Source organism: Phocoena phocoena, chromosome 17 (assembly GCF_963924675.1).
Source record: "Phocoena phocoena chromosome 17, mPhoPho1.1, whole genome shotgun sequence".
Classification (NCBI taxonomy): domain Eukaryota; kingdom Metazoa; phylum Chordata; class Mammalia; order Artiodactyla; family Phocoenidae; genus Phocoena; species Phocoena phocoena.
Genome location: NC_089235.1, coordinates 35,280,429 through 35,352,517, shown reverse-complemented (window position 1 = coordinate 35,352,517; position 72,089 = coordinate 35,280,429). Strand labels below are relative to the sequence as shown.

General features: G+C 36.8%; 1 protein-coding gene across 2 annotated transcripts; it reads left to right on the top strand.

Annotated features, from left to right (window-relative positions):
- The first annotated feature begins 32,076 nt into the window (after window positions 1–32,076).
- Window positions 32,077–57,304, top strand: TMEM64 (transmembrane protein 64). 2 transcript variants are annotated; one of them, XM_065895662.1, is made up of 3 exons: window positions 32,077–32,877; window positions 50,402–50,557; window positions 57,113–57,304. In XM_065895662.1, the coding sequence occupies exons 1-3, from the start codon at window positions 32,077–32,079 to the stop codon at window positions 57,302–57,304; spliced, it is 1,149 nt and encodes a 382-aa protein (XP_065751734.1). The 2 variants fall into 2 exon arrangements, with proteins under 2 accessions (XP_065751734.1, XP_065751736.1); XM_065895664.1 differs by lacking the exon at window positions 50,402–50,557.
- Window positions 57,305–72,089: the final 14,785 nt, after the last annotated feature.

Below are 72,089 nucleotides of genomic sequence, written 5' to 3'. Positions count from 1 at the left end.
TGAAAGTCTTTCCTCCCGAGGTTTCCATGAGAACCATTTGTTTCTTTTTTACTTCCTTAAAAAGTGTCTTCATCTCCTCTATAAATATTGGTATTGGGCTTCCCTGGTGGCGCAGTGGTTGAGAGTCTGCCTGCCGCTGCAGGGGACATGGGTTCGTGCCCCGGTCCGGGAGGATCCCACGTGCCGCGGCAGCGGCTGGGCCCGTGAGCCATGGCCGCTGGGCCTGCGCGTCCGGAGCCTGTGCTCCACGGCGGGAGAGGCCACAGCAGTGAGAGGCCCGCGTATCGCAAAAAAAAAAAAAAAAAAAAAATATTGGTATTCCCCTAGAATTCATCCTTGATCCTTTCTTTCCCAATTGTACATAATCTCCTTGGATACACATCTACACCTAAATCACCAATATACTAAATCACCAGCACACAATGATTCCCAAATCTAACCTAGATTTTTCTCCTAACCATCATATCCAAATATCCAACTATCTACTTGATGTCTTCCCATGGATGCCTCTGAAATTCAGCATGTCCAAAACTAAATTCATCAGCTTCCACCTCAAACCTGGATATTAACATCTTCCATTCATCCTGGTCAAGAACCTGAAATTATCTCCCATTTTTCCCACGTCTTCAAACCTCTCATTCAATTCTATATAAAAATTATACTCAAATCGATCCCTTCTTCATCTCTGCCATCATTATCTTAGCAGTCCAGACTTCATATGTGTTTACCCACTTTGGACTCTAGTCTTTCTACTCTGGCAGGAATAAGGATCTTTCTTACCACTCAACTATTATTTAAATCTTAAATATTATAAATATAAATAAATATAAATTAAAAATCATAAGATAACTGCTCTTTCCAATGCCTTTTGTCTCTGATACCTCAGCTTCATTTTGTAGCAAAATCCTAACCTTTTGAGAATTTGCCTTCTCTTCTCCTATGTTGCTGAGGTCTCCTGGAGAAAAATCATGCAATATGGATTGACTTTCTTACAAATTCATGACCTCATTTCAGCAATCGTTCTCTGTTCTCTCCTCACCTTTTACCCACAACATCCACTGGGAATCTTTAATACTTTCCTCAGGTTCCTGACATAATCACCTTGCACCTCATCTTTGGCAGGTAATACAGCCTCCTTCAGAGGAAAGGAGATGACGTTGGCCCAAACTGAGATTTTTCTTTTGGAGTAATTAATACTAATGTATACTTAATGAGATTAATTAGGCAGCAAGACCCTGTCTAAATCTTTACTAGATAGTGAAATATCATCAGGACAGAGAATACTTTATCTTCACAATAAAGTCTAAGCTCCTTCACATGACATAGAATGTCCTTCAAAATTTTGCACCTGCATCTGTCTCTGGCTTTCCCTGGGTATTCCCTAACTGTAAACTACCATACTGTATCCTCTGCAAGAAACTACTTGGAGTAGCCTTGGCACAGACTCTTTGTTCAGTCAAATTTAGATAATGAAATGACACCTTTGAAGAACCCAGACTTTTACCTAACTTTAGATCAAAGTGATCATCATGATCAATCACATAAATAAAAGTACAAAAATGGTGTTCAGTGTTACATATGGTTCCCTTCAGCAACACTGCTCCATCTCCGATAGAACCACATACATACTCAACACCACAGACACAAAGTTGGAGACAACTTCAAAGGAGTTACTATTTAACTATATTCTAACTATAACTATACTCTAAAGCAAGATATTAAATGCTAAATTCATTGCTTCCCAGTTTTCTTCTGCATTTACTCTGAGATGTCAGGTATGAAACAGTCTGGTCACATTTTAGTTCTGGGAGAAGAAAAAAGTTTTACACTAGCTTGAAATAAAATGTGACTAAAACAGTATTATTTTTTTTATATGGGGAGATAGAAAAAATAATTTTAAGTATCACTGCCATAGAATGCATATTTTATTATAAGTGCAACTAACACCAGTTTAAAAAAATGGATCTGATTGCCATTTTAGGATCTGACATATAAAAACCTGAGAAAGAGTTTTGGACCATTTTCCTAGCATGTTTTTGCCACAAAAAATATAGCATTTCCAGTATTATAGTATATATTAAACTATATTAGCATCCTTTAATTACTTGTCTGTCTCCTCTAACTTGTTGCATATTCCTTGAAGGCAAAGAGTCATCCTTATACCTTCAGATACCAAGAGTCTGAGCTCCATTAATGAATAATAAATGAAAAGCTCATGGAACTCCCAGGGTCAAGGTTAAGAGTACTTAATCATGTAATTAGTACTTCAAAAAGCATGGGAAATTGTGTCACAGGCTGGATATTACAGCTCAAGTGACTATCAAGATATGACAAGAGTATTTTACTCAAATCTCAGTTATTCACCCTCTGCTCCTTTTTTTCTGTGTGAAATTCACTATTTTTGTTTTGTATGTTCCTTTTTTCCTGTCTTTTGCTTATCATTTCTCCTCCACACAGCTGTTCCTATTATGGAAATAAATTCTGCTTAAATTTCTATTGAATAAAGTTGAGTTTTCCTGGACTAAATATTAACAACATGTCTACATTAACAACTTTTTCTCAGAAGAAAAATCTTTCTGTATTGCTTTGACTTCTGAGGGCTTTATTAATTTGACAGTGTTAATTAAAACATACTTAACATGAAATACAATAAGTAATTTTTTTAAGAAAACACATAGTTTATAAATATGATTTTACCAACATCTTCTGCTCTCTCCATTTTCCAACTTAAAGAAATAGAAAAATTTTTGTGAGGCAGCAATTGGCTTTATAATTGACTTTTCAAGTTCTATTATCATTTTTGATTAAACATAAGGTATAATATTCTGGAAATTCAATGATTCAAGAAATCAATAGCCGTTTTGGGTATCTATGTTTAGATTAAATACTGAAAAGTGTTGTTGATAAAGATATAAGGTACCTTAAATAAGTGGAACTGTGAGGATTATCTAAAATAGAAATACCATTTTGAGCCAAGAGTTATTTGTGGCCACATGTAAATACAAAAATGGGTTTTATCTATCATTAAAAATTTAGTTATATATAAATATATATATATAGATTTTTATGCAGTAAAAACTATATTATAGTGGCAGAAATATATGGATCTGTGCACCAATTTATAATGTTAAGAATTAGAGGTATATGTTTTAGAGTTGAGTTTCAGAGCTCTTCTAAAATTTATTTCAGCTATAGTAGATAGAACATTTCTTATTCCTTTGTCTTTCAAATGAAATATAAGAATTGCTGAAGCATAAGACTAAAACTGTCTTGAACATGGATGTCTGCAGTAACTCCAATAGGTAGCATACACATTAGTCTTCCAATGGACTAAAAACATGGACGTGATCAAGTGAGCAAAGTGACTTTACACTTAATGATCCGTATATACAAAAGAAATGACTAAATGTTCCATTCATTCAACGAATGCAATTGAACACCTAATGTATGCTATCGCAAGTGATGGGCACTAGGAATCCAACAGTGGGCAAATTAGACACAGTCTCCTTTACTCCTCTAGTTTACAGCTTAGGTGAAATGCAGATTTTATGAAGAAACTGCAAGTGAGTGTATGAAAGGAGGATGTCTATGGGAATAGAACACATAAAACCTAATCTGAGGGGTTAGCAATTTTTTAAAAAATGTATGAGATTTAATTTTCTTAAAATCACCAATTATTCAAATAATAACACTTCTAGAGCTAATGTTGGTTAAACAGTCTATGCTTTGGGGGAGGTGAAGAAGCTATTCCCCAAAATACCTTCCCCAGTGGTGTTCTGAAAAGAGGTTATAGTCAGGGGCACAATTAAATGTCATTCAACCGTAAAAAAATCTATTGAGTGCCTGCTAAGTGCTAGAGAATAAGAAGACAAACATGTCTCGGCCCTTGAGAAGATACCAGTCTTTACCAGATGGCTGTTAAAGAATAACGAAATGTGATAAATGTCTCAAGAGGAGGAGCTAAGGGAAATATAATGAAGAAGTAAAGCCAGTCAGCCATTGGCTGAAGGTTTCCAAGAGATTTGTAGGTAAGTAAACAGCTTTGACTTTGGCATCTTTAGGGTTCTGTGAGGATCTCAATTTCGCTTCTCTTTGTCTCATACACAGTGTGTTCTTTCTTGTGATTTTTGTACTAAAATGCTCCCCAACATACACACCCTCCAGTGCTCAGTGGCCTAGGACTTCGTAACTCAGGTAAGATCAGTTCTAAAGTTCTAAGCATAAAGTAGAAAAACTCTTTTACCTTTGCTGCTACTTTTCTTAAAATTGTCTTTTCTCCCTTCTTATAATTGAAGTAGAAAGTCTGAAAGCAAAAATTCAGGTATAGGCCTAGGAAAGAGGAGTCAAAGAGGTCTCTGTGCTTTCTTTTCATTTAGGCTTTTAGGTCAACAGCACAAAAGGAGTCCTTGTAGACCTCCATGACTCAGCCTTGCTCATTAGGGCTCTGGGTTAAAGACAGAGACTTATTGTAAAGAACGCATGTGTGTGCTTAGACTTTTCTGCTGGTCCCCAAGGAATAAGAAGATGGTTGATTTTTCAGGGAATTGAGGGTCCCTCCAAAGCCTCTTTGTATCAAAGATCTAACAGAAAAGAGGAAGACAACAATATGTTGCTTTCTTCAGGAAATGTACTCAAATACTTGAAATAATTTTGTTGCTCCTTCGGTGTAGAACGGCATTCCACATTCATGCTCTTTTTGTCCCTTTAAGGAGGAGAGTAATATCATAGGATATTAATTAAGCTGCTTTTTTCAAGAGTCAAAGTTTTCCAAGGAACTACACGTCACCACAGGGCTCTCTCCTCTTTTGCAGGACAGGGCAAAGTGGTGTGGGGGAGCACTTTGTGTCTGTCTTCTCCCCCTTCTCCCTCTCCCTAAGTGTGGAGCACAGTAAGTTAACTTCAGCAATACCTAGGAGAGCTACAGTATTCTCTTGTTTGGCATTCTTTCTGTTTCCACTAGTGCCCACTGGAGTATTAGGACTGCCTTTGTAGCATTAAAAGTGAGAGAGCAATCCTTGGAGCCTGCTTTAGCCTGAGGCTATTTAGGCCTAACAAGCTCAAGAAATAGAAGCCTTTCATGTGTTCTGCTCAATTTACTAGAGCTTTGTACCCTGGCTCTAAGCCAAATTCCCAACTAATAATTTTTTTTTTACTATCGTTGTTTGGTTATTTTTGCCCTTGAAATTTGTTTATGAGAATATACCTCTCAGAGAGGGAAGGAGTTAATTGGATGAGCTAAATTCAGAGGTACCCCTGATACTCTGACAAAAAACCATTAAATAGTACGCCAATCTCACTCAAATTTCTAAATAATGTAAGCATGAAAATTTGATTTAAAAGTAAAAATGCTCGGGAATCCCCCAGCAATCCAGTGGTTAAGACTTCGCCTTCCAATTCATGGTCAGGGAGCTAAGATCTCACATGCCTCACAGCCAAAAAAAAATGCTCTGTTTGCAGAATTTTACTCATACTGGTTTCAGTAAAGGCTTGGATGGCAAAGTATACAGAGCAATAAAATATTTACAAACCAGCCCACAAAGTTCAACAAAATCTTGATAACGAACCTAAGACTGCCCACACTGAATAAATGATAACCATGCTACTACCCACAATTGTCTACTATGAGTCACATTGCAGCCATGTGGTTGGTATTGTGCAATGAATAAAAACTAAAAATTGCTGTAATGTACCATGCTAGAGTTTCCAAAAACAAATGCTAAAGATTGCCCATTGCACATATATTTAGAAATAGATGTCTGTTTCCAGCAAGAGCATCCTGTAAATTCTGACTTTTTTATACTGAGTCTCAAAGATCTCAACCTCTATGTTTTCATTTGCTACTCCTAGCAATCCTGTGAGGTGAGTAGGAGGCCGTGGCTATTCCTTTAGTTAAGCTGCTATGCTCAGCTGGCTGCTCTTCTTATTCATCAAGGGGTTTGCATATATAGTCTGGAAATGCATATTAAATTTTATAGTAATTTGAAAATGAAGCAAAAAATATTAGTTTTATAATATAGACTACAGAAACTAAAGCCAGAACCACGTGGATATTGAGACTATGATTCTCAACGAGGATCAGGGGGTGGGGTGGGGAGGTGTTGTGTTTATACAAAAAGGGCATGGATTTTAGATAGCTGATAAAAATTGTTCTACTTCTTTTCCGTAGGTGATTCCATCCACTGCCATGGCTTCACTAACCATTAAAGTATCAATGCCTTCTAAAGTATGTATCTCCAGGCTGGATTTCTCCCCCATCTTCTGACTAGTATTTTTATTTGCTTGATGAACAACTCTTTGGGGAAAAAACTACCAGCTTGATTCATATTATCTTCAGGCATGCATGGGGCTGGTCTGGAAGGCTGAGGTTCTTTGGCATCATCTGAAGATAAGTAAGCTAAAGAAGGCAGTTTATACCAGCAGTAAATCAGAGGGCTTATATCAAGTCTGATACGCTAAAACTACTTTAGTTTATTCTTTATAACACATTTTCTCTATTTCTGACAAGTATTATGAATTATTTTTAATTCCAAGTTATTTTGTCCTTTAACAACCCCCAAAAGTCAGTTAGGTAAATCATGAGGCTAAAAACAGAAGACTTCAAATAAGCACAATTTACTAGCTGATTGATCTGTGACAGACAATAGCCCTCCCACAGATGATATATCTATAGACATTACCAAAACATGACATAAGGCTATCTGGTATTAATTACCCTAACATGTAAATATTTTTTTAAAAAAATTGCAATACAGGTTTGCAAAAGCAAACAGGGTAACTGATAGTTTACAATGAAATAATGACCATCTGCTCCATCCCCTCTTTTTTAGGAAACTGGTGTTTCCAAATTAATTAGCAAAAAACTGAACATGGAAACAGGAACTCCTGCTTAAAATAATTAAGACAAGAAATGATATAGGCCTTTCTATGAGGCTTTAACAATCATTAAAAAACCTTATTTTAGCCAGAAATGTATAAATGTATAACTCCTGTTGGCTTCAGTAGAAAACATCTTTGTGTAAACAGCTGAAATATTTAGTCAGGGAGGTACATTTTCCAAGATTATTTCTAAGAATATATGTATTTGCACAATGAAGTTTTTCTTTAGTATTTGTCCATGCTTGCCTTTATTCTCATTTAACTATATATCATATAATGGTAAACATTATTTCACCAGGTGGGACATTTTTCAATTTGAGAATATGAGTGTTTTTATAAGTGAATGTTTTAAGTCTTAAAAACAAAAACTATTCTTTGTCTCATTTGAATTTTTCTTTTTTTTGTGTTTTGAGGTTGAAATTTAACATTTGAAAAGCAATATTACTAGTTTCATATTTCTCTAGTTATATATGTTATTTGAAAATATCCATATGAAAACTTGACTGAAAAAATGTGAAAAAGATTCACTCCAAGAAGCAAAATGGCATCTACCCCAACAAAAATCTTAGAGTGAATAAACAGCAACACCAAAACAAAACTGAGTTTGTTGTTTCCCATTACCTGAATAGTGTTTAAAGTAAAAGTGTTCCTGTCTGTTTTAATTTCATAGAACTATGGGTTTCATGTTACCTTTACAAAGAGGTTAAGAAGTTATCAAACATTATATTACCAAATACCAATATTACTAAGATAAGCTATATACAAAATTTAGTAGCAAAAAAGACAATTAATAGAAATGCCATGCATCTACAACTGTATACAAATACATTCCAATCTGTACCTAATAAATTAGTAACTACCATATGGTTTTCTAAGATCATAGTAAATACCTAGGCACATATATAAAAATCTAATTTCAATACCACTTTTTAAACTCATGCTAAAATTGAGTATGTCAGTGATACCATTTGACTTTTTTCCACTGGGATTATAGCTTCTGAACATCCTTGTAAATATTTATTACTTTAAATGAATTTGGATTGAGTAAAATGTTTAGAAGGTTGGTTTCTTTTTGTCTGCTTGCCTTAGGATTGGTAAGAAGAATGAGAGCTCTTCAGTGCTACTTTTGCCATATAAGCACATCTAGGTAGAGATTCCTTAAAAGGGATTCCTTAGAAAAGATACTCTAGTCTCTCCATCTGATCCTGGGGAAGTCAACTGTGGGCTCAGTGTCTTCACTTGAGGATGAGCATTAGCAACCTCACTAAAATCTCCTTAAGCCTATTTACATTTGTAGAATAAAACTGATACCTTAAATTGCAAATAAACAAACATAAACAAACATCAAAACCAATTAAATTTTTATTATAGAAAGTTAGAAAGGATAGAAAGCGCTAAGAAGATATTTTAAATTCACTCATAAATCCAACATCCAAAGGAGAGCATTTTGGTGTATTTTGTTCTAGTATTTTTATGCATACTTAATTTTCAGTATTTATTTCTTACACAGTAAGTCCTCATTTTATGTGTCAATGTAAGACCTTTTATGCCCAGCATAAAAGAGAATACTGTACAAGTTCTGCACTGAATGAAAAAATAGAAGTGAGTCAAAATTTAAAAATAAACAGACTAAAATACTGGGGGAGTGGTGAGGGGATAGAATTAGATTTTCATATTACCTATGTCATGTGGAAGACAGTAGGTGTAACTAAGGAAGATACCCCTCCCAATAAAAAACCTAGTAGTGATCTTAGGTTCCAAAATAAAATTGAGGTAACTTAGACATAGATTCCATATTGTTTAGTAGCTTACCTGTAATACCAGGAAGGAAATAATTCTTTAGGGCACTCTTTAGCCTGTTGCACTAATGTGAAATGAATATGGGGGACAATCTTGGATTGCTCATACCAAAGTCTAAATGCAGCCCAAGGAATAATGCTCAATGCATTCTTTCTATGTGATCACAGGACCAATTTTTGTTTTACCTGAGGAATGGCTCCAGTAAATATGTAATTTTGAAATAAATATTTTATTTATGGGGTGCCAAATATTAAAAAGTGAATTTTATAAACCAGGATGTGAAGAGGAATTATTAACAATAATTGACTTCACTTAAGAAAAATTTTCTTTGTGAAATAGATTTTTAAACCTTATTTTAAATTGGTGCTGCTATGAACATAGGGGTGCATAAATCTTGAATTATAGTTTTGTCTGGGTGTATGCCCAGGAATGGAATTGATGGATCATATAGTAATTCTATTTTTAGTTTTCTGAGGAAACTCCACACTGTCTTCCATAGTGGCTGCACCAACTTACATTCCCACCAAAAGTGTATGAGAGTTCCCTTTTCTCCACACCTTCTCCAGCATTTGTTATTTGTAGACTTTTTAATGATGGCCATTCTGACTGGTGTGAGTTGGTACCTCACTGTAGTTTTGATTTGCATTTCTCTAATAATTAATGATGCTGAGCATCTTTTCATGTTCCAAATGGCCATCTGTATGTGTTCTTTGAAGAAATGTCTATTAAGGTCCTCTGCCTAGTTTTTGATTAAGTTGTTTGTTTTTTGTTGTTGTTGAGCAGTATGAGCTGTTTGCATATTTTGGAGATTAAGCTCTTGTCTGTTGCATCATTTACAAATATTTTCTCCCATTCCATAGGTTGTCTTTTCACTTTTTTTTATGCTTTCCTTTGCTGTGCAAAAGCTTGTAAGTTTGATTAGGTCCCACTTGTTTGTTTTTGTTTTTATTTCTATTTCCTTGGGAGACTGACCTAAGAAAACATTGGTATGATTTATGTCAGAGAATGTTTTGCCTATGTTCTCTTCTAGGAGTTTTATGGTGTCATGTCTTAAGTTTAAGTCTTTAAGTCATTTTGAGATTATTTTTGTGCATACTGTGAGGGTGTGTTCTACTTCATTGATTTACATGCAGCTGTCCAACTTTCCCAGCATTACTTGCTGAAGAGACTTATCTTTTATCCATTTTATATTCTTGCCTCCTTTGTTGAGGATTAGTTGACCATAGGTGTGTGGGTTTACTTCTGGGCTCTATTCTGTTCCATTGATCTGTACGTCTGTTTTTGTACCAATACCACACTGTTTTAATTACTGTAGCTTTGTAGTATTGTCTGAAGTCTGGGAGAGTTATGCCTCCTGCTTTGTTTTCTTCCTTAGGATTGCTTTGGCAATTCTGGGTCTTTTATGGTTCCATATAAATTTTTGGATTATTTGTTCTACTTCTGTGAAAAAATGTCTTGAGTATTTAGATAGAAATCACATTAAATCTGTAGATTGCTTTGGATAGTATTGTCATTTTAACAATATTAATTCTTCCAGTCCAAGAGCATGGGATATCTTTCCATTTCTTTGAATCCTCTTTAATTTCCTTTATTAATATTTTATAGTTTTCAGCATATAAGTCTTTCCCATCCTTGGTCAGGTTTATTCCTAGGTATTTTAGGTGGGGGTATTATTTTAAAAAGTATTTTTTTTTATATTCCTTTTCTGATATTTCATTCTTAGTGTAAAGAAATGCATCCAATTTTTTTAATATTAATCTTGTATCCTGCTACTTTGCTGGTTTCATTTATTAGACCTAGTAGTTTTTGTGTGGAGTCCTTAGGGTTTTCTACATATAGTATTGTGTCATCTGCATATAGTGACAGTTTCACCTCTTCCTTTCCAATTTGGATACATTTTATTTCTTTTTCTTGTCTGATTGCTGTGGCTAGGACATCCAATACTGTGTTGAATAGAAGTGGTGAGAGTGGGCATCCTTGTCTTGTTCCAGACTTTAGCAGGAATGTTTTTAGCTTTTCACCATTTAGTATTATATTAGCTGTGGGTTTGTCATAAATGGCTTATATTATGTTGAGATATGTTTTCTCTATTCCCACTTTGGTAAGAGTTTTTATCATGAAGCAATGTTGAATTCTGTCTAATGCTTTTTCTGCATCAATTGAGATCATCATATGTTTTTTTTAACTTTTGTTAATGTGGCATATTACAGTGATTGATTTGTGAATGTTGAACCATCCTTGTGAACTGAGGATGTTTTTGTTTGTTTGTTTGTTTGCGTTATGCAGGCCTCTCACTGTTGTGGCCTCTCCCGTTGTGGAGCACAGGCTCCGGACGCGCAGGCTCAGCAGCCATGGCTCATGGGCCTAGCCACTCCACGGCATGTGGGATCTTCCTGGACCGCATGAACCCGCATCCCCTGAATTGGCAGGCAGACTCTCAACCACTGTGCCACAAGGGAAGCCCTTTTTTTTTTTTTTTTTTGCTTTCATTTCTTATTTTGTTTATTTGGGTTCTCTCTCTTTTCTTCTCAGTGAGCCTGGCCTGAGGTTTTTCAATTTGGTTTACCCTTTCAAAGAACCAGTTCTTGGTTTTATTGATTTTTTTCTATTGTTTTTTCATCTCTATTTTATTTATTTCTTCCTTGATCTTTATTATTTCCTTCCTTCTGGTGACTTTAAGTTTTGTTTGTTCTAATTCTTTTAGGTGGCAGGTTAGTTTGTTAACTTGAGATTTTTATTGTTTTTTGATGAAGGCCTGTATCACTTTGAATGTCCCTCTAAAAACTTATTTTGCTGTATCCCATAGATTTTGTATGGTTGTGTTTTCATTATCATTTTTCTCAAGGTATTTTTTTAATTTCCTTTTTGATTTCCTCGTTGACCCTTTGGTTTTTTAGTAGCATGTTGTTTAGTTTCTATGTAGTCATTTTTTTTCTCATTTCATTTCCTGTGGTTGATTTCTAGTTTCATGCCATTGTGGTCAGAGGAGATGCTTGAAATAATTTCTATACTCTTAAATTTGTTGAGGTTAATTTTTGTCAAAGTATGTGGTCAATCCTAGAGAATGTTTCATGTGTGCTTGAAAAGAATGTGTATGCTGGGGTTTTTTTGTGTTTTTCTTGGATGTAATGTCATGAAAATATCAATTAAGTCTAACTGTTCTATTGTATTATTTAGGACCTCTGTTGCCTTATTGATTCACCGTCTGGAAGATCTGTCATTGATGTGAATGGGGTGTTAAAGACTCCTACTATTATTGTATTCCCATTGATTTCTCCCTTATGTCTGTTAGTATTTGATTTTATGTATTTGGGTCCTCTGATATTTAGGCACATATAAGTTGATGAATGTAATATCCTCTTCTTGTATTGATCCTTTTATCATTATTTAGTGTTCTTCTTTATCTTTCATTATAGTCTTTAAAGTCTATTTTGTCTGATATGAGTATTGCAACTCCCACTTTCTTGTCATTTCTGTTGGCCTGAAATATCGTTTTTCATCCCCCTCACTTTCAATCTATGTGTGTCGTTTGCCCTAAGGTGGGTCTCTTGCAGGCAGCATATTGTAGGCTCTTGTTTTTTTATCCAGTCTGCCACACTATGTCTTTTAATTGGAGCATTCAGTCCCTTGACATTTAACCTAATTATTGATATGTATGTATTTATTGCCATTTTAAACCTTGTATTCCAGTTGAGTCTTTGTTTCTTCTTTGTTCCTTTCTTTTTCCTATTGTATTTCTTTTTGTGGTTTGATGATTTCCTTTTATTTTATGCTTGTGTTCTCTTCTTTTTCATTTTTGTGAAGCTATTTTATGTTTTTGATTTATTGTTGCCCTGTTTTTCAAGTATGGTAACCCCTTCATATATTTGCTTGCTTTAGACTGATAGTCAAATAGGTTCAAACACATTCTAAAACAAAATAATAATAATAAAAAGAATCTGTATTTTCTTACTCTCCTTCCCCACATTTTATGATTTCTAAAAAATTCTCTCTTTCTCTCTGATGTTTGGTGTTTTTTTAAATATATTAAGTAATTAATTTGGCTGCATCAGGTCTTGGTTGTGGTGTGTGAGATCCTTTGTTGCGGCTCTTGGGCTATTCATTGAGGAGTGCAGACTTTTCTCTAGTTGCAGCATATGGGCTCTCTAGTTGTGGTGCATGGGATCAGTAGTTGTGGCATGCGGGTTCTTAGTTGTGGCACACAGGCTCTACAGCATGCAGGGTTAGTTGCCCTATAGCATGTGGGATCTTAGTTCCACAACCAGGGATCAAGTCCATGTCCCCCGCTTTGCAAGGTGGATTCTTAACCACTGGAACACCAGGGAAGTCCCAGATTTTATGATTCTCATGTCCCTTTTTACATATTCATGTTTATCCTTTTGCTGTTCCTTGTATTTATCATTGCTTTCAAAAATAGTTTTGGAGGGCTCGCTAGAGTTCAGGGCACCACCACAAGATTCCAGCGTGGTGGTGGGTCCCACCTCCCACCAGTGGGGCAAGGGTGGAGTGGTTAGAAGGGAAAGGATGGGCACCAGGTCAGCTGCAGTCCGTGTGGAGGCTGAAATGGCTGAGGGCAGGACAGGAGGCAGTCATCACTCTTCAGCTTTTATGACTCAGACATTTTGGCTATGCTTCTCTAGATTCTTCAGTAGTCCTGGAGGCAAACAGTGTGGGTGACAGAGTCCGGGTGCTCTGGCCAGGTGTCAGACCTGTGCCTCTGAGGTGGGAGGGCTGAGTTCAGGACACGGTCCACTAGAGACTTCCCGGCTCCACATAATATCAAACATCAAAAGCTCTCCCAGAGATCTCCATCTCAATGAAAAGATCCACCCCCACTCAACGACCAGGAGCCTACAGTGCTGCACAACCTATGACAAACAACTAGCAAGACAGGAACATAACCTCACCCATTAGCAGAGAGGCTGCCTAAAATCATAATAAGGTCGCAGACACCCCAAAACACACCACTGGACGTGGTCCTGCCCACCAGAAAGACAAGATCCAGCCTCATCCACCAGAACACAGGCACTAGTCCTCTCCACCAGGAAGCCTACACAACCCACTGAACCAACCTCAGCCAATGTGGGTAAACACCAAAAACAATAGGAACTAAGAACCTGCAGCCTGTGAAAAGGAGACCACAAATACACTGAGTTTATTGGGATGAGAAGACAGAGAATCACACAGCAGATGAAGGAGCAAGGCAAAAATCCACCAGACCAAACAAATGAAGAGGAAATAGGCAGTCTACCTGAAAAAGAATTCAGAGTAATGATAGTAAAGATGATCCAAAATCTTGGAAATAGAATGGAGAAAATACAAGAAACATTTAACAAGGACCTAGAAGAACTAAAGAGCAAACAAATGATATACAATACAAGAAATGAAATTAAAAGTTCTCCAGAAGGAATCAATAGCAGAGTAACTGAGGCATAAGAAAGGACCAGTGACCTGGAAGATAAAATAGTGGAAATGACTACTGCAGAGCAGAATAAAGAAAAAAGAATGAAAAGAATTGACGACAGTCTCAGAGACCTCTGGGACAATATTAAACACAACAACATTTGAGTTATAGGGGTCCCAGAAGAAGAAGAGAAAAGGAAAGGGACTGAGAAAATATTTGAAGAGATTATAGTTCAAAACTTCCCTAATATGGGAAGGGAAAGAGTCAATCAAGTACAGGAAGTGCAGAGAGTCCCATACAGGATAAATCCAAGGAGAAACACGCCAAAACACATATTAATCAAACTATCAAAAATTAAATACAAAGAGACAATATTAAAAGCAGCAAGGGAAAAGCAACAAATAATATACAAGGGAATCCCCATAAGGCTAATAGCTGATCTTTCAGCAGAAGCGCTGCAAGCCAAAAGGGAGTGGCAGGACATATTTAAAGAGATGAAAGGGAAAAACCTACAACCAAGATTATTCTACCCAGCAAGGAACTCATTCAGATTTGATGGAGAAATTAAAACGTACAGACAAGCAAAAGATAAGGGAACTCAGCATCACCAAACCAGCTTTACAACAAATTCTAAAGGAACTTCTCTAGGCAGGCAACAAAAGAAAAAGGAAAAGATGTACAAAAACAAACACAAAACAATTAAGAAAATGGGAATAGAAACATACATATCGATAACTACCTTAAATGTAAATGGATTAAATGCTCCAATGAAAGACATAGAGTGGCTGAATGGATACAGTAACAAGACCCATATATATGCTGTCTACAAGAGACCAGCTTCAGACTTAGGGACACATACAGACTGCAAGTGAGGGGATGGAGAAAGATATTCAATGCAAATGGAAATCAAAGGAAGCTGGGGTAGCAATTCTCATATCAGACAAAATAGACTTTAAAGACTACTACAAGAGACAATGAAGGACACTACATAACGATCAAGGGATCAATCCAAGAAGAAGATATAACAATTGTAAATATTTATGCACCCAACAGAGGAGCACCTCAATACATGAGGCAAATGCTAACAGCCATAAAATGGAAAATCAACAGTAACAAAATCATAGTAGGGGACTTTAACACTTCACTTTCACCAATGGACAGATCATCCAAAATGAAAATTAATAAGGAAACACAGGCTTAAAATGATACACTAAACAAGATGGACTTAATTGATATTTATAAGACATTCCTCCAAAAACAACAGAATACACTTTCTTCTCAAGTGCTTATGGAACATTCTCCAGAATAGATCATATCTTGGGTCACAAATCAAGCCTTGGTAAATTTAAGAAAACTTAAATCATAGCAAGTATCTTTTCTGATCACAACGCGATGAGACTAGATAACAATTACAGGAAAACATCTGTAAAAAAATACAGATATATGGAGGCTAAACAATACACTACTTAATAACCAAGAGATCACTGGAGAAATCAAAGAGGAAATCAAAAAATACCCAGAAACAAATGACAATGAAAACAGGATGACCCAAAACCTATGGGATGCAGCAAAAACAGTTCTAAGAGGGAAGTTTATAGCAATACAATCCTACCTCAAGAAACAAGAAAGATCTCAAATAAACAACCTAACCTTACACCTAAACCAATTAGAGAAAGAAGAACAAAAACCTCAAAGTTGGCAGAAGGAAAGAAATCATAGAGATAAGATCAGAAATAAATGAAAAAGAAATGAAAGAAACAATAGCAAAGATCAGTAAAACAAAAAGCTGGTTCTTTGAGATGATAAACAAAATTGATAAACCATTAGCCAAACTCATCAAGAAAAATAGGGAGAAGACTCAAATCAATAGAATTAGAAATGAAAAAGGAGAAGTGACACTGCAGAAATACAAAGGATCATGAGAGATTACTACAAGCAACTATAGGCCAATAAAATGGACAACCTGGAAGAAATGGACAAATTCTTAGAAAAGCACAACTTTCCAAGACTGAAGAAGGAGGAAATAGAAAATATAACCTGACCAATCACAAGCACTGAAGTTGAGACTGTGATGAAAACTCTTCCAACAAACAAAAGCCCAGGACCAGATGGCTTCACAGGCAAATTCTATCAAATATTTAGAGAAGAACTAACACCTATCCTTCTCAAACTCTTCCAAAATATAGCAGAAAGAGGAATACTCACAAACTCATTCTACAAGGCCACCATCACCCTGATACCAAAATCAGACAAAGGTGTCACAAAGAAAGAAAACTACAGGCCAATATCAGTGACGAACATGGATGCAAAAATCCTCAACATAATACTAGGAAACAAAATCCAACAGCACATTAAGAGGATCAAAGACCATGATCAAGTGCAGTTTATCCCAGGAATGCAAGGATTCATCAATATATGCAAATCGACCAATGTGATACACTATATTAACAAACTGAAAAATAAAAAACACATGATCATCTCAATAGATGCAGAAAAAGCTTTCAACAAAATTCAACACCCATTTATGACAAAAAACCCTCCAGAAAGTAGGCATAGAGGGAACTTACCTCAACATAAGAAAGGCCATATATGACAAACCCACAGCCAACGTCATTCTCAGTGGTGAAAAACTGTAACCATTTCCACTAAGATCAAGAACAAAACAAAGTTGCCCACTCTCACCACTATGATTAAACATTGTTTTGGAAGTTTTAGCCACAGCAATCGAATAAGAAAAAGAAATAAAAGGAATCCAAATTGGAAAAGAAGGAGTAAAGCTGTCACTGTTTGCAGATGACATGATACTATACATAGAGTATCCTAAAGATACTACCAGAAAACTACTAGAGCTATTCAATGAATTTGGTAAAGTAGGAGGATAAAAAATTAATGCACAAAAATCTCTTGTATTCCTATACACTAATGATGAAAAATCTGAAAGTGAAATTAAGGAAACACTCCCATTTACCACTGCAACAAAAAGAATAAAGTACCCAGGAATAAACGTACCTAAGGAGACAAAAGACCTCTATGCAGAAAACTATAAGACACTGATGAAAGAAATTAAAAATTATACAAACAGATGGAGAGATATACCATGTTCTTGGATTGGAAGAATCAACATTGTGAAAATGACTATACTATCCAAAGCAATCTACAGATTTAATGCAATCCTTATCAAACTACCACTGGCATTTTCCACAGAACTAGAACAAAAAAATTTCACAATTTTTATGGAAACATAAAAGGCCCTGAATAGTTAAAGCAGTCTTGAGAAAGAAATACGGAGCTGGAGGAATCAGGCTCCTTGACTTCAGACTATACTACAAAGCTACAGTAATCAAGACAGTATGGCATTGACACAAAAACAGAAATATAGATCAATGGAACAGTGTAGAAAGCCCCAAGATAAACCCATGCACATTGGTCACCTTATTTTTGATAAGAGAGGCAAGAATACACAATGGCGAAAAGACAGCCTTTTCTTTTGGTTTTGGGAAAACTGGACAACTATACGTAAAAGAATGAAAGTAGAACAGTCCCTAACACCATACACAAAAATAAACTCAAAATGGATTAAAGTCCTAAATGTAAGGCCAGATACTATAAATCTCTTAGAGGAAAACATAGGCAGTATGCTCTATGACATAAATCACAGCAAGATCCTTTTTGACCCACCTCCTAGAGAAATGGAAATAAAAATTTTAAAAAAGGGACATAATGAAACTTAAAAGCTTTTGCACAGCAAAGGAAACCATAAACAAGATGAAACGACAACCCTCAGAATGGGAGAAAATATTTGCAAGTGAAGCAACTGACAAAGGATTAATCTCCAAAATTTACAAGCAGCTCATGCAGCTCAATATCAAAAAAACAAACAACCGAATCCAAAAATGGGCAGATGACCTAAATAGACACATCTCCGAAGAAGTTATACAGATTGCCAATAAACATATGAAAGAATGCTCAACATCATTAATCATTAGAGAAATGCAAGTCAAAACTACAATGAAATATCATCTCACACCAGTCAGAATGGCCATCATCAAAAAATCTAGAAACAATAAATGCTGGAGACAGTGTGAAGAAAAGGGAACACTCTTGCACAGTTGGTGGGAATGTAAATTGATACAGCCACTATGGAGAATAGTATGGACATTCCTTAAAAACTAAAAATAGAACTACCATATGACCCAGCAATGTAACTTCTGGGCATATACCCTGAGAAAACCATAATTCAAAAGCAGTCCTGTATCACAATGTTCATTGCAACTGTATTTACAATAGCCAGGACATGGAGGCAACCTAAGTGTCCATCAACAGATGAATGGATAAAGAAGATGTGTCACATATATACAATGGAATAGTACTCAACCATAAAAAGAAATGAAATTAAGTTATTTGCAGTGAGGTAGATGGACCTAGAGTCTGTCATACAGAGTGAAGTAAGTTCAGAAAGAGAAAAACAAATACCATATGCTAATACATATATATGGAATCAAAAAAAAAAAGTTCTGAAGAACCTAGGAGATGGACAGGAATAAAGATGCAGCCGTTGAGAATGGACTTGAGGACATGGGGAGGGGGAAGGATAAACTGGGACTGGGTGAGAGTGTGGCTGACTGGCACTTATCGCCTGTGCAGGTCTCTCTCTCTCTGCTTTGCCCTCAACAAACCTGTTGCTACACTCTCCTCTGAGACTCCAAAGCTCCCCCTCTGTCCTGGCTGATCTCCCCACCCGTGATGGGACTGCCCCACATGTGGAAACCTTTCCTCTTTCACATCTCCCTCCCAGGGGTACAGGTCCCATCCATATTCCTTTCTCTCCTCTCTTTTTTTTTTTTTTCTTTGTCCTACCCAGTTACGTGGAGATTTTCTCAACCTTTTGGAGGTCTGAGGTCTTCTGCTAGTGTTCAGTAGATGTTCTGTGAGAGTCGTTCCACCTGTAGATATATTTTTGATGTATCTGTGGGGAGAAGTGAGCTCCATGTCCTACTCCTCCACCATCTTGATCCACTTGCAAGTCCTTTTCTTCTACATTTTATAATATTGTTCCATTTCAATCAGTCATTAAGTGGTAATATTTCCTAAGAATAAAGCTTTTAAATTCCTTTCTTTCTAGCATAATTCTCAAGTCATTAATTATTAACATTTAAGTAAATCAGTTGCTATTTTATTTTAACAAATTCTTTTATAAAGTGAATTGCTTTAGGAATACAAGGAACTTTTTAAATAACAGTTTTTATCAGATTTCCCAGATAGAATTATCACTATGTACAAATTGTATATCTGATTTTCTTAGATGGTCAAACTTGTTTGTTCAGCAACTCGGTGGGCGGTTTTCTCTTAACCAAGTAGCCTATAATTTTGACATGAAGTTTCTTTCCTTTTAGTTTCTTTTTAAAATGAATCAGTGTTGCTGATGTACATATATCCTCTCCAAGGAGACTATGAACCTCTTGAAGGTTAGGATTGTGTCTCACTTTTATACACCCTGTAACTTTCAGAGGTGACACATTTCTGGCAATCAGAAAATGTCTTATGAGCCAATTTTATATTAGTGCTCTATGCTCCTTTCAGTATTTCATAAGGAAACAAGAAATGATTCCTTTTATTTCTCCTGTCCAAATTCTTCATCTTTGTTATCAAATTTTATTAGGTAGCTGTATTGGTTTCCTAGTGTTATCATAACAAATTACTACAAACTGGCTGGCTTAAAAACAATAGAAGTTTATTCTCTCAGTTTTGGAGACAAGAAACCTGAACTTGAGATGTAGGCTGGGCCACGCTGTCTCTGAAAGCTCTAGGGGAGAATCCTTCCGTGCCTCTTCCAGCTTTTGGTGGCTCTAGGAGTTCCTTGGCTTGCAGATGCACCACTTAAATCTCTGCCTCTGTCTTCACACAGCCTCCCTCTCCTTGCTCTCTGTATTTTCCTCTTCTGTCTCTTATAAGTGCATGTGTCATTTGATTTAGGGTTCAACCAGTCAATCCAGGATGATCTCATTTTGAGATTCTTAATTACATCTTCAAAGACCCTTTTTTCCAAATAAGCTGACATTTACAAGATCTAGGTAGATTTATATTTGGGGGGGCCCTCTATTCAACTGACTATAGTACCTAATTGTACAGATTTCTTCCTATTGAATATTTTAACAAATATCATATAGAATAGGCATAATATTTGTACTATTTGGTATATATATTGACATTAAAAAAAGACCCATGAGTGGTGGGGGTGTGGGATGAATTGGGAGATTGAGATTGACATATATACATTAATATGTATAAAATAGATAACTAATAAGAACGTGCTGTATAGTACAGGGAACTCTACTTCACTTTGCTGTACAGTAGAAACTAACAAAATTGTAAAACAACTATACCTCAATTTTTTTTTAATGATAAAAATATAAAATAAATAAAAATAAAAAGAGACCAAAAAATCACAGTGTCCTAAATAGGTAGAAGTTTATTTCTCTCTCATCTTATAGTTTGGCCAGGCTAGGTTAGTAGAAAGGCTCTGCTCCATTAAGTCATTAAGGGTCCCTGGCACCACTGGTCTCTGCCACATCAGCATCTCAACCCAAGAAGGGGAAAGAAAGTGGACACCAAGTCATTTTCATTTAAGCAAGTGAGGTTGGAGTTGCACACATCACTTTTACTTTGCCATTCCATTGGTGAGAACTTATTCACATGGCTACCCCTAGTTGCAAGTGAGACTGGGCAATAGTTTCTCTAGCTGGTGGCCATGTATCCAGTTGTAAATTTACTACTATGGAAAATGGAAAAATGTTGTGGAGGATAACTAACAGCATGTGACAACTTTTAAAAACTTTAAATCCTCTAATTTTATATATATATATATATATATATATATATATATATATATATATATATATATAAATTAAATAGATAATTGGTGCAATCAACACAACTTATGAATCTAAATACAGATTTTGTCATCTTCATTCATAGCCTGGAAAATAAATATTAACTTTCCTGATTTTCTAAAATTCCTAATTGTGTGACATTAATTATCTTAAAGGAAGAAATTATTTTTCTACAGTTCAGAAGTCATTGTTAGACACTGTTATGGTTAACCATTGTTATTTTCTTATAACTCTTTAAAATTCTATTATAAAATATCTGGTTTCCACGAGGAAGTGTTTATCTTGACTTCTTGCCCCTCTACCCCTTTACTCCTCCACATGGTGGTGGAATGAATTACCTGAGAGGAGGGTAAGAACTTAGGTTAATGTGTCTGCCCTCCATATTCAAACTTTCCCTCTACTGGGTTGTCCAAAGGACTAGACTGGCAGCAGGTTGTTATACTTGGGTCTCACTCTAAGATACATTCTTCATCAACACTATCAGTAATAGAGTTAAAGTTTTGAACTTCATTTTCCTGACTCATGTATCTCTCAATTAGTTCAGAATTTATATGGTGAGAAGAAGGAGTAATTTATTAACCCCCTCTAATTCCAATAGTAACTAAATGCTTTATGAAGCTTTTGTTTCCCACAGGAATTATAAGCATAAGAGAGTGAATCAGAAAAGTCCCTGGAAGACTGCAGCCAAAGGCTGTTTAATGTTTAAAAACAGAGTAGCATTTTCTGTCTAAGGGAGGGATCTGTTTCCAGTTTAGACCCAATCTGAAAGTTACTCTTCTAGTCAAAAGGAGCAAAGTATACCATGTACCTTACCCCCATTCTACTCCATTCTCTCCTTCCAACCTACCCCTCCCTATCACTACCAAGGGGCAGAACACAGAGGCTGCAGCCCAATGCAAGAAGCACAGAGGGTTAATGGGCTGCAAAAACAAAGAGAAGTTAATGGCTTGTAAGTATTTAGCAAAGAGGATTGAAGAAAGCAACCCCCTTAGAAATGCTATTGGCAGAGATTATACTGATGGAAAAATTTTTTAATAACAAAAAGATAAAAAATGGTTTATACAAGGAGCTGACCATTTCAACAGCCCTGCAAGAGAAAAGAACAGCACGAACAGAAGAAGGTCAGCAGAACTTTAAGAACAACAACATTCAGAGAAAAAGAAAGCAGATTAGTGACAGTTCCTTAGTTACACTTGGCTAAGGGATCAGTTGCTAGAAGGAGAAACTAGAAGTTAAAATCAAAACTTCACTGCACGTTACAATGGGTTTAATAGAATTAGGATCAAGTTAGTCATATATACTTCTTTCCATTTTGTGGTTTCAGCCTGTCTCAATTTATCCTTCATGTTGCATCTATAAATTCCTATGTATTGAGGGAACCTCCTACAGTTAACAGTATACTAAGGTCTTTCCAGACCGCAACTGATACTTGCAGCCAAGGTTCTGATACTTAGAGTAGTCACACTGGATTAACAGCACCCCTAGATGGATGCTTCCTTAGGAACACTTGATCTTACCTGAGTGGGCTTCATGTCATACATTTTTAAGATGTGACTGCTGAATGACCATGGCCAAGCCATCTCACTTTCTTTAGATGTAAAGGTCTAACCTGTGACACTGGCAAGAAAATGATCTGAAACTCTGAATGAATTGTTGGACCCCATTTTTAAGATTTTGGTAGGATAAGATTCTTTGAATATCTAAGTATTATAATGTTTCATTTACATTATAGAACATAATTTTAACATTCTGAGATTCCTTCCCTTTCCTTCATTCCCCATATTCAATCATTCCAAGCAATCTTGATCACACCTCAAGCCATTCTATTTCATCTTTCCAAAAATATGTTGAGGCCCATTTACTCTGTCTCTTAGACATGTGAAATAATCTACTAATCCCTCCATGATTCTCCTCATAACTTCCAATAAACTTTCTAAATTCAAATCTGACTCCTTTATCAGCTGTAAAAATTCCAGGTATTCTCAATTGACTATAGAATAAAATCCAAACTCTAGAAAAGTGGTTCTTAAGGTGTGTCCCAAGACCAGCCTCATCAACATCACTAGGGAATTTGTAAAAAATGCAAATTCTTGATCTCCCTCACCCCAAACCTTCAGAATCAAAATCTCTGGGGGACCCAGTAAACTGTGCTTTTAAAAGTACTCCAGGGGAACTGATGCATGCACAAGTTTGAAAGCTACTACTAGAGAATGGTGATATCTTCCTCCAGACTCACAAGTGTGCTCTGTGCATCTGTCCTCAAATCTCACCACTTCCCAAGCATATCGTACTTTTTCACACTTCTGTGATTTGGTACTACCTGTGTCCAAAATGCAATTCCACTCTTCCACTGTGTGGTCAACTTTTACAAGGCACATAAAATCCTTTTGGAATGAGCAGGATGTAAATTAGTGTATACTCATCCTTTAACACAAAGCTCAAATAATCACCTTTGCTGCAAAACTTCCACTCCCAGACTTAGTCATTCCTTCCTCTGTGCTGTCATTGTGTGTAACATGCTGTGTTACAGTTGTTTATGGCTGTAGCACTGGAAGATGAATCCTTGAGGCCCAGTCTCACCCTCAAGGTGCCCTTTAAAATACTGGAATTATAGATTTTCCCAAGTAAATTATCGAGTAAGATCTTACTGGGTGGTTTAGCAGGCAAGCCTATCTACATCTCCTGTGTTTGTTTGCTTGTTTTTAACTCCTTTCTCTTAACTGAAGATGAATCCTCTTCTTTCCGGGGAGATTCCCCTCTTCATCCTCTTCAACTGAGAGCACAGATTTGAGAGGGGATGACACGAAGAGATGAGGTAAAAAAGTATCAGCCAGATGGGTTGCTTTATGCCTGGAGATCAGCAGAGTATGCCTTTCCTCCCTAACTCATACCTAATAAATGAAACAAATACTCTCTATAAATAAAAATAATAAATAAAAATAGACTATAAATTTTTTTAAAAAATACAAATTCAAGTTTTTTAAATGCTCTCTAATCATATATTGTCTTTCAATTTTGACTTATGAGGAGAGTTGAAAGCCATAAGTACTTAATAAATATTGGAGAAGATATACTTCTGTGCATGTGTGGCTAAAAAATAAAGGATTCATTTTGTGGAATTAATCAATATCAGTCTCAATATCAGTATCTAATCATATTTTCTATACTGAGAAACAAGGCTCATTAGCAGTAGGATATTCTAAATTTTCCTTTCTCTTACTTTCTAACAAAAATTTAAAGGTGATATTTTATACTCATTTTTCTCCCTGATATCCTATATGGTATTAATTAGTGTAGAGGCTAGACTGAGCAGTACTTTGTGTGTACATCAACTTACACAGTAACAGAATTATAACAACTGCAAGGTTTGGCATTTTCATCCAGTATCATGAATAAACAACAGTTTTCTAATTGAACCCTGAGTTACTATTTTCCACAGAATTGAAACTACTTGAAATGGGAAAGACAAATCTTTCTGACTATTCTGAACTGGAAGCTTTATCTGTAGAGTCAGCCTATTGCTTTTCATTTTCTTACTGTGAGTAGTAATTACTAAACAATTACTTAGCTGATATGAGTGCATTCTTCCCTTCTTTCCAATAATCCTTACCTGCAATCTCTGACAAGAGCCACTTCTTTGGGGTCAAATATATAGTGAAGAGCAATGAAAGAGGAGAGGGGAGCTGGAGATACTCCTCAGGAAGATGTGTACTTGGTAAAGGATGGACAGGCATGTAAGCGTAAGGATGGCAGATTGAGTCTGGATGAGATTGTTGCATTTCCCACCATAACTGTAATGCTGGACAGAAGGCATTGTAGAAGACTGATTATATTCACAATTTAGCTCAGGGAATTAAGCAAGCCTTTAATTGGAAGTATTCTAGTTAAATACAACTCAGGAACAGAAGTAATAGCACTCTTTGGAAATGACTACGCCATTAGTAATTATCTTCCTTGTCTCTGCCATCCCAAACCTCTTGGCATCACTCTGATGCACCTATCACATATGCTTTGTAGTGGAGTTATTTTTCTCTTCTCCACAATTAGACTCCCCAAAGGTAGGAAATGCCTTTAATTCATCTTTACATTCTCAATGGAATCTATCAAAGTATGTACCTCCAATATGCTCTTGTTGAACAAATAAGTTAAATACACGTCATTCAGAAAGAACTAGTTGCTAACACTGAAATAGCAACTTCATACAGGGTCCAGATATACTCATTTAAATTATATATCTTAAGCAGATTTGTCTTTTATACAGTGCTCCAAAAGGGTGTTCAAAGTATCCATCTTGCTAGCTAGAGAGCCTACTGAAGAACAGCACTGTTCTCCTGTTACTACCATTTGATGCAGTACTTACATTTCCATTTCCTTTGGCTGCAGTAGTCATTGAAAGATGCCTGACGTGTGTTTATTTGACACAGAGTTTGTCATGAAGAATTCAAAGGCTTCTGGAAGCCTATTATAAAATAAACCAGATTCTAATTTTGATCTCAGAGCCCCAAAATCTCCCCCAAAACATACCAATCAAAGACATAAATAGAAGCAAGAGAAAGGCAAAGACATCACAGACCACCCAAGTCAGAAGAAAAAGAGATGCCTAATTGTGCATGAGAAATAATTTGCATGAATAACAACAAATCACAGCAAACCAATTTTAACTGTTAGCTTCAATATTCACATATCAAACTGTATTTATCGCTACTTAAATTTAAGTGAAGGTAACATTTTACAGTACATGGAAATCCATAATTGTAAAATAGATAATTCAGAGTTTGCAGAGTAATTTACCATTGAATTAGTTTTTAATAGCCTCTTCCCATTTTGCATTTAAATATGATTACTTAACAATGTTTGACTGAATTCCCTCTTCTACCCCATTCCCTGTTCTCACAGATACTAACAAAGTAAGGTATCTAAATGGCAAGCACAGTGGAAAGTCTACAACAAGGAGGCCGGAAAAATGTACCCATTGTATGACTGACACCTGAAGAGCTGAGAAGACAAATCAGTCCTTTTTTGTGATCAGGGAAATTCATGGAAATCATGCCTTAGGCTACCAAAGGAGAAAGAAAAACTATCAGCATCTCCCAAAATACATTCAAATAAACCCTCAAATGACAGACTCCATTACAATTAGAAATAAGCACTGGCAACTCTGCATTCATTTCTATATCTCTTCTTTGAACTTCAAGCATTGTCTCCTCTGCATCTAATCCTTTCCCCAGATCTTAATCCCATTCCTTCTAATCTCCTTCAGAGCCTGGCTTCATCACTTACTTTCTCCCTTCTGTTCCTTAACTGTTTTCTCACTCCAGCCTTCTTTATCTCAGTGTATAAACACACTGGAACATCTCACTTATAATATCTCCATCTTTCTCATCCTGCATTACCTTCTAGCTGTCATCCTTTCTTTCCTTCCTTTTTGTTCAGGATGATCAAAAGAGCTATTTAAACTCACTCTTTTTTTATTTTTTCTAATTTTCTATTGTAAATTACTTATAAAATTTACCATTTTAATCACTTTAAAAATTTTATTAAAGTATAGTTGATTTACAATGTGTTAGTTTCAGGTGTACAGCAAAATGATTCAGTTTATATATATATGTATATATATACATATATATATTTTTTCAGATTCTTTTCCATTATAGGTTATTACAAGATATTGAATATAGTTCCCAGTGCTGTACAGTATGTCCTTGTTGTTTATCTATTTTATATATATCAACAGTAGTAAGTATATGGTAATCCCAAACTTCTAATTTATTCCTCCCCTGCCTTTCTACTTCGGTAACCATAAGTTTGTTTTCAATGTCTGTGAGTATATTTCTGTTTTGTAAAGAAGTTCATTTGTATCTTTTTTTTACATTTCACATATAAGTGATATCATATACTTGTCTTTCTCTGACTTACTTCACTAGGTATTATAATCTCTAGGTCCATCCATGTTGCTGCAGATGGCATTATTTCATTCTTTTTTATGGCTAATATTCCATTTTATACACACACACACACACACATACACACACACATACCACATCTTCTTTTTCCATTCATCTGTTGATGGATATTTAGGTTGCTTCCATGGCTTGGCTATTGTAAATAGTGCTTCTCTGAACATTGGGGTGCATGTATCTTTTTGAATTAGCGTTTTCATCTTTTCTGGATATATGTCCAGGACTGAATTTTCTTTTTATTGAAAGTAGTTTACCTAAGGCCCTAGTGGCTACTTTTGAAATAGATACCTAAGGGGCACTTATTGGTCCTTCTCTCACCTTGAATCCTTTGCTACATTGGGCACTGCTGACTCTTCCTTCTTTCTTAACATTCTCTTTTCCTTGGATTTCTAGTATAACAGTTTCTCCTGATCTCCTCAAATTACCTGAACTTACTTTGAATTTGAAACCTGATTCCATCACTTTCTCTGTATAGCCTTCGGCAAGTTATATGAACTCAGGTGTTGTGTTGAACTCATCAGTCTCTGACCTGTCCACCTATGTCAGTCAGGGTCCCAGCAGGCAACAGCGGCCATAGTAAAGAGTCTAATCAAGGGAGTTTTACAAGGGATGGTGAAGCATCAGGAAACCATTACCAGAGCTAGGAAAGAGCTGGAAACTTAAAGGCCACTCAACAGGAACTTTGGACATGGAAGAATTCAGTTACTACCAAAAACACAGTGAAGCTGGGTTGGGAAGAGATAAATACCCTGACCACCTCTCACTCTACTATCTTCCAATCTTCTTCTGGTGACACTCATTGGTCAAACCTAATTGGAAACCCAGAGCACAATGAAGATTGGGTGATGCAAACTCTAGAAGTCAACCTCCTGAGATGCACAGCAAGGCAGGGAAGAGTAGAGAATGAACCTGGATAGAGGACTAGCGAAAAATAGCCAGTAGATGAGCACACTACCTACCATCTCCTTCATTTACTTAAAAAGTATTTTGTGAGGCTTCCCTGGTGGCGCAGTGGCTGGGAGTCCTCCTGCCGATGCAGGGAACGCGGGTTCATGCCCCGGTCCGGGAAGATCCCACATGCTGCAGAGCGGCTGGGCCCGTGAGCCATGGCCGCTGAGCCTGCGCGTCCGGAGCCTGTGCTCCGCAACGGGAGAGGCCACAACAGTGAGAGGCCCACGTACGGCAAAAAAAAAAAAAAAAAAAAAGTATTTTGTGTGTCAGGGACTATTCTCAGGAATACAGGGGATCACAAGACAGAAAAGATGCCCATTTTCATGGTGTTTTCATTCTCCTTGGGGAAGACAGATAGCAAAGCAATAATCATACAAGACAATTTCAAATGGTAGGTGCAATGAAGGAAAGGAGTATATGACTAACATAGATGAGGTGATGGCAGAAGAGCTTAAAGTAGATAATAAGAAGAAAGGAATAATAAGAAAGCTTTCTAAGAGGTAGGGGAAGAGTATTCAAACAAGAGAGATCATCAAAGGCAGAGTACAAACGTCCTGAGGTTGAAACCAGTTTGGCTTATCAAAGGGAGAGACAGGAGGCCAGTGTGGCTGGGGGAAGGGTGGCAGGAGATGAGGTAGGAATGGTAGGTAAAGGCCAGATCATAAAGGGCTTGTAGGCTACTCAAGGAGTTGGGTGTTTTTGCTAAAGCAACAGAAAGGTTTTAGACAGAGGGTGGGAGGTTGGAGCATTTGTAGGTTAAGACACATCTAATTAACATTTGTAAAATATAACTCTCACAATTCTTTGAAAAATTAATTTTGGTGGGACAAAAATGGAAATGTCCCATTATAGTCTGACCAGAGCTCCCATGTTCAGGAGCGGTATTTTGCAAAGTGGTGGCACTGTTTGGATCAGGATGGGCACCTGATATAACAGTGGCCCAACCACAGGCTGGTTGGCAGCCCATGATGTGGCTTAGAGCTATGGGCTCTTGCAACTGAATTGTGCTCCTCTGAAATGTGTATTATAAGATAAGAAGAGGGTTAATTAGCTGTCAGTAGTGTGAGAACTGATCAAAGAGGTAGAGAAAAACAGAGATACAATGGGAAAGAAAAGAACAGCTTCTCTTTAGAGGTGCCTTGATTCCTAATAGCTATTAATATATCCATATAAATACTCCTGCTTCCAACCCTTTTAATTAAGGTGGCTTCTTGGTCTCTCTTTCTTGCATGAAAATAGTCTAATGAGCACACTGGTGTATCCAAGTTTTTGCTCTTCTTCTCATTCATTCAGTAAGAAGTGACAAAGATTTGCTCTGAAAACAAATGAACAAAAACACCCTCAAATCTCAGTTGCTTTAAACAACCAAAGTTGACTTCTCATTCACTTTAAATACCATCATGAAGTGGATGGGACACTATTCTGCCTCAACCTTCCAAGACCAAGATTAATGGAGCATATTCTCTGGAACATTGTTGATTGCCATGGCAAAGAGAAAAAGAGTTCTGGAAGGTCTTGCACCAGCAATTAAACTCTGTGCTCATAATTCATGGGCAGAATGTGTCACTTAGCTCATCCCAACCACAAGGAGGCTGGGAAATGCAATCTTACCATGTACCTGAAAGACAACAGGAAATATTTGACACACCCACCACCATTCACTCATCCATAACCATGGCTTTAACTGCTGTCTATATACCAATGTCAAAATTTCTAGGAGAGATGCCCCATTTTCCCTGTTTATCCATATTTTCAACCACCTACTGACATGCCACAACTGGATTGTATCATAAACATTTCAAGTCTCATGCACCAAGACTGAACCCTTCATCTTTCTCACAAACTTTCTGTATTTTTTCTCTTGGTCAGTGGCTCCAATATCTATCCACTACCTCAAATAGAAAACCCAGGTGTTATCTTTGACTCTTTCTCTCTCTCTTCTAACATCCAATCAGTCGACAAGCCCATAGCTTCTAATTTATCCCAATTCTACTAACTCCATGACCATTACCCTACTTTAGTCCCTCATGGATTCTTGCCCAAACAATTCTGTTAGCCTCCTGTCTGGTTTTCCGGCCTTCATACCCTCCCTTGTAAACTGTAATTTGTTCATTCAACAAACATTTAAAGAGTGCTTACTGATTCTTAGATTAAATAAGTAATGGGCCCACCTTGAAGAAATTCAGTGTAAAGAGGGAAACATTGATGTAAACAAAAAATTTCAACACAGTGGACAAATGATAATAACTATGTAAAAAGAGGGGTGGGAACAGAAAGGAGACACCAAACTGGGTGTGATGGTGATGGGAAGGTAGTGTTGGAAGCTTCTAGGAGGAAAGTAAAACTTTAGCTAAATAAGGGAGTTGCTCCTCCATGTGAACCACAGGAGTTAAAAAAGAGGTGAAGGAAGCAGCTTGTGCCTGATATCTTTGAGAGACTGACTCAGCCAAACCAACATGGATTGAGAGGAATGGCATGAAAGAGAAAGCAGGCACCTAATCAGTAAAGACTCAAAGTGTCCTGGTGGCTACTTGGCTGATAAGTGGGTGGAAGATCATCCACTGAGGTTAGAAAAGAAAGAGCAAGTCTATGGGGTACAATACTTTTTGTGTGTGTGTGTGGTATGCGGGCCTCTCACTGTTGTGGCCTCTCCCGTTGCGGAGCACAGGCTCCGGACACGCAGGCTCAGCGGCCCTTGCTCACGGGCCCAGCCGCTCTACGGCATGTGGGATCTTCCTGGACCGGGGCACGAACCCGCGTACCCTGCATCGGCAGGCGTACTCTCAACAACTGCGCCACCAGGGAAGCCCTACAATACTTTTAAATGATGGATACCTTCCCATATTGATTCCAGGCACAGTGCCAAGCATCTTTATTATTTTATTTAATCCTCACAACAGTTTTATTAGGTAAAATTGTACTATTGTCTTCATTTTGCAATTTAAAAACAAATACTGAGATTCAGGGATTAATACCAGTTACATAGTTACCAAATCTGTTCTGCACCAGAGCCCAAGTTGGTGTCTTTCTACCATGCTATGCTGAATTTGAGGTGCCTACAGGAATTCCATCTGGATGTGTCCAGGAGTGCAAGGGAGGGATAGGAAAAGAGACACAGACTTGGGGCTTATCAGCATATGGGGACACAGTGGGATCAAAGCTATGGGCTCAGATGAGAGGGTTTAGCGAGCTCTAAATAGGGAGAAGGAAAAAAGAGGACCTGGGGAACACTAACCTTAGAGGGCAAAAAGAAGAAAGGAAACCAGCAAAAAAATAGTTTGAGAAGGAGCCATCTGATACTGCGAATCCTAAAAATGTCCTTCGGGGAATCTTTCTGAGAAGTCCCTAGTCCAGGTGTCCGGCGCTCAGTAAAGGACTTCTGGGGTCAGAAGCGGCATTCTGTCAAGGTTGGGCCTTTGTACCTAATTCTTTCAGTTCCTTAAGGACCAAACGGCGACCTGAAACCTATACGGAAACTTCACTACCTGGGTAGGTAAAAATTAGCAAATTCTCCTTAAAGCAGATTAAGAACTTTTTCGTCTAGTGTCCCAAAGGAGCTGTGAATGTGAACGATCAGAGGTTACTGCAGAAACAACCAACAGGTATTGCGCAAGGATCCAAGCAGCTGCCGGACTGCGACTGGGTCCGAGGAAAGGAGAGCTTGCCCTGACAGGCAGGCACGCGCACGCCTAATAGGAAGGCCGGGAGCGCCCGGCGCTCCCCGCGCTCACCGCGCGTCACCCGACTCTACACCTCATTGTAGTCCCCTCCTTCTCCGGTGCCCGCATACTTTCTGATCTTTTTGCCCTCCCAAACGCTCCCCTCAGCATCCCAGCCCTCCCTACGCGGTCACTACCCCTCTCTTTACCCGCTCAGCCGGCTGGGCTGTGCGTCACGGGGGCGGGGCCAAAATGTAGCTCCCGCCAGGCCCCGCCCCGCGCGCCTAAGGCCCCGCCTCCTCTGGCCGAAACTGGGAGGGCACTGCTTGTGTGAGGTCCGGAGTTTTCTCACTCAGCGGCATCATCCCACCGTCTCCGAGTCCTTGCCTTTTTCTGAGGCCCTCTAGTGCCACCTGAGCGAACGCGGGGAGTCAAGGCCAGGCGTGCGGGGCGCCATGAACGGCCGCCGCCTGATGGGCGCGGCGGCGGCGGCGGCGGAGGGACTGGTCGGCTGAGGGCCTGTTTGGGGCCGAGGCATGTGGAGTCCCGGCGGGAGCTTGCTTCAGACTCTGCCACGACTTCTGCAGCACGACACCCTTCCGGGCCACGCAGAACTGCCGCCCCGCTGGGCCCTGCCGCGGGCGGCGGGCGGGGACGACTCAGCGGACCGCCTTCCCCTCGGGGGCGGGGCGAGCGCGGCGGAGGCGGCGGCGGCAGCGGCCTCCGGAGCCTTGCTCGGAGCCTATTTGGGGCACCACGGTCAGCCTGCGGCCTCTGAGCTGCCGGCGCCGGGCGCGGCCTTGGCGGGCAGCCCCGGGAGCGGCGGCGGCGGCGGCGTGGTGGTCGGCGTGGCCGAGGTGAGAAACTGGCGCTGCTGCTGCCTCGGCAGCACCTGTTGGTGCCGGAGCCTGGTGCTGGTCTGCGTGTTGGCCGCGGTGTGCTTCGCTTCCCTGGCCCTGGTCCGCCGCTACCTGCAGCACCTCCTGCTCTGGGTGGAGAGCCTTGACTCGCTGCTGGGGGTCCTACTCTTCGTGGTGGGCTTCATCGTGGTCTCGTTCCCCTGCGGCTGGGGGTACATCGTGCTCAACGTGGCCGCGGGCTACCTGTACGGCTTCGTGCTGGGCATGGGACTAATGGTGGTGGGCGTCCTCATCGGCACCTTTATCGCCCATGTGGTCTGTAAGCGGCTGCTTACCGCCTGGGTGACCGCCAGGATCCAAAGCAGCGAGAAGCTGAGCGCTGTTGTTCGCGTCGTGGAGGGAGGAAGTGGCCTGAAAGTGGTGGCACTGGCCAGACTGACCCCCATACCTTTTGGGCTTCAGAATGCAGTGTTCTCGGTAAGTGGTGTCCCGCTGGTCCATCTCTCTCCAAGTCTGTTTTTGAGCGATCTTGTGACAACCCTGGGAGGACGCTCCAACAGAAAAATGCCAGCAGAGAAGTGACATTAACAACAGGAATTAAAATTACTTTCCGTCGTACCCTGAGAAATCTCAAACAAATAAAGCAAATCTAAGTCCGGCCCACAATAGGAGATTTGGTAGAGAAAGAGCTACTCCTTTTTTGGCATACGAGTTTGAATAAAAATGAAGAGCCCTAGAGAGGGTGGGAGGGAGGCTCAAGAGGGAGGGAATATGGGGATATACGTATACATATAGCTGATTCACTTTGTTGTACAGCAGAAACTAACACAACATTGTAAAGCAATTATACTCCAATAAAGATATAAAAAGAAATGAAGAGCCCTTTTAACTATGAGGGGAGATGAGTGGAAATATCCATTTTAAACATTTGTCATCTGATTTCTGTAGCATCTTTGGCAACAGTCAGGGAGTAAAGGCTTCACATGCCTAGCTTTCTCTCTAACCTGCGTAAATGCATCCAGTGTTTTGACTCAAGTTTTTAACAACGTGGGGCTAAAGGAAGTGTTTGGGTAAACAGTGTAGAGGGTAGTTACAGACTCCATATTTTGGAGTTTCCTAAAATTTTTAATAGGCTTTTTTTTTCATAAAGTAATTTGCTTTTACAGTGTAATGGGGGAAGCCTCCTTTTTATCTTTTTTTGGAGGAACTTCATTTTGAAATCACTAGGTAGTAGGATAAAACAAAATAGGACAGATAACCTTTCTCCCAGTGAGAATATATTTGTCTTTTTACACACCTTCTGTGTTCTTTTTGCCTTGTATTCATATGTTCTGCTTATTCAGTTTAGGTATTTCTAGTTAATGGACATCACACTGTGACTGAGGAATAGAAACACTGCGAAGTGAGGAAACCATCCCACTGGAAGAAAGGAATCCAGTATTTACAAACTTAGTGTCTTTGGAACAAATTATTAACACTATCTGCCCTTGCTTTCCACTTTTCTAAGGTAAAGGGGTTGAAGTGGTTACTGGGTTCCTCAAATTCAATGATTCTAAAGTTCAAAGAATTCATATAGAGATTCCCAGGAACTCAACCCTTCAGCTAGACCTAAAGAAAACTCTGTGTGAAGAAAGAAATTTAGCACTCAAATCCATAGGAATCAATGTATTTTATGTTATTCTGACACATTCTTTTGTCTCAAAAATAAATTGGTAGTCTCTAGAAACTTTCTCATTTTGTTTTATGTTAAGAATAATTCTAACCAACCTACCTCTCTGTGATGAAGTTAAGATTTTTTTCTTTTTTCTTCTTTTCTTTTTAAATGCCTTTTGCAAATCTCTTGTTGATTCTAACCAACAGCAGTAATGACTGTAGATTGAAGCTTGGGGAGGCATGGAAATAGATAAGGAGTTTTCTGTACAGATACAGTTTGGTGTTTACAGGCAGTTTGGTATGTTCACTTCCTTAAACTTTTACCTTTTCACAACCTCCTATAAACATGAACTTTGACCCAACCTTGGATAATAATAGGTCAAGTATCCTAAGACTTTGAAAGAGAGTGGGAACTAAGGAACCTGAATAGTTTTCATACCTTTAGTTTGCTTCCTCTCTAGTATAATTTCCGTGTGCATTTTCTTGTCCACCTACCATGTGCCTACTATCCTAGGCTCTTTCCCACATATTATTTCTAATCTAAACTAACCCTGCAGAAGGTGATTATACATATTTTATAGACTATTGTCTAATAGTCTGGAACACAGGGCTGGTGCTCTGGAATTCTACTGTCCCCACAGAATCTGTTGACCTTGGTCAAGTTACTTATCCTCTCTGTGGTTCATTTCCTTATTTGCAAAATGGGGAAAGTAACGGTACCTACTTCATAGGATTATTGAGACAATTAATAAAATAAATACTGCTACTGACCTTGGATTAACAAACACTCACATGTTGGCTTTTGTCACCATTACTGTTGTTATTACCCAGAGTCACCTAGGTAGAGTCAAACTTTGCACTATGGTTTGAAGATAGGGTCTCAACCCATAACTCTGTTTCTTCATTGTATATTTAATACCTAGTATAGTCCCGGGTATATAATGTGGACTCTATATATTTATTAATTAAAAATAAGTTAGGTTTTTTTAAAAGTAATCTCTTAAACATATTAAACATGTGATTAAGTTATACTTCGTACTTGGAAATAATTTAAGGTAATTATGTAATTGAAACCAAACTTGACAAGGGGCAATTCTCAGTTTGCCTTGTGGGGTCAAGAGAAAAGAAGGAAAAAAAGAAAACTGGCCTCTTGAAATAGGTATTATTGGTACAGTTTTACTGAGGAAGAAATGGAGGCTCAAGCATGCAGGAACTTGTTCAGGATCACCGACCTACCAAGTGGTGGAGCTGAGTTATAAACCCCAGACCAGCTGAAAAAGTGCATGGTACTGTGTGAAATTCTCACTCTTGGCCATAAGCAGGGGGTTTGTGGAGCCATTGGATATAGTCTATTATATCTTGTTCATTTCTATTATTGACTGTCTGCTTAGTAGCTCTTTCAACCAAAACTGTTTACTGAATTCACCCAGGGTATGTGAGTGAAAAGAAAGCTTAGTTTAGGCTGATTTTTGTTTTAGCCTGACTTTCCCTTCTGCCTTCTAGAACTTCATTCTGCCTCTACCCTCTCTGCCCTCCTACCCCTCAGGCTACCCACAGCTGCCCCCTTTCCAGGCATATTTCTTTTGTTTTTTTCTTCCCTATCTTTTTTTTTTTTTTTTTGGTACGTGGGCCTCTCACTGCTGCGGCCTCCCCCGCCGCGGGGCATAGGCTCCAGACGCGCAGTCCCAGCGGCCATGTCCCACGGGCCCAGCCGCTCCGCGGCATGTGGAATCTTCCCGGACTGGGGCACAAACCCGCGTCCGCCGCATCGGCAGGCGGACTCCCAACCACTGCGCCACCAGGGAAGCCCCCTACCTATCTTTTAAATTATCCCTTTTCCCTGCTATTTCAGTTAAAACTCATCTTCAGTGTCCACGATTGATTGATCTTTAATCAATGCCCCTGATTAAAGAAATTTATCTGGGCCTACTTCAAAGAGGAAGTGAAGTATAGTGGTCATGAGGGGCACAGGCTTTGGAAATAGTCCTTGATTAGTCTGTGCTGAGTTATGAGGCTTAAATAAGCTAATGCAGTGAAGGCATTGAGTATTTGCCTGGCACATACTCAATTCTCAAAAATTATTAGCAATTATTATTCTTAGTGGTGGACGTGTAGTGGTTTTTATATTTTAGAGGCAGGAGCTAATTGTAAAAGGTGAATGTATGGAAGAAGGAAAGGTGCTCTCCCTTGCTTCCTATCTATTAATTTTATTTCTTTCCTTCTCCCATGTGTGCTAGAAAGGGATAAGCAAACTGACACTCACTTTTGAAAAGCTTGAAATGGAAAATAAGTACATAACACTTCCTTGTATCAATTCTTAGATTATGAGAAATATAATTTCCAAAGGACATATTTAAATTTTTTCCACTTTTAAAAATGCACTCATTGTTTCTGTTGGGAAATAGTTAACCCCTCTCCCCCGACCAGTGTTTTTGATGTAATCTTGTATCTGTAGGTATTATTGTACATTAAGACAGATTTCTAGACATGCAGTCTGTGTGTGTTTCTAGGTACTGTTCTTATCTGGGCACATATCTAGGATGACTGTTTCTTACTGCTTCAGTCAGGATAGGCTAAGTTATGCTTACAGTAACAACCCCCAAACCTCGGTTGATTAAAAAGCAAAGGTTTGTTAAAAATGCAGCTTGAATTATTGTTTATGATGAAAAGGAGATAAATTTAAGTTATATTTTGAATTCAGCTTTTATGATTTGGGGGACTATAATATATGCTTCCAGCATTTATAATACAATTAAAAATTTTTTTTTTATTAAATAGACTCTATATTGCATATGATGCCATATTTTTCCCATGACTTCTCATAAATATATGTTCTTTAAGTATAAAAAAGAAAAAAAATCAAAGGTTTGTTTACTTACTTGACACAGATCCAGGTTCAACTTGGTTTGGGGAAGGGGTGGGGAGTCTCTGCTTTATGTCGTTTTTACTTTGGGATCCAGGATGGCAGAGCCATTTTTCACTTGGTTTATGTGACATGGTGAATTGCACACTGGTTTTTAAAGCTTTCACCTGGAAGTAATCTCACTTTTTACTGGCCTGAACAAGTTACATGGCCACAGCTAACTTCAAAGGGGCAGTGTGTGTGCCAGGAAGGAGAGAGAACTGGAGTGTTTGGTAGCAGTCTTCATGACTGTGGCACTTGACTTATGGATTCTGCCTCCCAGGCCCTTCAGTTCAGTCCACTGCCACTACCCTGGTTCAGGCATCTCAAGCTCCCATCTGGTCTCCTTGCTTCTTAAACAAGGGTTTCTAATTTTTTCTCTCTCCAGAAAGATCTTTCTAGAATGCATATCCAATCTTGGTACTCCCTGCAGGGAAACTCTCAAGTGGGTTTTCTTTTCCCCTCAGGATAAATTCCCAGTGCTCATCTTACCTCTATAGCCTCTCTCTTATCATTCCACAATTACTAAGTGCCCTTTGATGTGTTAACTATTTCATCCTCATTCTAAGAGGTAGACATGATTATTTCTGATTCAGACATAGCAAGTCTTGTCTGTAGACTCAGAATTTCCTTTTTGTTGATAAAGTTGGAAACTGTAAACATTCATAAGAATAACATCCCATTCTCTATTGAGTAAGCATTAAAGCATTCTTGTAAGGTCTCCTATAAGATGCCCCCTTGGAGACATCTGAACTTCTACAGTTTAAAGTTACCACCTGTGAAATGTCAACTTTAATCCAAATATATTATATGATAATTGGTTGTTATGGGTAACAGTATTCATATTGGTGCTTGCAACTTCCAAAGGGGTTTGATTTTGTTGTTGCTGTTGTTCCATAGGAGATCCTAAAAATCATTCTCTGTTTTCACTTTGGTTATAGAAAAACTTCTCAAACAATTCCACATGGGAAATTTTCTTTCCATCATGGTTAAATCTTTGAAACCTCAAATAAAAACATAAAACATAGCATGGAAGATCCTCTTTTTCATATGTTGTATACCACTTTACAGTATGCAGAGCAAATTTACATACATGATATTCTTTAATCATCACAACAGCCCTCTGAGGAGTTATTAGTGACTTATAGGCAGTTATATAGAGGACAAAATATCACACACTTGAAATTAGATTTAGTTCTAACATTTACTCTGACGTCTTGAGCTACTCTTTTGAGCCATACTTTCTGTTGTAAAATGTGTTTACTAATACCTGCTACAAAGTTGTGGTAAAATATATAGCTTGCTCATTACTTACTATTTCTTTCTGTCTATCCTCTGCGTTCCAAAAAAAGGACATTGATACTCAAAGTTTTTTTTGTTTGTTTGTAATTTAACCATTATTTATAGTGTACTTAATAACTGCCAGGCACTGTTCTTCTAACATGTACACATTACTTATTTAAGACTCATATAAACCCTAATCCTCATCTTAAGCTAAGGTAGTTGAGGCAGAATGATGAAATAACTATCCCAGAAACATACAGTTAGTAAATTGTAGAGTCATGAACTTAACTAAGATTCTGTTGTTGATCTGAGCAGAGCTGGGTTGCTCAGAGATCTCCTTATTCCATTGATAATTGCAGAGCACTTGCCCTAGGGCCTCCCATGTGTCAGGCACTGGGCAAGGTTCTACACAGTTGAATTAGACATCATCCCAGGAAAATGATTTGAAAAAATATCAGAAGAATAATGTTTTGTGCATGTGAGAATTACACGAAATTGGAATTTTAACATCAGTAAATAGTGTTATTGGAATACAGCCATGCTCATTCATGTATGTACAATTTGTGGCTCTTTTAAAGATAAAACAGCAGAGTTAAGTAGTTGTGACAAAGACCCTATGGCCTGCAAAACCTAAGGTATTTCCTACCTGGCACTTTGCAGAAAAAGTTTGCCTTAGAGCTACAGCAGTCACAGCCACCAGACCTGAGTCCCTGCAACTGTAGGAGGAGGCCCTTAAGCTCTCATATATATATTTTTACCTTTGTATTTAGCAAAACCCTTTTTATAAAAAAGACCATATGTGGATAAAAAAAAAAAAAAGGAAAGAAAAGAAATGAGTAAATTTAAAAGTGCAAGGCCTGACCCATCATCCTGGCTCACTTCTCAGTGGAACCACTTTAAAGAATTTTATGTTACCTAACTGTTAGTTACTTTGGCTATTTTTATTAGCCCACAGTAGGTTAGAAGCAGTAACAGAAAGGTTCTTTGTTTGTTTTGGGAGGGGCAGGGAGCTGTGAAACTGGTGTACTGACTAAAATAATGACAGCAAAATAAGATTAAAGACAAAGTTGAAGCAAATGTAACTGTAATGTATTTTCCTAGAGTTTGCCTTGAGTAATCAAGAAAAAGATACATTACTTCTAGTAATTTAGTTCACAATCGAACTGAAATTTATTATAATTAAATAAAAGTATTTTATTAGCTAGTGACTGAAAGACCAGAAAAATGGTAAAATCTTAGCCTCATGGACTCTTTGGGGACCTTAGGTTCTGTCTCAGCTCCTGTGTGACTTTGGTGAAGTCATTTAATGATCTGGCCTCCAGTTTTTGTTATTTGTAAAATGAGAGAGGTTAGACCGGGTCTCAGAGTTTGCTCTTAAAAAGACAAATGTTCTGAGTAACTAGCATTACTTTTTTTTTTTTTTTTTTTTTTTTTTTTTGCGGTACGCGGGCCTCTCACTGCTGCGCCCTCTCCTGTTGCAGAGCACAGGCTCCGGATGTGCAGGCTCATTAGCCATGGCTCACAGGCCCAGCCGCTCCGTGGCATGTGGGATCCTCCCGGACCGGGGCACGAACCCGCGTCCCCTGCATCGGCAGGCGGACTCCCAACCACTGTGCCACCAGGGAAGCCCTAGCATTACTTTTTATTTAACAGTTTGGTGATAGTATGTTTTATAAAAATGTGTTCTCATCTTCTTACATTCTTATTCTGTGTTATAGATATAATCATTCATTCATACACAGATGATGGGTCATGATACTTGTCACTGTACCAGTATATCTAATGATTATTTCTTCTTACTATTAAAAGATACTGATTCATTGCCAGTGGTACAGGTCAGATGGAATAGAAAGACAGAGGCACAGTCTGTGTTTTGAAGGAGCTTGGAGTCATCAAGTCTTGAAGGTTGAGACATGATGACCAAGTTGAAAAATGTCATGCCACCTTAGCCCACATCCTTAGACCTCACAGTACCACTGAGTATAGCTGGCTATTGCGTCCTCAAAACTGTGTTCTCCTGTTTGTGCCTCTTCAGTTATCTCACCAGCTTCTGTGGTTTTCATGTGTCATATATGGGGTTAGAATTCACAAATCTGTATCTCTAGCCTGTTGTATCATAGTAATGAATACAGTATATCTTATTACCCCTTCCTAGATAAAGAAAACTTCTTTAGAGACAGAGAGTCTTATTAAAACTTATTTTAACAGTATTTGCTTTTTCTATGAAATAAGTATTCATTGTAAAAACTTTGAAAAGTATAGTAAGTACAAAGAAGAAAAATCAGTAACATTTCAGTGTTTATTTTTCTAGTCTTTGCATTTGTTAATGCATGTGTTTTCATTATATAACATTGTGGGTGAATGTTATAAATGATTTTTGTGACTTTTTACTGAATGTAATGAACATTTTGATCATTAAGTATACTACAAAATGACTTAAAATGACCACACAGTCAGCTGTGGTTTTCTATCTTTGTATCTTTATCCTTGCTTAGACCTGGGCCTTACGTATAGAAGGCATTTGATAAATTTTTGTTGAATGAGTAGAAGTAATAAACCTATAGTTTGTCATAACTCTATAAAGAAGATCTTTTTAACTTATGTTCCAGAAATTATATGCAGTAAGATATATATATATATATATATATATATATATATATATATATATTTTTTTTTTTTCCCCCCCTGGGGAGGAGGTTCAATGTGTGTATTAATCAGATTCTCAAATGGATCACTGACCCCTAAAATATTTAGGAACCGTTAAAAGCAGTTCCTAATTTAGAGATAGTAAACTAATGAAAAAATCTGTATATATGAAGATGGTTTCTGCATTGTAGACAGATTTATTGTCCTATCTCTGTCAGTAGAAGTCTCTACACTGATGTTCTCTCTACCTGTTATTGTGGGCTCTCTCGGAGCCCTTGCCTTGTTGGGTTTTTTTTTTTTTTTCCAGTAGCAAGACTTTTCTCAGTACATTCAGGGTTGCTGCCTGAACAGAGGGTCTTAACCTTGATAACAGGTTGACCTCAGAGGTTACTGGAAATGCTTTTAGTGTTCATTCAGTATTCACTCAACAAGTAACTGATAGGTACTACTCTGTGCCCACTGCTGTTCTAGATGCTAGAGATACAATAGCAATGAATAAAGCCATCCCAGATCCTTCAGAGTGCTTGCAGTCTAGTGGAGAAAACATTCTGGATATATCAAGGCTAATATTTTGCTGATAATGAATTAATTTCCATTTAATACATTATTTCTCTGAGGGGAAGGGGGAAAGCATGTTTAGTTTCTGAACAGCCAATTACAAGTGGACTTTTCATCCTAGCCTGTTTATAAACTGGCAACTATTATAAGTCTCCACATTTATAAACAAAACAATTTTAATGTTGGTACAGTCTACATCCAATCAACATATATTTAGTACCTGATATATAGTAGGCATCATACTAAAGACTAGAGACACAATGAGGAACAAGACAGATGGGTCCCTTCCTTTACAAACTTATAGTCTGAGGAAGGGGTAAAGGGCAAACAGATAGTGAAACCTTCCGTTACTCTCTAGTATGAAGAGACTTGGCGAGTAATAGTGTCTGTCAGAGAACTTGAGAGCAGTTCTTAATGCAGACTTGGGAGCTTGGGATAGGTGTCCTAGAGAAATTGATGACTGAGTAGTGCAAGATAGTTTGGGACTTTGCCCAAATAAAAGGAGTGGGAGGAAGGGTATAAGTGTTCTTGCCAGAAGGAACAATGTACAAAGGCCCAAAAAGAAGAGAGCAAGGAATATTCTAAGAACAAGAGAATTTTGATGTGTCTGGAACATAGTGTGATGTGAAGCATGACACATTCAGAGGCCAGGTCATGAAGCAATTTGCATGTTGAAGAACCTGACCTTCATTCTGATGGCAGTAGGAAGGAGTTTAAGCAGGATTGGATTTGCATTTTTAAAAGATTTCTGCAAAATTTAGCATAGGTTGTGAGTGGAGGGTAGGTCTAGAGTATCAAGACTGGAGAGGGGGAGACTGAATAGGAATAGGGACAGACAATGGGTAGATTTCTAACATATGTAAAAGGTAGAATCCATAAGAAAGGGTAGATGATTGGATGTGAGAATGAGGGAAGAATGAGTGGTGTGACTGACTTCTGAAGTGTCTAGCTAGGGCAACTGAGATTGGGAACACTGAAAGAGGTATTTTGGGGAGGGAAGGGAATGGGCAGTTAATGTTTTTCCTTTAACCAGTTTTTAAAATTTCATATTTCTGGAAGTGAAAACTACTTGCCATTTGTTGACTATTTCTCCCTCTCTGTTTCTGAAATATTGATAGTAAGTATCAATATTTAGGATATATATTATAAAATATATAATTTATCAATAATATTTAGATGAAAAGAGCAAATGTAGTCATTTTAACTTCTTGTTGACCATTCCTTAAAAATTATTATAGGGATTCATGACTTTTTTCTGTATAATATTACTAAATATATATTTTAATTGGAATTTACTTTAATAGTAACTTTGTCAATAAGCAGCATTGCTTTTATATAAACTAAGAAACACACCTATACAGGAAGGTGTAATTTGCCAAAACTAATAGAGATTCACAAAGCTATGGATAAAATTTGAGTTTTTCCATACACAGATCACCTTTATATTCTTCACTCGATCTGTGTCAAGATATTCTTTGTAAAAATGATAAAGTTTCTTAGTGTGTTAAATTAAAGCCCGTAAAGCCGTTGTGTAAACAGCCGTAAATAGAGAAAGCAGAGGGGCTGGAGGCAGGATTGCCAGGGGAGCTGTGCTTTGTGCCGTGCCTGAAAGGACAGCAGGCCTCAGGTTCAGTGAGCATCTGAGTGATCCATCTAAAGACAGAGTTCTCTTATTGTCAGCTTCAAAAATATGTGTTCAGAGAAGAATCAGCTCTTGCTATTCAGAATTAAGGGTTTCTTTCTCTTTTTTTTTTCCTTCAGATGGGCACGTCTTTGTTTTCAGGATCTATCTGGTATATGGTAAACTAATATTCTACAGTAACCCCTACTGACCCAGACAAGTGAGTTACATCTCCAAGTAAATCACAGTACCTCTGAGAATAAGAATGTGTATACTTTCATGGTGCTTCTAGAGTTTTAAAAGCATGGGAAGATGGCTATCAGGTAGCATTCACCATCCCTGGAACACTCACTGGAGTATTTCTGATCACAGAATCTAACCAGCAGGATAACATTGACATCCTAGGCTGAGATTTCTAGGAGTCTTTGGAGTAGGAAAACAGTCCTGAGCCAAGATCCCAGGGTATTGTAGTCAGGAATTCCAGTGGGAAATACTCTAGGCTCACATTTAATGTCTTTTTGGAAAGTAGGACAAGGAGTCATGTTTTGCTTTGTTTTGTTTTTTTAGCATCTTTATTGGAGTAAAATTGCTTTACAATGGTGTGTTAGTTTCTGCTTTACAACAAAGTGAATCAGTTATACATATACCTATGTTCCCATATCTCTTCCCTCTTCCGTCTGCCTCCCTCCCACCCTCCCTATCCCACCCCTCCAGGCGGTCACAAAGCACCGAGCTGATCTCCCTGTGCTATGCGGCTGCTTCCCACTAGCTATCTACCTTATGTTTGGCAGGGTATATATGTCCATGCCACTCTCTCACTTCATCACAGTTTACCCTTCCCCCTCCCCATATCCTCAAGACCATGCTGTAGTAGGTCTGTGTCTTTATTCTCGTCCTGCCCCTAGGCTCTTCATGACATTTTTTTTCTTAGATTCCATATATATGTGTTAGCGTACGGTATTTGTTTTTCTCCTTCTGATTTACTTCACTCTGTATGACAGACTCCAGGTCCATCCACCTCACTACATATAACTCAATTTCGTTTCTTTCTATGGCTGAGTAATATTCCATTGTATATATGTGCCACATCTTCTTTATCCATTCATCTGTTGATGGACACTTAGGTTGCTTCCATGTCCTGGCTATTGTAAATACAGCTGCAGTGAACATTGTGGTACATGACTCTTTTTGAATTATGGTTTTCTCAGGGTATATGCCCAGTAGTGGGATTGCTGGGTCATATGGTAGTTCTGTTTGTAGTTTTTTAAGGAAACTCCATACTGTTCTCCATAGTGGCTGTATCAATTTACATTCCCACCAACAGTGCAAGAGGGTTCCCTTTTCTCCACACCCTCTCCAGCATTTATTGTTTCTAGATTTTTTGATGATGGCCATTCTGACCTGTGTGAGATGATATCTCATTGTAGTTTTTTTGTTGTTGTTTTTTTTGCAGTACACGGGCCTCTCACTCTTGTGGCCTCTCCCGCTGCGGAGCACAGGCTCCGGACGCACGGGCTCAGCGGCCGTGGCTCACGGGCCTAGCCGCTCCGCGGCATGTAGGATCTTCCCAGAGCAGGGCACCAACCCGTGTCCCCTGCATCGGCAGGTGGACTCTCAACCACTGCGCCACCAGGGAAGCCCTCATTGTAGTTTTGATTTGCATTTCTCTAATGATTAATGATGTTGAACATTCTTTCATGTGTTTGTTGGCAATCTGTATATCTTCTTTGGAGAAATGTCTATTGGTCTTCTGCCCATTTTTGGATTGGGAGACATGTTTTATTAAAAGTCGGTGGGTAAAGGCTTACCAGGGAAAGAAGGTTGGATGGGTCTCTTTGTGGGAACAGGTATTCTACATTAGCTTTGTTTGTCAAAGACTGGAACTAGGTGCAGATTCTGAATAGGATCATAGCTTATAGGAAATGCCATATTAGAATAATTTAGAAACTGTTTATCTTTAATACACTTAGTAATAGTTGAAAAACTGTATGTGTGTGTATTATTGTTTTGTTCTATTTGGTTAAATTATTTGACACGCCAGCAAAACAGTTTACAATGATTACCTGAAATTAGTTTCTTTGCTTTATTTAGCTATGCAACTTTTCAGAAAAGAACCGTATTTAAATAATGACACTTGCTTTTTCTGTAGGATGAGGTTCGGTCATGAAACGTTTGATAAACTTTGATTTATGCTTTGGACAAGGGTCTTGTTAAAGAGTTAAGTGGCAGGGTTGTTTCAGATTTATGATATCTGTTCTTAAAATAGCCGTTTGGATATTATTGATGTCATCCATGAATGTCAATTATGTGTTCTCTTTGGAGAAACTTCATTACATTTAAAGATTATGAACTGAAGCTTTGAATTCTGATATTTTGGAACTTAAATATTTATTTTAAAAATAACTTCCCTAACACATAATGTTATTATTAACTGCAGTGTAATAATTTTTATGATTCATTTTTGTCATATTTACTTATTTTATATATTTGACATGTTTAATTCTAAAGAAAGTTTTCCATTCCTGTAAGTGCTCCAGAGTGATAGAGGAACCTTCCTAATACTTAGCCACATTCATGTCATTCTTTGATTAGACTCCCCAGAGCTTTGCTACTGAGTACAAACTCATTCCCCTTTCACCCAAGGCCCATAACAAGTATCACCCCAAATACTTGCCCTGTCTTTATTTTACAGGATTCCCTTGCCCTATAAATAATCCAAACTGTACTGCTAACTTTACTGATACATCCTGTATGTTCCCTACCACATTGTCCTTATTCATTCTCTTCTTGGAACACCTTAACTTCCTCATCCCACCTATCTTTGCCTGCCAAACCCATATTAGCTTGTGGAGTTCATTTCAAATTCCTCTTATTCCACAATATTGCCCTTTGGCCCCCCCCACTCCTACAGAGATTTTAATCCCTGTTTACTCTTTAATACTTTCTGTGTAGTTCTTCTCAAGGCTCCCTTTCTGCCTGTTTCTGAAGTAGTGTGTGTACTTGTCAGTGTGTAAATTCTTCAAGGTAAAAGTTGTGTCATACTGCCTCTCTTGCAGGCACCTACCAGAGCATCTTGCATGGAGCAGTCTTTGAGTCAGTAATTGTTTAGGTGAATCTTTAACAAGCAGTCACTGCAGTATTCTTTCTAAACCAGCAGTGGTATATCTCCAATTAATCATCTATGAGTAGAGATAAATGTATCTTTATTGAAAACATGATTTACATAATTATTAGGTTAGATTGTAGTTATAGAGTAACCTGTAACTGATTAAAATACCAGACTCTTAAAATTAATGAAAGTGAAATTTAATAAAATAGCCGCTAGCTTTCTTATATAACAGTAATACCCAGTTAAGGATGTGGAAAAGTTATTCTCAAAATTAATGGCAGTAGCAACAACAACTATAACACAGAATGCTTAGAAATAAACTAATAAGAAATAACTGATACATGTGAATAAAACTACCAAACTTTAGTAAGAAATGTGGAGGATTTTTAAGTAATTATAAAAACATTTCTTGATAAGAGGACTGAATATTCTGGAGATTGCAACTCTGTCCAGATTAATTTATAAATTTACCTTAATCCTAGTATAATATTTACTAATTTTTTTGAGTGACAGAGTGATCCTAAAATGTATCTGTAAAAATGAATAGGTAAGAAGGTTATACAAATTTTAGAAAGAAGAGTAATAGGGGTTTGAAGGATGGGAAATTCCTTATGAGATATTAAACTGATAGTCTTTACAATAATTTGGTTTCAACACAAGGTTTAAGATATCAGTGGACAGTATTAGAGCCCAAAATAGAGCCCTTTATATACAATAACTTCATTTATAATAAAGTAAACATCATAAGTTGCTGGAGAAGTTATTGATTATTCAATAAATAATGCTAGGAAAATTGGCTACTGGGGAAAGGGAAGAATAAGGAATCCTCACCTTTAATTCAAATAAATTGCAGAAGGAATAAGTGGTAAATATTAAAAGGAAAATATAATAAAAGAAATATAGGAAGAAATTAACAATGGGATCTGAAAAGACATTCTTAAGCTAAAAGCAATGGAAAATCAGAGGAAACAATTAATAATATATATAAATAATACATGTATAAATTTAGAAACATTTGAATGTCAAAACATAAAATTAAAGAGACACTTTAAAGGAAAATATTTACCACATATAATGGACAAAAAGTTGCCCTTACTATAAAAAGAATAAATATCATGAATAAATAAGAAAACACTTAACATTTCAATAAAAATGAGCAAATGTGAACAAATAAAGCCATAAAGAAGTGCAAATGTATATTTAAAACTAATGAATATATAAATAGTACAGATTAAACAATGATCAAACATTATTTTTACCCCTATCAAACTAAGAAAGATTGAAATTTAAAACTTAAAGTTGGTAAGAGTATGATGAAATGGACACACCTATACATTACTTACTGATAGGTATGTAAAACTGTGAACCTTTTGGGAAAACAGTTTTTACTGTTTGATCCAGTAATTCCATTCCGAATGATCTTTCCTAAAATAATGGAGTTGCATATTAGTCATTTCTTGCTGTGTAACAATCACACCAAAACTGAATGGCTTAATAAACATTTATTATCTCACAGTTTCTGTGGGTCGGGAATTCCTGTACAGCATAGCTAGGTGCTTCTAATTCAGGTTCTCTCTCAGTACTACAATCAAGATGTTGACCAGAGGTGCAGCCATCTTACGGCTCCACTGGGGGAGAATCTGCTACCAGGCTTACTCTGGTGGCTGTTGGCAGGTCTCAGGTATTTGCTGGCTGTTGGCTGAAGGCATCAGTTACTTGGTACAGCAAGGACCTCTCCATAGAGCTGCTTACAACATGGTAACTTACCTTCTTGAGGGAGAGATGGAAGTCCTGTTTTTTTTGTAACCTAATCTTGGAACTAACATCTCATTGCTTATGCTGTGCAGTCTGTTTGCTAGAAGAAAGCACTAGGTCCAGCCCACACTCTAGGGGAGAGGATCACACAAGGGCATGAATACTATGAGATGGATTTATTGGGGATATTTTAGACACTGTTCTCCCACAGAGGTTAATATAGAAAGGTTTTCATATAGGTTTAAAAAATTTATAATAGCAAAAATAATACGTAATCACATATACACAAAGAAATAATTAAGGAGACAGTTTTAGATGTTCTACAGCAAAAGAATGGTTAAATTGTGCTACATCCACACAGTGTTATTGGGTTGGCCAAAAAGTTCCTTTGGTTTTTAAGTAACAATAAAATATACATTTTTCATTTTCACTGAGAACTTTGTTGAACAATGTATTCACTGTTTTGTTCCACTACCTTCTGCCATTTTCAGGCAACTTCATAATTCCATCTTTCCAAAACTTTTTTTGAGCAAAGAACTGTTCCAGGTGCCTTTTACATTCTTCCAGGAAATCGAACTTTTTTCCATTAAGAGGAAAAAAAACTATATATATATATATATATATATATATATATATATATATATTTTTTTTTTTTTTTTTTTTTTTTTTTTTTTTTGTGGTACGCGGGCGTCTCACTGTTGTGGCCTCTCCCGTTGCGGAGCACAGGCTCCAGACACGCAGGCTCAGCGGCCATGGCTCACAGGCTCAGCCGCTCCGCGGCATGTGGGATCTTCCCGGACCGGGGCACGAACCTGCGTCCCCTGCATCGACAGGCAGACTCTCAACCACTGCGCCACCAGGGAAGCCCTATTAAGAGAATTTTTTAAAGACCTAAATAAATGGAAATCCGAAGGTACAGTGTCTGGTAAATATGGTGGATGAATCAGAACTTCCCAGCCAAGCTGTAACAGTTTTTGCCTGGTCATCAAAGAAACATGCAGTCTTGCGTTATCCTGATGGAAGATTATGCGTTTTCTATTGACCAATTCCGGACGCTTTTCATCGAGTGCTGCTTTCAGTTGGTCTACTTGGGAGCAGTACTCGTTGGAATTAATCGTTCGGTTTTCCAGGAGCTCATAACAGAGGACTCCCTTCCAATCCCACCATATGCACAGCATGACCTTCTTTGGATGAAGACCAGCCTTTGGTGTGGTTTTGCTTGCCTCACGATCGCTTCCATTCCATATTATTGTACAGTATCCACTTTTCATTGCCCATCACAATTTGTTTTAAAAGCAGAATGTTTTTGTTACGTTTAAGTAGAGAATCGCATGGAAAATACCATCAAGAAGGGTTTTTTTCCCCCCGCTTAACTTACAAGGAACCCAAACATCAATGCGATTAACATAACCAAACTGGTGCAAATGATTTTCAACGCTTGATTTGGATATTTTGAGTATGCTGGCTATCTCCCATGTGGTTTAACATTGATTGTTCTCAATTAATGTCTCGATTTGATCACTATCAACTTACCTGACAGTGGAGCATCGTTCAGCAAGAAATCTCCAGCACGGAACTTTACAAACCACTGTTCAGTCACAGCACCTTCTCCATACACTGCATAAAGCTTTTTTTGCGTTTCAGCTGCGTTTTTACCTTTCCTGAAATAATAAAGCATAATATGCCAAAAATGTTGCTTTTTTCTTCCATCTTTAATATTAAAATGGCTACACAAAAATTCAGTTTTGATAAGTTATTTTTTAAATGCACACCGATATGACAGCTGTCACAATACAATCTAACAAAATTGTTTCGAATGAAGTTAAAGAAACCTAAGTGCTACTAGAGCCATCTTATGGAAAAAAACTGAATGAACCTTTTCGCCAACCCAATAGTGTAATTGTATAATAATAATAATTTCTACCTTTTTGAGTGTCAGTCATGTGCTAGCATTTGTTAAGATATTTACAAATATTTCTGATCCTAACAACAACCATGTAAGGTAGTGGTTATTATCCTCATTTTACAAGTGAAAAAACTGATACTCAAAGACTCTGCCCTTAAATGTCATTCTAGAGTTACCTGGCTTCAAAGCCCAGTGACCACATTGCCATTTAAGTATGCTTATGAAGAATATTTAAATGACATGAGGAAGACTTTAAAAACTGTTTTTACAGAGTGATCTGTGTGTGTGCACATTTTATTTACATGTAAGGAAAAAACAATAGTCACAAATGTTAGCTTTCAATGGCAGAATAATAGAAAATTAAAATTTTTCTTCAAACTTTTATTTCATCTTTTACATTCTGTATGTATTCCCTTTATAATCATTTTTAAAAACCAGAATGCTTTGAAAAGTAGTTCAGCTTCCTCTACTCCAAGGGAAAACTGCTAGCAAGACTTGTACCACAGTTTTATGTAAAGCTGAAATTTTATGTTGTAATGAATCATTCCATTTAATCTGCTCTTCTAGATTACTGATCTCTCCTTACCCAACTATCTGATGGCATCTTCGGTTGGACTGCTTCCTACCCAGCTCCTGAATTCTTATTTGGGTACCACCCTGAGGACCATGGAAGATGTCATTGCAGAACAAAGTGTTAGTGGATATTTTGTTTTTTGTTTACAGGTGAGTTTAAGGCCAAGGCTTGTCTTTTTTTGTTTCCTTTTTGTATGACATTACTGATTTAAATCTAAGAAATTTCACTGAAAATAATTTAAGAAGATTTTTTCCTTTTTACACCTTTTCTTGTTCTTTCAGTACTACTTCATATTTTGACAACACTTACATTTTTAATTGTGTGGATATATGGAAATATATAGAACTGAATTGACACTTATTGAAAATTCTCTTAAACACAAAAAAAAGGAATGACAAAAATAGGTTTCTTTTTGCAGTGATTATTTTCAAAGTCATGACTAAATCAAATATTCTGTTTTGAGTTTGTATGAAGTGTTAATACTACATTTCTAAAGATAATGAGATTTGGTGGGGTTGGGTTTTTATCTTAGTTACTTTACCTTCAAATTTTGAAGGTATTGAACTCTTCTATTTGTATTTTTTAGATTATTATACTGGCAATGTAAATTTATTTCTAGTACAATTTGATGTGAACAAAAATTCTTTAGAAAGTATTGCTTTATAAAAAGTATAGAAGTATTCCATTATAAGTTCAAATAATATTTGTATAATAAATTATTACTACCATGCAGATTATAGCATAGTTTGGGGTACATACAATTCAATATAAGAGGTTAATAAAGGAGGAAAATCCTGCTATGTAGGCAGACTTATTCAGTGCCTTAAATTACATGCAGGAAGAGTTAAAAATTCATTTGCTTGTGATACATTTCATTACTGAGATTTACCAAAATATAAAATCACCATAATTTTTGATGATTTAGTAAGATGATGATGATGGTCACTAACATTTATTGAATGCTTTATATGCCATATATTTAAGCTCATTTAATGCCTACCAAAACCTTAGTAGGCATATAATTTTATTATCTATTATCTCGAGCCAATCGTACATTCAGTGATGTCGCACTGGTAGCTTGAAATTGGTCATGACGTGGGTATCTACAGTTATGGAAAATGGCAAGTGCTCTAAGTCAAGCTTCCCACCTCTGATCCCTAAGAGCTAGTTTACTAGCACACCATTGGATAATAATTTGTCTAATGTCTGAGCTGCAAGGGGTAGGATCAGGATTTGAACAAAGGCAGTTGGTTCTAGAGACCACACTCATAACCAACGGTCTACTGAGCAGATAATACTAGTGAGATAGCTGACTTAACTTACTGGTCCCTTGACTTTGTAAGTTTTAATTTATACTGTTATTGAATATATGGTGTCACATTGCAAATTTACTGTTAGTGGTATTCTCAATTTATTGAGGTACTATATTGTATTAAAAATACTACGATAAATAAAGCCAGAGTTAATTTTCTTTGTGCTTATGCAGTACAAGTTTAGTAAACAAAGTAAGCCCAGGAATATTTACATTAAACTATAAATAAAGCTTGTCAGTGAAAGGGCTTGCTTTAACAAAAATTTTGTAATATTTTTGATATTCAGGAAGTCAGTTTTTATTTTTCTTTACTATTTTTTCTTCAGAGCTACATTTTTTTAAGATAACCTGCTATAGGTTTAGAGTTTTTGTTACAGTTGGTTTATTTTTATTAATGTAGCACGCCAATCACATACTAAACTTTCTATGTGTTACGTAGTATCTATGTTAATAATTTATGTTTATAATCATCCCAAGGTACTCTAAGATTCTGATGTACACTACATTCTCAGATTGATTTTTTTTTAGTATATTTAAGCATATTTTATGTTTTTCAAGTTTCCTGGAAACAATTTGAAACATCTTTTTTTCTTGACATTGTAATTAGAATTCCTCATTATTAGTAGTTTTCAGAAGATATTCACTATTTGATACTTTATATTTCTATGCATCTTAGTAAATTATTCAACTATAATCAATGGAATTGCAATAGAACAAACTAGTTCATGCATTTGTCAGTGATGCTTCTTAAAATATAGGATGTTCTTTTTTCTAAGCGATTTCTTACCCCTTTGCTTGAATTGGCAAATTATTTAAGCTTAGGATACAAAACAGGGGGAAAAGGGTAAATGTTTCTTAGCCCAGACATTTACAAAAAACAACCACCACAACAACAAAAAAGTGAAGGCATGTTTATGCCTTGATTGGATATATTGATGATGTTACTTGTAATTTGTTTCAGGGAGGATTTAATTTAGCTTACAAAAGATATACAGGAGAATAAAAAGAGAGGAGAAAGAAGTCATCTTGAAGGAGAAAATTAGCATAGGAAAAAAGGATGAAGCGTAGGTTAAAGTTAGCAAAGTAAATAACATGAGGTTCCTCATATTCGCTAGAAATGAGCCACAAATTTGCCTCCCACTGTAGCCACCTAAATAAGAGTCCACAGTGTCTGTAAAATCAGATGTTCAGAGGAAGGCACAAGTATTTACTGTACTGAAATCCAACTTAGATTCCATGGTTTGTCAGTTCAGTTAATCTTTTCCATATATTTTTGTGTGTACTCATCAGCCAAAACCCCAATCCTGGATAAATGCAAATTTTGATCTGCTTTGCACCTGCTCTTTTGGGGAAGTCATACGACCAAGCAAATTGGTGATATTTAATTCATGGTTGCAAACCTTCAGCTGGTTTCTCAACACTGCCCTATATTCTGTTTCCTTTGTCTTCCCATTCCCCCATTTTCCTCAATGACTATTTCAAACTTATCCTCACGCTCCTCACAGTTTTTTCCTCCTCTCCTGGCTTCCTTCTTCATTCTCAACAGATTACCTCTCTTGCTTAACAGAAAAATCAAAAGCCTTCAAATGGGAAACCCCTCAATTTCCAACTAAGAAATGTACTAACCCTCTTATGTTCTGCTCATACTCTCGGCTTGCTTTTCAGTTAACAGTGGAAGAAATCACTTTCTATAGGATATCCCCTTTAAAGCTTGTCTTTCTACTTGTGTTTGATTCTTTTGTTTTATTGTTTTTCTTTTTGTTCCTTTTTTTTTTGATTCTTTTGTTTTAATAGGGAAACTTTTAAAAAAGTTTTTTGTTTTTTTGTTTTGTCTACTTCACTGGGCTGTTGGGAAGAGTCAGTACACATTGCCAGGCCCTGGGCTCCAGAAAGGCATCTGGGGGAAAATCCCATGTAAAGATGTAGCCCATTCACCCTTGCTGGGAACCCAAAAGACTTTTTCAGTGGTTCTAAACTTATTTTCTGTGGCCTCACCAAATTCTTCCCTCAAGCTTTCATCACTAACCTTCTCTAAATCAGATACACTTTACAGTTCTCATCTTAGCAACCTAAGATTCTGTTGACTATGCCTTTTAAAAACACCTTCTTCTCTTAGCTTCTTTGATAACAGTCTCCTGATCTTTTTTGCTGTTTGCCTGGCTCATTTATCAGCACCTCCTTCTCTTTTCACCCCTAACTTGGTCTTCCTCAAGATTCTAGCCAGAGCTTTTTAGTCTCACTCTGAAAACTTTTCTTCTTGGTAAATCCAGTTACTGTGGTTGCTGCTATTATGTTTATTGCAAGGACTCCCTAATACACATCTTCAGCTCAGCCTTCTTTCCATACCTTTAGACCCATTCACTGAATTCTTTGGATATCTAATAGGCACCTCAAATTCAGCATGTCCTAAGCAGAACTTAGCATCTCATCCACACCCTCCCCCAATTAGTTAACATTTTTTTCATCTCTTCACATTGTATCACCATCCACATAGTATCAAACTTAGGGTGTTCAATAAGTATATCTTGTGTTTTTAAGAGAGCTCACATGTTAGAGAACAAAGACAAGATTTAAAGGCCTACGTTTAAAATAACTAATTTGGGGCTTCCCTGGTGGCACAGTGGTTGGGAGTCCGCCTGCCGATGCAGGGGGCAGGGGTTCGTGCCCCGGTCCGGGAGGATCCCACGTGCTGCAGGGTGGCTGGGCCCGTGAGCTGTGGCCGCTGGGCCTGCGTGTCCGGAGCCTGTGCTCCACGTCGGGAGGGGCCACAACAGTGAGAGGCCCGCGTACCACAAAAATAATAATAATAATAATAACTAATTTGAAGGGAACCCTTTTACAGTGTTGGTGGAAATGTAAATTGGTAGAACCACTATGAAGAACAGTATGGAGGTTTCTTAAAAACCTTAAAATAGAACTACCATATGCTCTAGCAATCCCACTCCTGGGCATATATCTGGAGAAAACTAATTCAAAAGGATACATGCGCCCCAATGTTCATTGCAGCACTATTTACAATAGCCAAGACATGGAAGCAACCCAAATGTCCATCAACAGAGGAATGGATAAAAAAGATGTGGTACATATATACAATGAAATAACTACTCAGCCATAAAAAAGAATGAAATAATGCCATTTGCAGCAACATGGATGGACCTAGAGATTATCATACTAAGTGAGGTAAGTCAGACAGAGAAAGACAAATATCGTGAAAGCACTCATATGTGGAATCTGATTTTTAAAAAAGATACAAATGAACTTATTTACAAAACAGAAACAGACTTACAGACATCAAAAACAAATATATGGGGCTTCCCTGGTGGCGCAGTGGTTGAGAGTCCGCCTGCCGATGCAGGGGACGCAGGTTCGTGCCCCGGTCCGGGAGGATCCCACATGCCGCGGAGCTGCTGAGCCTGTGAGCCATGGCCGCTGAGCCTGCGTGTCCAGAGCCTGTGCTCCGCAGTGGGAGAGGCCACAATGGTGAGAGGCCCGCATACCGCAAAAAAAAGAAACAAAAAAAAAACTTACGGTTACAAAAGGGAAACTGGCAAGGGAGGGATAAATCAGGAGCTTGGGGTGAACATACGTACACTACTATATATAAGATAGATAACCAACAAGGACCTACTGTATAGCACAGGAAACTCTAAATATTCTGTGGTAGCCTATATGAGAAAAGGCTCTGAAAAAGAATGAATGTATGTGTATTTGTAACTGAATCACTTTGCTATACATCTAAAACTAACACAACATTGTAAATCAACTATTCTCCAATAAAATTAAAATATTTAAAAAAAGAAAATGTTTTAAATAAGGATGAATAAAATAAATATCTTTGTTTCCTATAACATAAAAAATAAAATAAAACTAATTTGCTTAGAATTGTATTAAGTAATTCGCTTCATGTACAGATTCGCTTCATGTACAGATTCCCTTGTGCAAGTTCCAGGTTCCCCCATCTACTCAACCTACCTTACTCCCAGTATCCTGCCCTTCCCCCTACCTCCCTCAACACTTGTATCTAGAATATTTCTCCCATAAAATTATAGGTAGGCTTAATTGAAACAGTGTTATATTTAAGGATCACTATGCTTAGAGCAGCCTTTGAAAGCTTGCTGGGACATTAAACAATATCTACTGAGAATATTTGCTCCGAACTCTAAAGAACTGCTTTAAAATGAACTTTGGAATAAATACCATTTAAAAGATGTAGACTGCTTAGACATTCATTGTGCTGAATTGTATGTAGAATGTTTAAGCACAGAGGGACCACAACTTTTGGACAGTGGGAGAAGCCCATGTGGTTTAAAGGGACTTACCTGAAATCACAGCACTAGTGAGTGGCTAAACCAAGACTAGAACCTGATTTTCAGTTTAAAGCTTTTTCTAGTTATCCCTTTGACTGGCGTTTTTCCCCTCACCATGTTCCTTTGTTTTTGTTTTGAAAAGTATAGACAGTTTCGTGTTCACAATCTCTAGTTAATTTCTTTTGAAGCTTATTGGCATTTCATTTTTTTTAATTGTTTAAATTAATTAATTTATTTTTGGCTGTGTTGGGTCTTCATTACTGTGCCCGGGCTTTCTCTAGTTGTGGCAATCAAGGGCTACTCTTTGTTGCGGTGCGTGGGCTTCTCATATGGTGGCTTCTCTTGTTGTGGAGCACAGGCTCTAGGCACACAGGCTTCAGTAGTTGTGGCACGTGGACTCAATAGCTGTGGCTCATGGGCTCTAGAGCACAGGCTCCGTAGTTGTGGCACACAGGCTTAGTTGCGCCATGGCAAGTGGGATCTTCCCGGACCAGGGCTTGAACATGTGTCCCCTGCATTGGCAGGTGGATTCTTAACCACTGCGCCACCAGGGAAGTCCGGCATTTCATTTTTTAAAAGTGTTTCTTAATATTTTAAATTTTGGCTGCACCAGGTAGGTCATTTGCAAATGGTAGTGCTTCTCTCTAAGTGGGCTTAAAAATACCTATGGACATTTATAGTTCTGTACAGAAATAATACTACATTATTACATTAATAAAGTTTAGCCAGCTTTACCTCTATTGTAGAAATTTTTTTTATTCCTTGAAGGAAACTTTCTGTTACAAAGAGAGAAGCTTGACTTGTATCAAACAAACAGCATTTAATATGGACTAAAAGGGATGTATAGTTGCCTTGTGTTAACCGGATACCATATAATGGTTACCCTGTAGATTTTGGCCCTCCATACCCAGCAGCCAAAGGAAGAATAAATGACAACTGTGTGTAAACTATTTAAAAATTTTACCTAATGGTATTTGACAAGCATCCTGTTTATAACATTTCTAAGACAAATATTTATTGGATATATTTCTCCCCTTTTTCCATGTAAAATATTGTTAACTGTAATATTTTATTTTTATTCACAGATTATTATAAGTATAGGCCTCATGTTTTATGTAGTTCATCGAGCTCAAGTGGAATTGAATGCAGCTATTGTAGCTTGCGAAATGGAACTGAAAACCTCTGTGGTTAAAGGCAATCAACCAAATATCAGTGGCTCTTCATTCTACAACAAGAGGACCCTAACATTTTCTGGAGGTGGAATCAATATTGTATGATTCTAATGAAATGTATGATTGTCAGAGCCTAGTGTGTGGTCCAAGGTCTAGCAGTCCCCTCGCTAGTGGGCAGATGCAAGTTCTAATTGTATTATAGCACAAAAAAACAAAACAAAACAAAACAGAAACTGACTAGTTTTTAAATTGCACATTTTTTAAAAAGCAAGAATAATTTTCTGGATAGGTAAGTGTAAATGTAGATGCAATTTTGGCTGCAACTCTTTATCATTTATTATACCCATAATGGCCTATAGGTCTGCACTTTAGTTTTTCTTCATTGTTTTCTTTATGGGTACTTATGAATAGAGAAATAATCCAAATATTTTTTTGCTTAGTGTCTTTATTTATAAAGTCTATGAATAGTTGTAAGCATCTTTCCTACTTATAAAGATGAGTAAAAGTATGCAATTTTAAATGTATAATATTATTGGACATTCTTTGCTTTGGTAGTCTTTCCAGAAAGGATAAACGGTGTTGTTCTTTTTTTTTTTCTAATTGTTTTAGGTGGGACCACTTTGCTTTCCTTTTCCTTGCTAGTTAGAAAATAGACATGAACTTTTGTTTGAATGTATTTTTGTAAGGATCAATATACCGATACACACAAGCTTAAATCCTACATTGTGGGACTGAAGTGCTCTTAAGATACCTTTTTTAGTTTCACTGTGTAATATGCAAAGCAAAAGGGAAATTATTTAAATGGGTGGTGGCTCAAATTAGAACTTGAGTTCTAATTTCATTACATTGGTTTTACCCTCCTTAGGTCTTCCATCAAAGGGCTGTCCTATTGCAGTCTTACTAAAACATTTTATTAAAATAAACTTCTTTTTCTTTTTATATTCATAATTAGGCTTTGAAATAAAGATGTTATTCCTTTAAAGTGGTGGGCTTACCATCATTAAAGATGTCACTCAGGTGGCCTTGTTTGATCAAAACGCCTTTCTACAAAACCAAGCTTTAAAATCATGTTTATAATTCCATTGAAGTACATATATATTTTTCCCATAGTCTTCATCTTTAAAACTGTAAGTAATGTTAACTTAATTCCCAGATTTGTATTATTTGCCATACTGTAGACTAGGCTTATTTTGTTTGGTTTTTGGTACTTATTTTTCTCTAAGGCTCAGGAATTCTGAAATGTGAAATTAAGTCTCGCAATTCTTTCTCCTGTAGAATGAATTGAGTGTATTTATTAATAGCACTTATGTGTATAGAATATAATGATTTGGCAATATGATTCATATGACATATTATTCATTTATCACCTTATATTTTTTAAATAGCTTAATTGTGAACTTAATGATTCATTTTTTTTACAATGGAGATTATAGATATGAATGCAAATTTTCTAATAGGTATCTCTTTTTTAGCTATGAAGATGTCACCTTATCAGAGACCTCCCATTTGACTTTTCATTAGGGTAAAATCTTTGCCCTGATTTACTAAAGTGCAAAAGAATTATTTGTAAGCAGATTATTTTAGCTTTATGCTAAAGATGCATTTGACCACTTTAATGTGTAAATTTTTTGCCCTGTTGCAGGTGTAATTGTTTTCCTGTCCTTCATAATGCCTAAGTTTGCTCACCTTTGAGTAACAGTGGAGTTCATATGTACATACCAAGAAGAACTCAGTGCAAATGATCTTATAGGCACCTGGGTCTATAGCATTCAATTGGCCTACAAATCCTTCCTTCTTTTATTGGTAGAAAAAATATATAGTATTGGAATATTATTATTCTTTTTTGAATCCTAATTACTTGTTTGGTTACCTTTAAAAATTATTTAGTTTAATTATCCCAATAAACAATATGTTTGATTTATTCTTTTCTGTCTAACTTGACAGTATTTCTCTTATGCTTCTTGTTTGTGTTTAGTTTTTGGTAAAGAAATCAATAATTTAAGATCACTACTTTCATACACTTGTATTACACTTGATGTATTTTGAAGTGCATTTATTTCATTAGCATTTTGTAACTTGAATAATTTTGCCAAATGAATACCTTTTGGTAGTTCGTCATGAGTTCTTCCAGCTGTTGCATTTTGCTTAATACTTAAAATAAATATGTAAAGGTAAAAGAGAAGTAATTTTCTGTATTCTGCCAACATAATTTTATATAATAAAATCATCCATTTTTACTTAAAATAGTATGGATTTACTATTTCTAAAATACTAATCTAAAGCTGCAGTTTTCCTTTTGTTCATCATCTCTAGCCTCCACATAAACTATTATCCCTTATAGTCATGCTGTTTGATAGCTGGTTTTTTATATGAGCTCTCTATAAATTGTACAAAGCATTACCATGCCTTATTCACTCCATCTTTAACTCTGTATCCCAGATTTCTGGCAGCAACAAATTTCTACAAGATCCTTTTATGTTGCCCAAATATTACATCTAGTCGTAGAGTATATATTTATAAGAGAAAATGTTTTGGATTTCTCAAATCATTTAAGTGCAGTATAAAGTTGCTTTATGCATATTTTTAAAAGCACACAATATACCTTATCTCAAATCTGATGAAAGATATGTTCTATTTTTTTAATTCGTTGGGCCTTTTTCTTAGTTTACATTTTCTGGGTTATTACTAATGATTTTGTTTACTCTTTGCCAAGTTCTGTCATGTAAATTATTTTTAAACAGCAGCCTCTCTTTTTAAAAACACATAATAATTTACTAAATGTTTTCATGTCCATTTTCATTTGATCATCTGATTTGTGAAATAACTTGAAATCTGTACTTTGGTTTGTGAAAATAATAGAACCAAATCTCTGTCATTAGAATGTGTATTTTGAGTTTATGTTCAGAAGTGACTTTGTGGGTTTATTCAGAACCAACCATACTCTCCTTTTATGCACTTTGTAACCAACTGCAAACCTTTTAAGAAGACTTTCCCCTGATAGGATCAAGCCTATGACTATAAAACATTTCCCTCCCTGAGAAGCTATTAAGTTCAGTATCTACTCTTATTTACCATTGCTCTAACTGAGCTAGGTGGTGGAGCTACAAGCATATACCAGTATGTGTTTGTTAATGTGCAATGCTGATTGGAACTATTCTTAGGAAAGGTGCTATGGCTTACATATGTCAATATTTGTGGGACTTTCTTTAGAATGCTGAAAGTTGCTAGATATGTGCCAGGTTGATGCAGGTAAATCCTGAGATGCATGGTAAATCCATGCTGTTCAAAACCAGTCAGCATTTGCAGAGAATAAGAGAGCTTTAATGAGGACCTCAGGAGCAATGATACTGACCTAGGTTGATGACTTCAATGATGGAATTTTGTTTCAGACACAGGCCACTCAGTGTACCAGAATGGTGGTCTGAATAACACTATCTGGTTTTTAAATTGGACATTGCTAATTTCTGTTATAATAAACTGTTTAGGATATAATTTTTTTAAAGGTCATGTCTTTAACCTAAAAAGCTTAAAAGAAGGGAGTGGAATCACTTGTTCCACAGGATATTTAAAGCTAAGGAGTTCCAATAACCGCGCATATGTTGAATGAAAACTGTTAAATAATTCAACAACTAAATAATAACTTGGTACTTCTGAATTGCAAAGTGATTGCTGCAAACTATTTTCTCAGGTAGCTGAAGATTTAAAATAGATAATTCTAAAGGTAAATCAGTAAAATCTTTTGATAATTGGTATCCCAGATCACTTGTATGCCTGAGAAAATAAAAGGGTATGCCAGGGGAGGGAGCAATTCAAGAACAAAGGAGGACATGCTCCTAAAAATGGGAATGCTGGTAATTGACCTTAGATAGGGGTGGTTATGGTTATAGCAGAGGCCCTGTGGAGAAATGGTTCTGATGTCTTACATTGACACTCGATCTTCTGTGTTTTTTTTCCTAATATCCCCAAATCATGAAATGCTACCTGCTAGTCAAACAATTGTTAGTCATTTATCTCAGGCTGCAGTAATGCTTATGATGCCTTTCATAATGTTACAGGACTTTGGGAAATCTAATTTCCTGTTGACCTCTACCCTGTTTCTATGACTGTTTCCTTGAGGCCCCATTCCAGCTGCCATAAAACTTTCGTCTTAATACTTAGAAAGACACTTGTTCTTGTTTATTTGTAGCAGATCCCATCCTGTTGCATGTATACTTTTCCTAAACATTTTAGGTCAATATTGCTTGCTAGAGCATAAAATAGGCCAAAGACGGGACACCACATGTTGCAGACTGCCTTCAGCTGGGGTGGTGCAGTAGAACACTCACTGGATAAATGTGTTAGCAGTGTGTTCATTACCCAAGATTGTACAGTACTTTCTGCCATGCTCACCCTCCTTTTTGAGGGTGCCTGTCAGCACTCAAGAGTGTGGGGAAAACATATTTTAATAGTATACAGTATTATGAGTTAAATATTGAACATTTTTAGGGAAAGCATTATATGTGTGATAGTGTTAAAACAGGATATATGTAGGTGGTAAATTTATATTTAATCATTCTGTTATGTTTCAACAAACCTGATTATCTGAATTAAGTAATTACTAACTGATACTACTGTCTTAACAGTGACTAATATTCTGTGGGATAACCTGTTGGTTGAAAGCCTTAAAAATCATAAAATATGCACGAAGCTGAATAGAAAAGAGTGAGTAGAATATATATTGAACCAAAAAAAAAGAGTAATTTGAAAATTATAAAATTCTTGAAGTAGGTATACAATTATGTTTTAATGTAAGTATATTTATCCGAGGATGCATAAAACTCATAACCATCATAAGAGTGAATTCTTTGATTCTGTCTTTGTTAGTTATAGAGCCATTTTCAGAAGAAATGTTTTGATGCATGGCCTGTTTCATGCTCATTTCTTACAATCCTGCACTCAAGTTGACCACAGCTGGGAGGACAGGGAACTGAGTAGTTTTCCACTAAGGTTTTTCAGTTCATTATTCTGATATTAAGTTAACTAACTGGTTTTATGTCATCATATTTCTACTTTAAATATATAATAGGACAGCTTTGCTTGGAATCAGCATTCTAGGTAGGTTTCATAGCAGTGCATTAAATTATTAAATGGACTTGGGACAGATTCTGGTAACATTGAACTTGAGAGTGTCTTTGCTTCCCTCCACTTGGCTGCTAGGATCAACTCTATTATGAGTTTGTGGGGGTCTTGGTATAGAAAACCAGAGCAGGGGTTTCTCCTGCATGGGCTGCCAAATGCTGGTAAGAAAGGCTGGAAAGCTGCAGATCTTGGGGAGACTTCAGTTTTGAAATCCTGTGGGTTTCCGAATGGAAGTTTGATATCGGTCGCACAAAAATATGTCAGCTCTCCCTGACCTCTAAAAGGCTGAGAAAGAGCTGAATGACCTTAATGTTCCTTGCTGCTCGAAGAGGAGAGAATTCAGGAAGACCATATACAGAGAAGCTTCCTGCAAACTTCCTCGAAGGAATTCACAGCGAGCCTACTTCACATTCCACCTCTGGCATTTCTGATGCCCCATATTAATTGCAGCATTGTTCTTAGTGCCAAACAACTGGAGACAAAGTGAACACAGTTCATAATAGGGGAATGGCTAAATAAATAATGTACCATTCGTACCATGGGAGATTGACTAGCCACTTCCTTAGAAAGGAAGAACCAGATTTATGCCAGTAAATTAGAGGGATTTCCAGGAAGTATTGTTTTGTGAAATAAATGAGATGCAGAAAACTAAGTAAAAATACCACATTTTTGAGAAAAAGTCCTATCTCACTTTCTTGCGCATGAGTCTCTGTATGTGACTTTCTATACATGAATTTGTGTGCATGTGAATAGGTGCATCTCTCCATATTGGATTAAATGAGTAGCGAGAAAAATGTGAAAAGAAACCTACTAGCTTAAGATGGGTTATTTTGATGGTGGTGGAGAGTAGGTGTGGGGGACTAATAGAGAAGAAATGAAGAGGAGAGAGAATGAAGGTAATACAGCCAAAAGGAAAGTGGGGAAAATTGCACTAATTTTTTTTAAATAGGTAAAATGAACCTATATTCCTTTCTTTGGCATGGTAGAAGTCATCCTCTTATTAAACCATCCCAATTGATAGCTATTCTGTTCAAGTACTCGAGGTCATATAGTACAATATTGAAGTTGGCTCTCTTAAGGCCAACTGCCAGTGGTCAAATCCCAATACCACTGCTTCTTGGCTACATGACCTTGAAACATTAAGAAGTTACTTAACTTCTCTCTGTGCTTCAGTTTCCTCACCTGGATGATAGCCTACCTCGTGGGGTAATTGTGAGAATTAAAGAGATTAAAATGGGTTAAGTGCTGAGAGTAATACCTGGTAGGTAGTAAGCGTTAGGTATTATTACCTAACGCTATAATAAGCGTTAGGTATTATTACCCAAAACCAACCTTTTAGGAGTTGAGAAGCACTTTGACTATTTGAGTGTATATTTGGCAGACTACACTGAGTTGATCATTTATGGACCAGAATAGGGGAGAGTATTAAAACTTTTACCTGGCTCCTGTGTTTACAGAGCACACAGTGAAGTTGGAGAGAGAACATATACACAAAATAACTACTATATAATATGTACAGGGTAAAATATCAGTGAAAAAATATAGCACAAATTGAGTAATTAGTGAAAGGAGTACTTAGATCATTGTATTTAGGTAAAGGTTGGGGAAGTTTTCTAAAGAAGATTTAGCTTATTGTTTTTTTGCAGGTAGGGGCTGTAAAGTACATGGTTCTCAAAGGGATCTGTGACTAAAAAAGACTAAGACACACTGTTATGTGTCTTAGTCTTTTTAGGTAAAAGGTGAAAGTTGTGCAGATAGGAATTTTGTTCCTTTCCTTATTGTGTACATAATTTGAATTGGTGCATCAGTGTATTTATGTCTCTCCTCTTCCTTTACACCTCATAGACTCTATTCATGTCTGTGAGGCTAGCCACTTTCTAAATGCTAATAAGAAAACAAGTTTAACCAAAGAAACCTGTAATTTATCCTACTTTATGCTATTTGAGGGTTGGTTTTGTTTGTTTGTTTGTTTTTTGGAAAATGAAGGAGTTTTGAGTCTAGTAAGTTTTCCCCAGTGGACTGCTTTCTCTACCAGCAGCTCTTTTAATTTTTTAAGCCAACATATAACTTAGACTTATTTGAATTGATATCTTATGAACCTAAGTTATTTCCTTCATAAACAGTTGACTTTAAGTTTATTGCCTTATTGTGGTTTGTGATGCCAATATTACCCTTTTATCAAGATTCAAATTTTCATTCGAATCATTGTCAGTCATTTTTTCAGAAAATACTGAAAAAAAATTAGCTGGATATCAGACATTCTGCTAGGCTTTGGAGTTAGAGAGATATGAATAATACTAGAGGAACTCTCATTTAGTGGGAAAAGTAGAAGAATAAAGGAACAATTACAATAAAATGTGATCAGATCCACGATAAATGTTTATACCATAGAGGCAGAAGGTTAAATTAGAATCAAGAGTTGCAGCAAGGACAAAGGGAACTGGGGGGGGGGGGGGGGGCGGGGAGGGGAGGGAAATGAACCAGGGTAGGAAAGTATTCCACAGTTAGTGATAACTGAGTTGAGTTTGAAAGGATAAGTGCAGATTGTCCAAGGGAAGAGGAAGAAGAGCATTCTAAAGACAAAAGCACAAGAGCATGGCAAATAATTAAATACAGCTAGAATATAGAGAGCAAGTGGGAATATTGAATTAAGGCTAGAGAATTACATATATGATGTGTGTGTGTTATATACCCACATATATATCACATGAATAGATTTATGTAGAATATTAAAAAGTAAGAAGTTAGGATTTTATGTTCATGGATGAGGAGATATCAAAGTGGCAATTGAGTCTGCATTTTATATGACACTAAGAATATTGGAGGAATTGAAGAGTCGAGACTACTACTCACTCTGAAGACCAGGGGAGAAATGATGAAGGCCACAAATAAGACATAACAATAAAAAATTTAAAAAGAGAAAGTGTTACATTTGAGAGGTATAGAAAATAAATTTGGTGAGTATAGGATGAGGGTGCCAAAAAAAGGGGAGAAGCTGTGATGGCTCCTCAGGTTCTGTGAATGGTGACATATTTATGAGCAGTTTGGAGGTGTGGGAGATGATGAGTTTGAAATGTCTTTGAGGCATGGAGATCAAGAGACACTGATTAAGTGGATATGTGGGTCCAGAGATATGGGCTGGGAATACAGGTTTGGAACTTATCAACACACATAGATGGTATTTGAGGCTTTTGGTGTGGATTTTGTACCAAGTGAATACGATGGTGACTAGGAGACTGATAGAGAGCAGCCAGAGAGAATAGCAACCAGGAGGGAGTGTCATAGGCAATGGAAGGAAAAAGTTTTGAGAAATAGGAGGCTGTTAAATACTACAGAGAGGCCCAAATAAGTTAAAAACTTGAAAGTATTCATTGGGTTTGACAATTAGGCAGTCATTGGTAACTTGGTGGCAGTAATTACAAGCAAGTAGGGGGTGTGCAAGCCATGTGCAGCTGTGTTAAAGTGTAAATGAAGACTGCAAATGTAGACCACTCTCAATAAACTTGGCAGTGGGAGCATAGAAAATTACAATTAACATTGAAATTAATTAGAAAAGGACCTGCTTTTCAAAAAGATTTGCATTTCTTTACCTACTCTAAAATTTGCATTGCTTGTATAGTTTCTACATTAATTATGTCATTTAAAGTTTTTAAAAGGCTATGAATTAAAGAGGAGAAAGCAGTAGCTGGGGAGTGAGGAAAGATAAAGGAGGAGGTAGGACTGTGGTTCTCTCACATTGAGTCACCTGGACACCTTTCAAAAAATATCCATGCTTTGCCCTTACTCACCTATTTTCATAATCTCTGCAGGTAGGGCCTAGGCATTGACTATTTTTTAAGAGGTCCAGGTACCTTGATACCCACTGAAGGTTGAAACCACTGAGAAAAGATTTTTCTCTTAAGATGGGAGTGACTGAAGACTGTTTAAATACTGAGAAAAATGAACAATCTATAATTTATATAGCTTATTGATTATATGTTATAATTTATTGATATGAGATACCATTAGCTTATATCAGAAGATACTGATACTAGAGAATTAAATAGATCATTGACCTGGGGGTTAAGAGACATATGCACTTTATTTCTGACTGTCACCAATTTGCTATATAATTTTGTGCAAGTCAAAAAATATCTACACATGTATATAGTGTGGAGGCTATGATTCTGTACCTAAGGACCATTTCCATCTCAATTTCATTTTATTTTTCATCTACTTCTTGAGCAGAATCATGGCTCTCTAGAGTAAGTATCTAATTTGTATCTGCAGTTAAATATAGTTCCAATTCCAATTAATCTTAGGATGTTTCCTTAATTTTCCTTTTCTTCCATCTCTGAAATAAAAATTTCAAAATGTTTACAGGATGAAGCACATCCTAAGAACTGCATGGCTTAGAGGAAATTCCTACTGTGTTTACTGCGTTCTCTTCTACTCTCAACATTCTTACTCCAGGGAAATTTATTTTTAAATTAGTTTGTTCAATTTTGGAAAAACGTGTTTTAAAGCTGAAAAGAATGAAGATTCATCTAGTTCTGCATTCTCATGTTGAAAGAGGAGGACACAGGATCAGAGAAAGTTAGCAACGGAGCATCTTATTCCCCCATTCTGTGCCTTCTATACTAGTCCACTCTTTGGCAGATGGGAAGCCTACATAAGCAGTGACACAAAAGCATCCAGCCTGTGTTGCCTTGGTGACATGGGAAGCTTCAGAAGCACCACAAAGCCCAGGGACCATCACCCTGATTAAGTGAAAGTTTTATTACATATCCACTTAAACTTGATATAATTTGATTAATGCTGAATTTTAAACTCACTTTGAAAATATCAAGCCCTAGAAAATTGCATCTATAATAATAACAAATAATTATCAAAATAGTTTGAGGCAAATGGAAAAATATGTATTCCAATCTCTTAGTTTTAAATATTTATCATTGAGATCAAGAAAAATGAATTTTAGGGCACTTAGGTTAGACAGTGTCACTCAGAAAAAAGTTTGTTATATGTAAAAATAGATATAATTCCCATGAAGCAAAAGAAGCAAAATCTATTTTCAAAATACAGAGAAATTTACAAAAAGTAATTGAAAGGAAAAGTATTCCTAGGTAGCAGTTGCAAGCGTTATCATATCTCCTGGATATAGAAGTAGGGCATCAGTTCAGTTATAAGATCATTTTGCCTCCAGCATTAGTCTCAAGCTTAAGAAATGATAGTGAACGTTCCAAGTATGCATATGGTTATAAAATGCTTTCAAGGTTAAATATGTGCACTAAACACTCAGGAGTAGATATCAACTGAGCTTATTATCAGACTTAGCTTATAGACTTTTTGTACTTATTGATTTGATAGATAAAATTAGAACTAAAATAGGATTTATTCAAACTGATTGAAAGAAACAATTTTAGTTGTAATGCTACAGAAAAGTTGAAATTTTATAGAAACTACTTTGACAAATCATCTAACCTAAAGTTCTGAATTATTTAAATGAGTTAACTCTGCAGAGAGGAAAGTGAACAGTAGTTGGCTTCTGATTCAATTTTTGTACTGTATCGCCCCCAAAAAAGTTAAATGCAAAGCACTTATCCCATAACAGACATTTAAGAAATGTGAATTCCTTCCCTCACTGCTCCCCATTTTTTCAGTGACAGACTTAATTACCATTTCTGCAGGGGACACTGTATAGAGGCTCCATGGGCAAAACGGAGGCCCTAATTGTCTCACTGAGATATAAGAGACCAAATAATTGAAAATTATGTCTCTGTTGGGTATCAGAGTTACTCTTGGCTCATCAGTTAAGAATTAGCCTATTTAGATGCAGCTTTTACTACCATTTAGTATCACAGAAGTACACTGAATTTCTTGCCTTGTTACTCCTGACACATGAGCTGAAAACTCTTCGTGTTGATTTAACTTGAAGTCAAAGTCAAAATTGATAAAGCATTTTTAAATTTTATAATCAAATTAGAAACACCTCTCTCATTTTGACTTACTCTTTCATATCATCATTCAAATAAATAAAATAAAAAAATAAATAGAATGTTGTACTATTTTTCTTACAGGGATTATAATATATTTAAACTTTTAGCTGTTCTGTTAGCTGGGAATGAGTGAGCGGGACTGTACTATTCTTGTAACATGAAAGAGGCAGTTCATCGCATTGTTAAATCACACATTGAATTCTCTCAAATTATCCTGTCAAGTAGATCTTCTTACAATAATTATTCCAAAGCATTGTTCCTGAGTTTTATTTTAATAAACTGATGCACGGATCATCTGCAATAATAAAAGTGTGAAAATGTCCAGGAAAGTTTTAAAAAAAGGTAACAAAAGAGGACTTCCTGTGCAAATATTTCATATGTAAAGTCATTGAAATCAGAAGAAATAGTTAGATTAATGGAACAGAAGAGAAAGTATAGAATCAGACCCATGTATACATAAGAATATATTATGTAAAGAAGGTGATATCAATAAATAGCATTGTGAAAACAAGCTATCTTTTGAAAAAATTAAGGTGAATTAAAGATTTAAAGTGGAAAAAAAGGAATTACAAGGTGCTACCCTCAGAATTAATGAACAAGGATAAATTTTAAATTTCTAAAAATAATTCAAGCCTAATTCTACCTCCCTAAAATGTTTAATTTTTTCAACTATTATCCTATACATATTGTTTAATGCAGAAATGTATGTTCATTATGTTTTACATTCCATGTTATTTAATGTTGTATGATTTGTCTTAGGTCTATTTAGTATTTTTAGTTATTTTAATGAAATCTTTTTAACAGGTATATATAATTCACAACTAACAATTTAGTGTAAAGATTTTTGGATATTTTTCTCTATAAATATGCATCTAAATATGTTTGTATGCATTTATCTCACTGACAAAAATGGAGACATACTATATATACTATCGCAATCCTTAATTTTTTTTCCTCTATACAATATATTTTAGAAACGACATAACCTTTAGAATCAAACTCTCATTTTGAAGTTCAAAACAAAAAGACCTTCTGTGGTTTTGTTTGGAAACCAAATTGTAAAGAAATCATTATTTTCTAAATTAATTTCTAGGCTGCATTTAAAATTTTTTCTACTTTGTTATCTATTTTAAAGAATGTACTATTTCAAATTATTTTTATCTGAGATTTACTTATTTTGATTGATTAATTTTTGCCACTTGTATGTTTTGTCATTTTACTTTATAATTTAAAAATTTATACTTCTCCCTTTTCCTTTTTCCATTATGGTGTTACTCTATTTACATTAATATTTTAATAACGTTTGAAAGTAAATATCGTACTTTTAACACTTTATAAATGAGTTAAAGCAATTCACAGTCATGATACTGCAATTATCAATTTATAACTAATCAAGCATCCTACATTTTTGTTTCTTTTTAAGGAGAGAAAAATAATTTTATGCTCTTTAGTGATGTTTTCTGTACCCTCATTCTTCATCATTTGTTAAATGGGAAAGTCTTTTTGTTGTTAGTTTTAACTAATGTTTCAGTATTCATAATAAGTAGTAATATTACATCCCTTACCTTTCTAGAGTATTCATAAGTACTCTTGTTCTGTCAGTAATTACATCAATTTTTAGTTATAGTAAAGTTTTTTACTCATCTCTAAACTACATAATACTTATTATAAATATTGAACTGCCTCTGTTGGGACCACTTTATCCCTGTCCACAGGTTGTCTTGAGTTTTCTAGAGATCTTTACAGGAAACATATACTTGGGTAATAAATATTGCAGGTCTAAAAATGTTTTTAGGTACTTTTATACACAGATGATAGCTCTATTAAACAGACTAATCTTTGACTACATACTTCCAGTTTTTAATCCAACTTTTTATTTTGAGATAATTGTAAATTCAATTCACATGCAGTTGTAAGAAATAAGAGATCTTGTGTACTCTTTACCAATTTCCCCCAATGGTAACATCTTGCAAAACTAAAGCTCAATATCACAACCAGGATTTTGACACTGATATAGTCAAGAAACAACATTTCCATCACAAGAAAGGAAATTTCTTTCCTTTTATAGCGACAGCATGTTGTTCTTTTATAGCCACATTCATTTCCCTCCTCCCACCTCCTCCTTTATCCCTGGTAACCAATAATCTGTTCTTCATTTCTATAATTTTGTCATTTCAAGAATGTTATGAAAATGGAATCATAAAGGATGTAAACCTTGGGGACTGGCTTTTCTCACCAGTATAATTCTCTGGAGATACACATCCAGGATGTTGGATGTATCAATCATTTCTTCTGTGTTATTTTTTCTAAAAGTTTTATAGCTTTATAGTTAAAGTCAGTGATTCAGCCTTGACGTTGAAAATTTTCCCAGGACATGTTTGATCTTGGTTTCTGTTTGTTGGTTTTCTTCTTTACTTCCTCCCCAACTCAAATCATATTTCTTAATATATTGAAAAGCATCTTCAGTTTACAGTTGTACCCCTTATTAGTGATTCTGGGGGGTTTTGTGTGTGTGAATTCTTTACTTAGCACTTCTATTATTGAAAAATTTGTGTCCGTATCTTTTCTTTTCACTGGTGCATGTCCTGCTCTTAAAACAGCACCTGCCACATGGTAGGTGCTATATAATTAACTGTTAAAGGATTAAATAAATATCTTTAATGTTTCTCAGCTTATCTGTCATTTTCTTTCTCTGTTATTTTCCCCTCGTATTTTGTATTTCTTAAGTTTATATACTATTTCACTAAATTCAATTTTGTTTTTTTTGTTTGTTTGTTTTAAAGGTACAGATTCCTTTTTTTTAACATCTTTATTGGAGCATAATTGCTTTACAATGGTGTGTTCATTTCTGCTTTATAACAATGTGAATCAGCTATACATATACATATATCCCCATACCTCCCCCCTCTTGTGTCTCCCTCCCACCCTCCCTAGCACACCCCTCTAGGTGGTCACAAAGCACTGAGCTGATCTCCCTGTGCTATGTGGCTGCTTCCCACTAGCTATCTATTTTACATCGGTAGTATATATAAGTCCATGCCACTCTTTCACTTCTTGATCAGACTGTTTATTCCAATGATGATAATAACTTGTTTCAAAGACCTGGTGTTTATAAAATATTTTCAGATGGAGTGCAACAGTGTCCCAGAGGAAAGCCTGGGGTTGCTCAAGGAAGGAGCACAAAGTCTAGTGGTGACCTAATGAGGTCATGAGATTGGTTTTATACATGAGGAATAAATAAACACACTGTGTATAATGGAAGTCATGTTTCTCACTGTGATAGGAAGGAGCTACAAATATAGAAAGCAGGAATGTTAGAATGAACTTTTTGGCATTGGATTAGAATTTCAGTCTTGATTTTCTAAACAGAAATAGAAATATATAAATATATATTTATATATAAGTATGTATGTGTACACATATGTTGTATATGCATATAGATTTTTTTTTTTCTATCTCTGTTCACTGAGATGGTCTGGGAGCAATGGCACTCCAATAATAATGAGAACACCTAGTACCCAGATCTTGGTTTCAAAATGCCATTCTCTGCTAAAAGGAACCAGTGCTCCTTGGACAAATGGTTAATCCTAGCTGGGACAAATGGCTAATCCTAGCTTTTTCTTTTTTTTTCACCAGGCAAGGGCAGCTGTGTTCTTCCTTCTCAGACACTTTCTCACCCAGCCTGACCATACCCCGGCCTTGTTCCCACCCCACTTTGTCCCTCCTTTGGTCTTGCTCTTGTTGTGAACAGAGCAGGACAATGTGGTCCTGGAGCTGTTTTTTTGTGGTGAAGAGAA

Coding starts and splice junctions, on each gene's coding strand:
- TMEM64 (XM_065895662.1), top strand. CDS start 32,077: ATGTGGAGTCCCGGCGGGAGCTTGCTTCAGACTCTGCCACGACTTCTG. Junction 32,878..50,401: donor TTCAGAATGCAGTGTTCTCG/GTAAGTGGTGTC, acceptor CTGCTCTTCTAG/ATTACTGATCTCTCCTTACC. Junction 50,558..57,112: donor ATTTTGTTTTTTGTTTACAG/GTGAGTTTAAGG, acceptor TTTTATTCACAG/ATTATTATAAGTATAGGCCT.